Genomic DNA, 55413 nt, shown 5'->3' with positions numbered 1-55413 from the left:
ATTTGTTCATTGCGACCGAAGTCTAGGCCCAAAGGAAGAGAGAAAAGAAAACAATATCTTAAGATACCAAACGAGGCCTTGATGCCACCTATTGTGAGATCATCTTGGTTTGTGTCATGGTTAAAACTTAAACGTTTATGAATGTCTTCGATTTAATGTTAAGTTAGATAATCCGGATTTCTATTCTTATGTACATTTTATAATAAATAGAAATTCAGAATTTTTTATTCAAACAATCGTTGCATTCTAACATTAAACTAAACAGGCCGAAGATTGTGAGTATAGTTTTTTAGTGTAGTTTTTTTTTCAACGCAATTGGTTTGCAAACACAGCCACATCTTCTAGCGTAAATAGTCCTTTCAGTGTAGAAATTACCTTTTTCATTGCAGTTTGCTCATCCTTCTATTCCAATACCTTGTTCATAAAATTTCAACTTCTACTACGTATCACCAGTACAAGGATATATTAATCGTGCACTCACTATATATCCATATATAATTCATAAACCCGATATGAATTCCTTACCCAAACAAATAATCTCAAGTCCCTCTCTCAGAAACATGGAGGAGAAAATTTGTCAAATTTCAGACTGCATTTACCTCAATTCAATGAATTTTGCAGCAACCAAACGATTAATCATTAATTCAGATCAAGATTATACCAATTAACAAAAGATTCTAACATCAATTAAAAAATATTTAGTCGCTTAGATCTTTTTTGTAGGTTAGAATTTTTTTTTCCTTTTGGTCAATTTGTAAGTTAGAATTTGTTCTTAGATAGTTTTGTCCTTTAAAGGAATCTTAATTAAGACTGTTTTGCTTTTGCTCCAGGGAAATAAATTATTAATTCTTTTAATAAGTTGCAAAATGAAATTACTGCCTTTTCGATGTTCTAATAAAGGTAAATTAATAATATTTATAAAATATTACAAAATATATAATTAATTGGCAATATTTTTTTAAATATAATTAATGTTATGTTAAAATGTTAAAATCTCTTAGTGGTATGAAGTTTATACTTTTAATTACAATTAATAGCCTTTTTTCACTAATTTAGTAAAAAAAATTAAAAATCTTGCTTTATGTTGTAGTGGCATGGCTTTAACCTTTGATAGATCTGTCTATTTTCGTTCACAACGTATTAGGTTCTCTAATTTAAAGTAGGAGCATATTTATAGCAAGACTAATACCGTGACTGGTATATATGTGCCATGCATGAATACTTGATAAAAAGCAAGACCACTATTCAATCATGATTTCAATATATATAATTCCTATATTTAGAATCTTGGACAGTGGTCACCAATTTGCATGATAGTACGTGCTGTGGAGTGGGTTGCTTACATAATGGTATCAAAGTACTGTGACGTGTTTTGCTTACACGTTTTATAGAAGATATGAATGCATCTTGGAATGGTTTAGCTTGCATTCTACATAAACTTGTCCAGGAATTAATGCAAAGTTTATCCAGATCCGAGAAGAAAAAAAATGGATCTTATTCCTCGTATGTATAGCCTTATAGGGTCTTTAATTATATATACTCACTATTGCCTATTTACGCATGTTCATATATTATTCACGACGCCTTTGTTCGATGTGCATGGAAAGATCATTTTCAAACTAAGTTTGAAACACCATCACTATTATAAATCGGGTTTTCAACATCGGTCAAAAAAGGAATTCAAGAATGATGCTAACCGTTTTTATATATAACTTTGTTGAAACAACAAATTTTTAACAATAGTTCAAAATTGACCATTATAGAATTACATTTATTTTTATATTGATGTTTATGTCAGCACTACCAATGTAGTAACATGCATTTTCAACATTATTTCTCATCAGCATCGATGTAATAACATGTGTTTTAAACATGAACATGCATGTCCATGTTTAAATGGCAATTAAACTCTTTAAAACATTTTATTTATGTTCTTTAAATTTTGTGCCACTAATTTTACACAGAAAAATCCTCGGTATAAATGTTTTTAACTTTCAAGAATGAATCTGCTTTGTGTAAGATTGTCACCTCCTTTCAGGTTAATTTCTAGTATTAAAATTGAGTAATTTACATATTCTATAAAAAAAATGTTTTAAATTATAATTATCGCATCTTATATTTTAAAATATACACACGTTTCCCAGGTTGGTCCAATCCTAAGGTGGGTAAAGCCCCCACTTTAAGCCTCCCAAAATAATTTGACATATTACTAAATATTTTATGAAAAAATATTAATTATTTTATAAATAATTAATATTAACTTACTATAAGTAATTAAATATTTTTTAGTAATTAAAAATGACCCATCATCGACCATTTTTATTGTAGCGTTTTATAACTCATCTCATTTTGGATATGTTGTTTACTTAAAAGGATAAATAGTATTAAATAAATACAAATCTATAAAGGTTCTAAAAAATAAAATGACATTTTTATGTAAAAAACAAAATTAAGAGCTTTTAGAAAAGCTAATTTTAGGAGGAATTTTTTTTTCCTTGTCCTCACTCATTAATTCAAATTTCTCGATCCAAATAATTTATTAGGCAATAATTTTTAACTTGAAAGTAACTTTTAAGATAAAAATTTATTAAATCATCAAATAGCTCCATCTTAATTAACTTTAACTTTTAAGGTAGATTTTAATATTCAAAATAGTCAAACATTACCTATGGCTTTTCCTCTTTTCATAAATTTTGTATCGATCATCAAATATTAAAAAAGTAATTTCAACATAAAATTATAAAATTTTCAATAAATTATTTCTATGATTATAAATTGTGATTACATTGAAATATTTGCATTGCTTTGTGTTAATGCTAATGCCGGGCCGATTATGCCTCTCTCCCTAAAAATATGTATCATTGTCATACCATAGTTATTAAAAAAAATTCCATACTATAGTTTATTTTAATATAATCAAACACTTAAGAATAGTGGATAATTATATATAAATCAACTTTAAAAAAAACTATAAATCAACTTTCTAATGGTATTTTTTATAGTTTCAATGGTAGTAAAATTTCAAATATATAATTATATTATTTACTTCAAAAGTTCATATAACTTTTTTTCATCTTAAAAAGTTGCAAAATAAATAATAAATTTTTAACATTGATTGTCGAGATTAACATCAAGAGAAAAATATATAAATCTCTTAAAAGCTCGTCTATAATACAATAGATTCAAAAGAAACATATTTTTATCTCTTAAAGATGGCCTTATCAAATTGATTGAATACGTATATGTCCCGGTCATCATGGTGTCAGGATATTTGACGAACAAAGAGGATTTATTTGGTGGTGATTATATTTAATTCTCATGAGTGCATGTCATGACGAACCACTTTAATTAATGGAAAAATATCTTTAAACACTTAAACTTAAGAGGTATATAAACACTCAAGTGATAAAAAGTAAGAGATATGTACGAGACGTTGGCAGTGATCTAAAAAACAGTATTATTCTTTAGTAAAAGCTTATCATCTTTTGGATTCGATCCATCCATGAACGAAGAACATAAACATGTGGTATCACAAAAGTACAAAGTTGTAGCACTTACAATTAATACATATATGAGTCATTTATCAATACAAACTGCTGAAGATATTCATATTCAAGCCTAGTAAAGCTTTTATTCTCAAAGCAGGTACTGAGCTACGTACACCCATGCACGATAATATACGATAAAGAAGACAACATAACAACCGCAACAACTGTTCAAACGTTTCACATTTTCATACATAGTATTATTACTCCATGAGTGACTTACACCTTCAAATTTGTGTTCTCACTTGCCCCGTTAGAGTTTCGCACGGTGTGCTGTGGTATTATTGCTCTTTGCCTCCATCCCCAAGGGTAGAGACCACCAGATCGATTCCTCCCTGGCATAGGAATTTGAAAAGAAATAGAGGGCATTTCTGGATGTGGTTTTTGAGACTCACCACCAACAAAACCCTTGGATTCTTCCATTTTATGTTGAAGGTTTGAATGGCCTATGATGCTCTAATTTAGCAAGCTTATCAAAGATCTCCTTTTATAGATGCATGTGGGAGAATAATATCATTGTGCATTATTTGAGCTTAAGGAGGAAGCATCGAACATTTGTGCAAATAATCTATCGAATATATAAAGTCATATCTATGTTCTTCATCATCCTTTTTGATATTTTTTTCGTTCTAAATGTGGACTGTTAATTGGTACGACGGTTTAAGTACGAAATTATGTAAAAACACCTGTTAATATTTTTTGTTAAATAAAATTTAAATAAAAGAATTTAAAATAAAAAATGTATTTACTGGAATTAAGCATTATTTATGTAATATATTTTTCGTCAATCTTTTTATACAAGATTTGTTCATAGCATCCGGCAATTTTCTTTCAAACATTACACCTACTTCATTTTTTTTTTGTTTTTGCATACCACTCAACAATCTCTTTTTTTTTCTTTAAATATTTATGATTTTGATTTCCTGAATTCATAGCATCCAGCATTTTTATGTATTATGAGTGTATAAATTTTTGTACAACAATAAAAAATAAGAAATATAAAATATGATTATTAATGTAATAAAGACAAATAAAATAAATAACATTACAAAAAACATAGTAATGTGAATGATGTATGTACTTTATTCTTCAACAAGGTGTGAAAATATATTTTTGATTCCCAAAGGATTAATTATTTTTAGTTTGTTAAAATCCGTAAATTAGATTCCTGATAGATATTGCAACAACTCACTTGGACTTTTTCGTAGGAATTATTATTAATACATATTTATTTTTCATTTCTATCTTCTTTTTTTCTCTTCATTTTCTATAACATTACAAATTATATTTATCAATTCCTTTTTATTCTATTTTTTTTTCTTTTTATCTCACTCTTTGGCTGAAGATTTTATTTTTTTTTTCTCTTTTCCAATCACACGATGAGGGATATATACGATTATTATCGTTTTCCTTTCCATAGGCCATAGAATATTGTAACAGGCCGGTGAAAGTGAAATAACAGTTGGACACGAGGGGGATTCGTGGACTAGCATCTATAGCTATCAGTCAAGATTGACTTAAATTGCCCTGCTCAAGAATAATTGTTTGGTTGAGGCAACGTTTTGTTTGTACCTTTTTCAGAATATATATATATTTTTGTTACATTCTTTTATACTCTCTTTAAAGTGTCAAATTAATTGATAACAAGATAGAGGGAAAATCTTGTATTTTGAAAAACGCAGTAAAAAAATGAATTAATAATTTGAGTGAAAAAAATTAACAGTCAAATTGTTAAAGGGAGGGAGTAGTATTGTATAATGTTGTAACACAACATATTATTCAAAAGTTTCACATTCATCGCTGTATAAAAAATATACAATCGTTCTGTCGTAAAAAAAAATTATACAATCAATTTTTTTTTCAGTTCAATAATTATCAACGATCATTTTTATTCCTTTTAGTGTGAAGGAGCAACATCATATCTTTGGAGCATAGTTATTAAAATTGAACCAAATCAACGGGCTCAATCAGTTAGACAACAAATCACAATCAGCCTATCATCCAATCAGGTGGTGTCACTACTCATTCTTGGATCATGATTCCCCTACAAATTATAGTTTACCTAGCCAGATCAACCTAAGAGAGTAATATTATCCCAAGATACAAATAAAACCCAATACAAAAGATTTCTAAAAATCGGACAAAGTCTCCTCTACGAACAAGATAATCCATATCTTGATTCACATGTAAAACCATATGAATCTATACTCTATAATCTATAGTAAATACGTATAAAAATGTTTTTCAAAAAAGAAATGTGCATTTTCTAGAGTTATAAACAACTAATTCATTGTCAATTTTAAATTAAAAATAAAAAATTAATTAATGACTATCAACTCAAATTACTAATTGTTAGACTTTTTATTGTAGATCAATTTATACGTTTAAATTAATTTTAGATTTCATTGATAGGGTCCTTAATTTGTACACGTAATTGATCAATTTATGCATGTCTAATAAATTTATGAATCCATAAACATGTTTGGAGTTTATGTGGCAAAAGCAAACTTACTTCTCAAGCTTTATATGTTATTTTAATTTTAATAATATAAAATATATAATGTTAAATAAAAAAATTTGTATAAAATATATAATTATATATTAATTATAAATATATCCAAAATGTTTTATGTGAGAGGACTTAAAAATGATTACAAGAACCATAAATCCATAATCAATGTCATATACAGACATCACGGTAATTATAATTGTTCGAATTTGCAGTCAAAATTATTTTTAACGGGTTTCCAGTAAAAAAAAATATAGTTAAAAAAGTCATTTTGTTAAAATATTTTAATTTTTATTATAACAAATAACTCTTACTTTAAATTATTTGAAATATTATTGTACAATAATTATTTAAATCAAAGTTATCAAACTCACGATTCTAAATAAATTCGTAGAGGTCCCATGACTCGTAAAATCGACTAGTAAGAGTTTACTCAATATAAAAATATATTAATATTTCTATATATAAAATCATAACTAAATATTTCAACTCTAAAATAAATCAAAATAACAAATTTTAACAATAATTCAATAAACTAATATAGTCCACACTCAATCAAACATAAATTCATACAATACAAAACATAAATTCTTAAAATGAAAGCATTTAAAAAATTATACAAATAGTTAAAATGTCCATCAATCCTCTAATTAAATCGTCTCCAATATCACCTTCACCCCCACCACCATCATATTCATCTCCATCATCTTCAAACTCTTCCTCCTTTGAGAAGTGATCTTCAACATTACCATTTAAAATTAAATTGTCAATATCAAATGCATTTAAAGTTAGATCAGTTAAACTTCCTCCAACTAAGTCACTATTGTTTTCATTACCACTTTCACATAGAGGTTGCTCAACTTGGACATTGTCTTCATAAAAAATATCATCTCTCTTTTTTGTTATCCACTTATCATCATATTTTGTATCTTCAAATGAAAGATTCAGCAACAATTTTTTTTGTTTGTCTACTTTTCTACTTCAAGTTGTACATCACATAAATTAAGTCATTCATTTTCTTTTTATACAAGCAGTAACTCCTCTTTGTATGAACTTGTAAATAATATAGAAAACTGAAGTTCATAACTTAACTCTGAGTTTGGCCAGATTCTACCGAGTTTATTCTGATTCTACCAAGTTTACTACTAATTCTACTCGATTTGTGATTCTACTCACGATTTAACTTTTGAAGACACTGTAGAATCATAAACTCGTACGATTTTATGAGTTAAATCGTGATTTAGATAACCATGATTTAAATTACTACTTCACCTTTTTTTCTGAATAAATTAGTTCTTTATGTAACACATAATTATTTTTTTATTTCTCTCATTTATTGTATTTTAAGCATCATAGTCTACAAGATTGATAATCAATTATATATCTATATTGGAGAACAACCATTGGTAATTATAAATATTGTATTTGAATCATAAATAATTCCTAATTTAATAAAAATATTTACATTGTTACTACATAAATTTTATATAAATAGACATGAATGATATTTAATCATGCATGACCCAGATAACACATTCTCTCTCTCTCTCTCTCTCTCTCTCTCTCTCTCTCTATATATATATATATATATATATATATATATATATAAATAAATCAAGTGTCATAACCATATGTCACAACTTAGGCCCTTGACACAAAAATATCTCAACACTTCAACTCATGATCATATAGCCTATAATAATTATCATAATTAACTTCTCACAACATGATTATATAATTAACATGCATGTCCCTATGGTGTAAGATCACCTAAACTCAAAATAAAGAGATTGTTTTTATCTCTATTCCTAGTCATATCCTTATAGCTGCAATATAATTCAGTAAAAAGAAAAAAGAAAAAAAAATACTTCCCATTATATGAATGAAGACCTACTTAAAAAAAAAAATCCTGCTCCTAGAAAGTTTGTTATTCAATTACTTGTGAATCTAAGAGGAAAAGAAAAAAATAAGATAAGATACAAAGACTCAGTGAGAATATGATAAAATAAAGTAAACCGAAAAAAAAAAACAAAAATAACACACATTTTTGCATTCAGATAACAATTAAATAGAAGTGAAATGTAGCATAATTCATTTTGTAAAACTAATATTTATTCTCTTGAAAATTTATGAAATATAAATAAAATTAAAATTTAGAATAGAACTTTTCTATGAAATTAGTCAACACATAGTCATAGTGATTTGTAAATAACTACATCACACTATATGCACATGCATAGGAGAACTTTTTCCTTACTCCTACCTACCTCATCAAAAATCTCAACCAATACATTGAATGTCATACATACCATACATAGGAGAACTTTTTCCTTACTCCTATCTCATCACACTATGTACACATAGATTATCTTATCTTTTGTTGTGGTAAATGATATCTATAGAGATATAACACTTGGCTCGTAGGTTGCATTCTCTCCCGCGAAACAATGAACAATTCTCTTAAAGGGGTTCCCGGTTTTGGAAGACAATGTTTCACAATGGCTCAGCAGTTTGCTTGCACGTTCAAGCTGATTGTTGCCAACTTTCTCAGCATAAGCCAAGAGGGACTCGGCAAGTTCCACATCCTCTTTCTCCTCATCAGAGAGTCCAGAGAATGAAAAACCAAAAGGGTGATTCTCCTAGAAAGGCAAAAATTCCGAGTCCGATGATGATGATTGGATGAACCTTGTTCCTGCAATCCTCATGAGATCCTCTGTTGAGAGCTTTCTCCCAACAATAACTTCATCTGTGGCTACAGCCTGATCATCAATTGGTTGCATGGTGCTGTTGTTTCCTTCAATCTATAACCTCTTGAAGCCTTTGCCATAGCTCTTCAAGATCTCAAGTGAGGCTAAAGGGGTAGTTGAGTTTGAGTTTGTCATGTCCTTTGTTGGGTCACATAGTGGAACCATGGTTGGATATTGTTCATCAAATTGGAGTGGTGGAGATACCATGTCAAATTGAAGGTTATTATCCAATAGTCCATAATCATCATATATTTGGTGATACTTTTGGTGATTAGTGGATAGAAGGTACGTACCCTTGTTCTTCTGATGGATCATCTGGGAAGAACTCAAAATTAGAGTAAAATGAGTCAATTTCTCCACACTCTTCATGATCTTCTACTCCAGAAAATTGAAACTTTCTCACATCATTCAGTCCCTAATTAGCCCAGAAAAAATCATTGGATGAACTAGAGTTGTCATCTGTGCTGAAACTGGTATGGTACAAGTCTTCCATCACAAATTGTAACTATGTTTTCTTCAGTATTATCAGTTTCAAACAAGGTTCCTTGAGCAATTAATTCTCTATGTAACAAGGGTAACGAGATTATTAGTCTTTTTTTGTCAAATTTAGTATCAACCCGTATAGATAAATTATTTAAGGATATGGGATCTCTGATTATTTTTTTGTAAAATTGACCTGTTCTTATGCTAAATCCGTCCAGTACAGTTAACATTAATGTTGTCATAAAGATGTACCGATGTTATCAAGATGGCCTGCATATATACAAAAAGCTGGTTAAATTAATTAAAATTCGATAAGAGCGTTTTTCTATTTTTTATTATTTTATCTTTTTTTCATGATCCAGACAAATTCTTTGTGCTCTTATTTTTCAAAATGAAAAGAGCTAACAATACTGTTTCTATCACAGTGGTTACTCGTTACAAGAATTTCTGTTTAGAAGACATGAATATCCGGCAAAATTTAAGAATATACAGCGCAAGTAATGACCGAAAAATAAAATGGTGCCGGTAACAAACTAAAGAAAATATTTAAATAGATTTAGTTTAGGTATTTAAAAAATGTTCAAATATTATGATATTTTTATTTATTTTAAAAAAAAAGTCAAGCACTTTGCTTTGTTTTTTTTTCATCTTGATTTATTTCATATCTAATAACTAATCAAAATTCACAGATAATTATTACTTATGAAAATCGTTATTTCTTTATTTTACTTTGTAATTCGAATAAAGTTTTAAAACAAACAACTATTGTACGATTAATACAAAAGAAGGAAAATCACATAAAAGGTAAAATAATGTGCAGGACCAAGCATGCATGAGTCATCACCTAGCCTCAGCTTACCAAATGTTTGTACTGTCTTTTTTTTTTTCAGTCATGGCAACTCTTTGTCTGTGAGATGTTAAATTAATAAATAAATATTATTATTTCAAGGACCATGAGGGAGCTAAAAGTCGTATGACTGTCTCTTACTACTGTATTTTATGAAGAGATTATAAACTAATGAATTGTCTATCAAGGAAGGCCAACTTATTTGAGAAGAATATGCGAGTGGTTATAATATTTTTTTTATATCGGTCGATTCAGATAAAAATATCAATGAATTATTTGTTTGATATTCATGTAGGCTTGAATATAATATTGATATTTAAAATAAAGACATAGAGATTATATCAAAGATTATATTAAAGAGCATATTTTCTGTTAGAAAATATAAAAAATAATTATCTTAAATAATTTTTCGTGTAAAATTGGGGACTTTTGATTTTAGTGCTGTAACTATTTTTGTTTTAATTTTAATTATTTAATTCTTTTTTTTAATCTCTATTATCAAGTAGTAATATCAAATATCAAATAATGATGTAAAAACAACGACATTAATAATTCATTGACTTGTTATGTCAATAAGAAATTTAAAAGAACAATCGTGTATATTTTTTTAAAAAATATATTTTTAAATGCTTATCTATTCAACATACCTTATTTCTAAAATTATTTTTGTAATCTTTTAGATTAGGCTTAATTATAAAATATGTCCTCTTATTTTTCCTGTTTTACTAAATCGATTTTTCTATTTTTTAATTTATTATCTGAGTCTTCCTATATTTCAAATTTTATTTTTTCTTAATTTATTATAATTTTATATATTATCTTTTAAAATATAATATATAAAATTAAATTCTATTTTCACGTAAATTAGAATATATATATTTATATAAATTTTATTTTTATTTTATATATTATATTTATCTCCTTGGGATTTAGTGACAATATTTTTATCTATATTTTATATATTATATTTGTATAATCTTATTTTATATCCTAAAAATATAATATAAGTATACATATTCTTGTTATTTAAAAATATAATATAAGATTATAAAATATAATAAATTAAAAAATAATAAAATTTGAAATATAAGAAGACTCAATAAATTTTGAAATATAAGAAAATTTAGAAAGTAAATTAAAAAAATAAAAAGATCGATTTGATGAAATAAACAAAATAGTAACACTGATTTTGTAATTAATCCTTGAGATTAATTTATTAATTATCATTAAATGAAATGTTGAAATTACTTATTATAAAAAATTAATTAATAATTTTGCAATTCAAAAAGTTAGAAAAAAAAAAGAAAAATAATAAATAATATTTATATTAGATTAACACTCAAACATAAAATTTACATGACACCTAAACATAAATGTATCTTTCTTTTACTATAGCCTGTTTCTTTTATTGTTACAAAATTATTTTTTATATTTTATAAAAAAAAATACGCATTTTAATATAATTTATTGCTCTATCTCTTTCCTAAAAATCAATTCTATTCAACCGTACATGAACATCAAACAGATACTTAATTCATTTGTTCATAATCACTTCGTAGTAGTAAGGGACAATACGACTTTTAACTCCGACATGGTCCTTGAAATAATCATATTTATGTATGTATTTATTTTATATATTAATTTAACATCACACAGACAAAGAGTTGTCATGATTAAATAAAAAACAGAACCTTCTCAGTCAGTACAAAACACTGTAAGCTAATGCTTGGTTGAGTACTGCCTGGCCCTGAACTATATCTTACATTTGTTTTTTGTCGTTTTTGTTTTGTATTTTTGTTACACTATTAATTAATTGCTTGTCTTAAAAACTCAGTTTGAATTTAATAAGCGGAATACTTGAAATTTTTTGTGCCGAAAATAAATAACAGATAATAGTATGTTGAAAATTAAAATTCGTATTTTCTTTAGTTTGTTACTTACGCCATCTTTTTTTTTAAACTTAGCTGCCTATTGTCTTCTGGACTGTGGACGGAATTTCGGCAAAATCAAGAGTACCCAGCAGAATTGTATGGATCATGAAAAAAGAAAAATATAAATTCACAAGTTATTGAATTTTAATTAATTTCACTGGCTTTCTGCATGCAGGCCACCTTGATCGCAACGACACATCATGGTGACAACATTGATGTTAACCGTACAGGACGGATTTAGCATGAGAACTGGTCAATTTTACATAAAAAATAATCAGAAACCATATCCTTAATTAATAGCAAGTACAATACGGGTATCAACTTAGTACAACAAGGACTAATAATCTTGTTGCCCTTGTTGAATTAATCACTTGAGCAATCTGGTTTGAATAAAACTGATAAAACAGAAGGAAAGTTAGTAACAATTTGTGATGGAAGATTTGTACCATGTCAGTTTCACTACAGATGACAATTCTAGTTCATCCAACGACATTTTGTGGTGTACTGAGGAACTGAATGAATTGAGAAAGGTCCAATTTTCGGGAGCAGAAGATCATGGAGAGTATGGGGGAATTGACCCACTTTACTCTAATTTTGGGTTCTTCCCAGATGATCCATCAGAACAAGAAGGGTACCTTCTATCCACTGATCAACAAAAGTATCACCAGCAAGTGCAACCATCATACCATGATTATGGACAATTGGATGATAACCTTCAGTTTGACATGGTATCTCTACCACTCCAATTTGATGCTCAATATCCAACCATGGTTCCACTATGTCACACAACAAAGGACAAGCCAAACTCAAACTCAAACACCCCTTTAGCCTCACTTGACATCTTGAACAACTATGGCAAGGGCTTCAAGAGGTTACGCAATGAAGACAAAACCCTGAAGCAAGTTGATGATGTGGCTATGGCCACAACAAATGAGGGTATTATGAGAAAGCTCTCGACAGAAGATGTCATGAGGATAGCTGGGACAAGGTTCATCCAATCATCATCATCAGAGTCGGAATCTTTGCCTTTCTTGGAAACTCACCCTTTTGGTATTTACTTCTCTGGACTCTCTAATGAGGAGAAAGAGGATGTGGAACTTGCTGAGTCCCTCTTGGCTTGTGCCGAGAAAGTTGGCCACCAACAGTTTGAACGTGCAAGCAAATTGCTGAGTCGTTGCGAATCATTATCTTGCAAAACGGGGAGTCCAGTTAGGCGTATTGTTCATTACTTTGCAGAGGCACTTCGCCAGAGGATAGATAGAGCAACAGGAAGAGTTTCATACAAGGATTTGCAAAAGGGTCCTTCATTTGATCCTTTAGAGGCAACCAAGGTACTAAACCCCACTGTTGTTGCATTTTATGAAGAGCTTCCCTTTTGTCAAATTTCTGTGTTCACAGAAGTTCAAGTTATAATAGAAGATGTTGCTGAAGCAAAGAAGATTCATGTTATTGATCTTGAGATCAGAAAGGGGGTGCAGTGGACTATCCTAATGCAAGCCCTTGAGTCAAGACATGAATGTCCAATTGAGCTTCTTAAGATAACCGCTGTAGAAAGTGGAACCACTAGACACATAGCTGAGGACACTGGTGAGAGACTAAAGGATTATGCTCAAGGTTTGAACATACCCTTCTCTTACAACATTGTTATGGTATCGGATATGTTACATCTAGGAGAAGATGTTTTTGAGATTGATCCTGAGGAAACAATTGTTGTTTATTCTCATTTTGCACTTAGAACCAAGATTCAAGAATCTGGCCAGCTTGAAATCATGATGAGAGTGATTAGAATCTTGAATCCTAGTGTGATGGTGGTAGCTGAAATTGAGGCAAACCACAATTCTACATCTTTTGTAAACCGTTTCATTGAGGCTCTTTTCTTCTTTAGCACATTCTTTGATTGCCTTGAGACTTGTATGAAAGGGGATGAGGGGAATCGAATGATTGTAGAATCCCTATACTTCAGTCATGGAATAAGGAATATTGTGGCTGCAGAAGGAGCAGAAAGAGATAGTAGGAGTGTGAAGATTGATGTGTGGAGGGCCTTCTTCTCCCGCTTTGGAATGGTGGAGAAAGAATTGAGCAAATTGTGTTTATTTCAAGCGGATTTGGTGGCTAAAAGATTTCCTTCTTATAGCACGTTTGATAAGAATGGGCATTGCCTTCTTATTGGGTGGAAAGGAACACCAATCAACTCTGTTTCTGTCTGGAAATTTCTTTGACGGTTAGCTAGTGCAACAAGGTTTTAAAAATTGATCCATGACCGTGATTTTTGGCTACACCATAAAGGATTTTGGTGGTTCTCTGTGACCAAAATTGTAGTTGCATCAATCGCATTTATTTACAGCTTTCTTCAATATTAAGAATTGCGAATTTTTTTCTTTTATATTATTCCTAATGAATGTGTGGTATCATCCCATGTGAAATTCTCATAACTAGTTAGCACCCTGGTTTGGTTAATGGTGTTCATCTGTGTTTACTATCAAGTATAAAGGCAGTTTGTGGGTATTTTGCTATGTTATATTAATAATAAAGCTTACAATTCCTGCTTTACTTTGTTGATTTGGTTAACTGTAAACCTTCACTTGATTTACTTGTTTCTTTCATGACTTTCCATTTTGTGAAAAGAAAGTATGTATTAGGATAAGTAGGGAAGAATTCATCTTTCAAAAATAATAAAGCTAAATCTGGGTTTGGTCTGGGGAAATATCCATATATAGGTGCCTGATTATAGAATCACAAGTGGGGTGGTGTTTGTGGTGAATACTTGTTTTTCAAACGTCAATATTGTGATTGTCATCGCAAGAATTTGCGAGTTGTCAGGTTAGATAGTAATTTTGAGAAAAGATTAATGTTAGGAATATCCTATGCATGTGAAACTTACTTTTAAACACATTCTTATTAGTTAAAATTGATTGAAAATCATAAAGATCTTATTAGTTAAAATTTATTGAAAATCATAAAGATATTAATTTGTTGAAAATTATCTTTGCTGAATGCTCCAAAATCCTAGTTCAACTAAAGGAGACTTGAGCATATGATGAAGGTTTTGGTCTTGTTATTGTCTATCCCTGAAAAATATTGCTGTGTTCTTGAGCATAAGGTTCTGTTTTGGAAACAAGCCTTGAAAATTTCTGATTTTTATGTTGTTGGATACATATCTGAACCTTGTTTGAACATATAAAGTTCAAACTTCAAAGCACGCCCACCTTGTTCAGCTTGGTATATTTGGTATTTCCTCTTCCTAGAAATAGAAAAACTAGTATAGACTAGAAGGGAAAAATTAATATCATGCTTAAGATTTTGCTTAGTAGCGCAGTACTCCTTAATTATTTTCCGTTCTAGTCTATACTAGTTTTTCTTGTTCTAGGAAATATCAAATATTCCAAGCAGGAAAAGGAGGGCATGCTTTAAACTTTATATATTCAATAAAGGTTTATCACCCAAAATGTCATATATATAAAAACATAAAAAAATTTCTAGTCTTGTATTCCAAAACTCAACTTCATGATGAAGAACACTTGGCAACACAACTGAAGCTTAATTATTTTTACCTCATCGTCAAGCACCAATTAGTTTTGAAGCCTTCCACAAGATAATTGGAATTGGGCAACCTCCAGTATACATTGTTTTAGTGACCCAAAATGCTGCAATATCCGCGGTACATTTCACATTTGCAAGTTGTCAAATTCTCCTTGTTTGGCTTGTTAAAGTATCAGATGAAGGCACTGGTGGTCCTGAGCACAGTCAAGGTGGCCGATCGCCCAAGACCTCATATTTAAAGGGATACCAAATTTTTTATTTAGTCAATATGAATATTAAATTTTTATAAAATATTATAATTTAGCAAATCTTATTAATTAATAATCTGTTTATAATCAAGACTTCGACATTCAAGATAAAAAGTGTTTAAGAAATTATTAGAATGACTGGAGTTAATTATACTTGAGGGCCAGAGGGGAGTCTTCAATATTAATAGACCTATCTAGTAGGAGAGTTCACTTCATTAGTTATATTTCATGTGCGAAGGTCCGGAGTCATGTGTCTTAAACGTTTGTTAATTGTTATCTAAGTACTAATGTCTCCTTTGTCTTGTTATAATTCGGGTCGAGTATGTTGCTAGGTCAAGTTTACTGGTCTTTATGTTCCCTAAAGCGGATTTGTGTTTTTTCCAAGTGTGGTTGTGGTAGGTTGTGATAACCTCCATAATAGTTGTCCCTAATAAGCAATGTTGACTTAAAGATAAAGGTGAAGATAACCATCACATTAGTTTTCCGGAAATTAGTATTGTCTAGGATATACAATACTTAAGAATAAAGACAAAAATGGCCTCCTTAATAGTTGACCTCAAGTCAATATTGTTTGAGATAAAAATGATCTCCTTAATAGTTGTCCTTAAGAATATAGGTGAAAATGACTTCTATAACAAAAATAAATTACCCCAAAGTGATTATTTTAGGGATCAGGCATCTTTCCTAGAAGACCTGCTCAAATCGTGTAAAACCATTATGAACGATGACCCATAATGGTTGAACATGAATTATTTTATTAAAATCACAACCATAACTTTTTGCTATTTTAATAAAATAAGTCATGTTCTTAAGAATGAGTGTTACATCATCTCACTGCTCCCACATATCCTAGATGACATGATCGAGTTATTGGCTTCATTCTTTATTTAGATTTGCCTCTAAAAGTTCAGGATGATGTAAATATGAGCAATGAGCAGGTGTAAGAAGCAGAGTAACGCAATGCGCACTACACTGCGCAATAATTAACAAGGGGCCAAAGGGGTCAACTGTGGCCACAATGTCGACATACTAGACTCATAAAAATCAGCAAAGTTATGAAACCTTCAGAGATAATTGCTCTGGTTGGATCTTAATTTGTCGATGTTTATAAATATTTGATTCCCTTTTCCCGCCTGATATTTAAATTGTGTTCTCTTTTTGTGAGATTATTGTTCTGTTGGTCTTATGCTTTTATTTTTTTTGGGGTGGAGACAGAAATCTCAGTCAGACAAATCAAAACAAAAGTGAGAAAAAAATAGTTATGTGCATGCTTATAGCACCTTTTTTTTGTTTTAAAATGATTTAGTTGCCATTCTTGCTCAATTCTTCATGTAGATTATAATATAATTTCAATAACAGTTAGCTGAATTACCTTAGTGTGCTCTAAAAAAATTCTGCAACACAACATTTCAATTCTACAATATCAAAACCATGTTATCCTTTTTTTTTTCCCTTCCTTTAAAGTTTTTGGAATTCTACATGCTTACAATATTCAAATATTATTCAGAATTTGAGTGAAAAATGTTGCACAATGTTGCCATATCTTCTACCTCTAAGCTCTCTATCCCTATCTTCACTATTAGTGATGGAGCTGATATAAGAATACATGTGGGTGTCATAACGCACAACATGGAAAGAACCACAAACTTATTTATTCTTCATTGCAAAACGATTTATCTTTGACGTTAAGAACAGTGGTTATATCTTTTTCCTTTTCAATATATGCTCAATAAGCAAGAGTAGCTTTCTTAGGCGACCTTCTTGTCTTGAATGTAGTGCCGCACTGCTTCATGATGCACTTGACCATTATTTAATTAAGAGATAAACTGCAAATAATGGGGCTCTTACAACAACTTGCACCAAAGTGGACCAATCAAGCAACGATACGTGTAATAATTAATAGCCTCTAAAGCCTAAACAGAAACACAGTCTTGCAGTGCACTTATAAATTGGTATTGAACGGGTGTTGTGAAACTGAAATTCAAGGGTAAGGTGCTAGCTAGAGAAAGAAAAAAGTCCTTGTGAGTCTTTGATTCTAGCATCCTTCCTTTGTGCAAGTTTAAAGAATGGAGAACCAACAAGAAATGATGAAAGTAGAAAAGGTATGTGAAATCTATGAAAAAATCTCCAAACTAGAAGACCTCAACCCTTCAAACCATGTCAACAACCTCTTCACCCAACTTGTCACAATTTGCACCACCCCATGCCAAATAGATGTTACCAAACTAAGCCAACAAGTTAGAGAAACCATAGCCAAGCTAATTAGGCTTTGTGGGAAAGCTGAAGGGCTTCTTGAGAACCACTACTCAACCCTAATAGGATCATATGAGAACCCTTTAAGCCACATGAAACTCTTCCCTTACTACTCCAACTACTTCAAACTTAGCCACTTGGAGTTCACCATGTTAACCACTCACATCACACAAGTCCCTACCCAACTAGCCTTTGTGGGGTCAGGTCCTCTTCCTCTCACCTCAATCATGTTGGCCACACATTACCTCAAACACACATGCTTCCACAACTACGACATGGATCCATTGGCAAATGCCAAGGCCCATGAACTTGTCTCCTCGGACACCGACTTGTCGAAGAGGATGTTCTTCCACACTTGTGACATTCTAAACGTGTCGAATGGCCTCAAGGACTACAACGTGGTGTTCTTGGCAGCACTTGTGGGAATGGACCATAAGGAGAAAGGAAGAGTCATTAGCCACTTGGCCAAATTCATGGCTCCTGGGGCTATTTTGTTGCTGAGGAGTGCACATGGTGCTAGGGCTTTTCTCTACCCTGTGGTTGATCCTTCTTCTGATCTCAAAGGCTTTGAAGTTCTATCGGTTTTTCACCCCACTGATGAGGTTATTAACTCGGTTATTGTTGCACGCAAAGGGCTTTATTCATCACCAGTGTTGGCTAGCAAATGCTCTGGAGTTGAAGGGTTTAATCACTTCAACCATGGGAATGTTATTGAGGAGTTGACCGTTGACGATCAGGCTTGACTCTTGAGGGGACTTGCTCACTCCTTAATTTGTGGCATCGCTCAAATTAAAGCAGTGTTATGAATCAATTATTGGATCTAATAGTGCAATATAACTGTATTAGTCGTGATTATCAAACCCAAAATGTCTTACCACCAAAAGATTATTGTTGTTGGATAATAAAACGGTTTTGTTAACATCTTAAGTATCATCTTCTTAAGTTTCTCTAAAACAAAAAGTATCATCTTCTTAAGTAGTATCATTTTCTTATTACCTATATTCTTTTATGTTGCCCTCTTAAAAAACTACATATTCGTCTTGTCAAAAATTGGTATTTTGGTTGGTAAAATTTTGAATGGAGAAAAAAGGTCTTAAACAATTTAATTAAGTTAATTTGTAAATAGTTTGAGTATGAAATAATTCTAAGGGAGATTTGTTCGATAAAAAAATTAAAATTTTAATTTTAATTAGTTAAAATTGTATTTTTGGTTTCCCTAGTTGTCTTGAATTTTAATCTTAATCTTCCTTTAATTTTATTCATGAATTTAGTCCTCAAATTATGTCAAATCTCGTAAATATGGTCTCAAATTCAAATTTAAATGCTGACTGTTATAGTGAAATATTGATTGGCACGTGTCACATTTTGATTGGACGATGAACAGAAAAATGTTAGAGTTGGCTCTTGGATGCATCTTTTCACGTCCAATCAGAACATGACACATGACAGTCAATGTTTAAATCTGGGTTTGGAAATCACATTTACAGGATTTGGATTTGATATAACTAGAGAACTAAATTCATGAATAAATTTAAAGGGAGACTAAAATCAAAATTAAAGACAGAAGATAAAAATGCAATTTTACCTTTTAATTACAAAAATATTAGGGATAAAAATAGGTTAGAGGGTCCATTAGGAGCTTAAGGCCTAATCCATACCATTTAAGACTGGCTTTACCTATCCTATTCAGCGAATAGTTCATGTCCATGTTTTTTAAAAACCTTTTTATATAGTTGAGTAAGCACGATTATGGACTTTTAGAAAAAAAAATTCCTATACTTGACAGACTAATATTTTTATAAAAAATATTATTTTTATTAAAAAATATTATTAATATAGTATTATAGTAATTAAAGCATTGTGTTTTTTATTTTTAAACCAGTTTTTTTATTATAAATTGAACTAGTTTTAATATATATACAAAATGAAATTTGATTTTGTGGTTTTGATTTTCTAGTCTGATAAGCTTGTTAGTATGTAAGTCTATTAACTTTTTGAAGCATAGATTCTTTAGTCAACATAGAGTCTTAATAAGAAATAAATTTTTAAATAAACTAAAAGATTATATCAGACTTAAAAAGTTGGCTTATAATTCAAGATTTTAAAGCAAATCAAACTAAACTTCAATTTAGACAAAACCTAACTTACTTGGCCTATTTCTAACCTTAAAAAATGTCATTTTGTTCCTTTGTTTCTTATTTTAAAAAAGTTAATATAGAAGTAATGAAAACAATATTTTTTTTCTATTTTCAGTATTTCTCATACATTTGTTTGGAAATACCAAACAATATAAAATAAGTTAGCATTCTTTATGATTAAAAATAAAATCAGTCTTCTCAAACTAAATGGCCCTCAAGATTTTAATTTTTAGGTAAAGAAAAACTAGATTTATTTAATTTTAAAAGTAGCTCAAGTAACTTAATTAAACAATTTGAGGAGCCAAAGTTACTTGTAACTGAAATTTAATGAAATCCAATGATGATTGTAACTTACATGACAACACACCTAGAGTTTATGGAAAAGATTCATGTTTAATAAAACTAGCTTATAAATTATAAGTTAAGAGTTGAAAAATTGAAAATTAACTAATTTAATTGAAAGTGACGGGTAAGACTAGTTGATAGTTTAATGAATAAATATCAAATAACAATGACATATTTAATTGTATGTAAGGGTTAGTTAACAAAAGGATAAATTTTCGCTTTTATGAATTTAATCAATCAAATAAAAACATGTAAGTTGATATGATTCAAAAGATTATTTTTAACCTTAAGAAATAATTTAGTGATGACAACTAACAAGTTGACTATGGTATTTTTGTGTGTGTGTGTAAGAAAGTAAACTTAGATAGGAGTATTTTTTTTCTAGATAATAAACAAAAAAGATAAGAGAATTTTTAAATTAAATAGAAGGAAGAAATGAAATTTTAAATAAAATATTAAGGATAAAATTAAGAAAAACAAAAAATTAGTAACTTATTACTTTAAATAATTTATCAAAATAAGTTACTTAAATTAACTTATAAAAAATTCTACTAAAATAAATTTTTATATCAAATAAACTTAAGAAATTTATAAGATCCTCAAACATCTTATCAAATATATTAAATTCGACTCTCATCTAATATATCTTTAAAAAAGAACAATAAACTTTAAATGTAAGTAAATTATAGACTAAAAATTAGTCTTATAATCCATGCAAAGAAATTAACTTATAAAAATACTTAAACATGATGGTACTTAATTACAGTGATTAAAAAAATGAATAAAAAGTATAATAGAAAGTATTAATTATTAATATTAAAAATAAAAAGCCAAAAGGAGGGAAGATGCAAGGAAGGTTGAATAAAAGAGAGACACGTGAGATAACACTCTAGCATGGCGTGTCAGTCCGAGAGAAAGAGGCAACCAGCTTTCACCTTTTGTTATTTCCATTTTCCATTCCCATCGTAAAAATACAAAAATCATAATCAGTCATAGCTTCGGCGACTTCACGATATTCCTTTCTTCTTCTGATTGAGCCACCGACAGAGCCTGCGATTACCGTGGCGGTTTCAGAATGGCGGACAAGTACAACCTCAAGAACCCCGCCGTGAAGCGGATCCTCCAGGAGCTCAAGGAGATGAACTCCAACCCTTCCGACGATTTCATGAGCCTCCCTCTCGAGGTTGGTTCCCTCTTAGATCCTATTATCTCTCATTTTTGTTTTCGCTTCGATTTCGTGATGCGTGCTGTGAAGATGGATTTGTGCGAGATCGTGTTTTTGTGTGTGTGTGCGATTCAATGGGGTTTGTTGTGGTGCGGGGCGGAAAATTGTAAAATTCTTGGTGTTGGGGGTTTGGAATTTGTTCATTTGAGCTTCTTTTGGGAAATTCCTTTGTGTTGTGTTTGGATGGGCCAATTTATAGTTTCTGAGAATTTCAAATAAGATGGAATTTGTGAAAATTGTGCTTTTTTTTTAGGGATCCAAAAGTTATCTTAAGGGTTTTCAATTTATATACTATCCTGAGCAGCTTCAGTGTCATGATTGTTGTTTTCAGGAAAATATATTTGAATGGCAATTTGCGATTAGAGGACCTCGTGATACTGAATTTGAGGGTGGTATTTATCATGGACGGATTCAGTTGCCTTCAGAGTATCCATTCAAACCCCCTTCATTTATGTTGTTGACAGTAAGATGTTGCTCCCTTCCCTCTCACCTGATTACATTCTTATGTTAATCTGCATATCCCACATGCTTATGAGATTCTGTTTCATTGACTGTCTTTTATGTTTGAACTTTGAAGAAAGCTTAGTTCCTACATGCTTATAAATTTCACTTTCATGCTGTCAGCCTAATGGTCGTTTCGAGACTCAAACCAAGATTTGCTTGAGCATATCAAATCATCACCCTGAGCATTGGCAGCCATCATGGAGCGGTAAGTAGCATTCCTTTCTGGTATTGACACTCTGTGTTTGTTAAACTATTTTTCAAGTTATTTATTGAGAGCATGACTAAATTTTCTCATTGTACAGGTTATAAATGTCATAATGTATTTCGCATTTTGGATATATATATATATATATATACAGGATTATAATTGTCTAGTTGTTGCTCTGCAGTTATAAAACTGTCTGATATATTCGACTGTGTACTTTATAACTTTCCATTATTATCATTGTCTAGGTAGGATCATACTATGCTTTGGGACAAAACATGACTTACTCTAGATAGAAGTGGCATTGTATTGATTCCCATGTCTTTAGATCATAAGATTGGATGCTAAAAAGATTGGGAATACTTAACCAGAAAATACTGATCAAACGAAGTAGTTGCATTTTAATGTATTCATAATTTGTATTATTAGAATGGGAATGCATCTCTGTTATTTTCATCATTCTTCTCTAACACATTACCTTCATTTTTGTAGATCTTATTAAGCATTATCTTTAACTATACAGGCTGAGCCTTGTAGATGTCTTTGATGGTGAAAAGTTCTATTTTAATTGATGTAAATATCTTTTGGCAGTGAGGACTGCTTTAGTTGCACTGATTGCATTCATGCCTACCAACCCAAATGGTGCATTGGGATCGTTAGACTACAAGAAAGAAGAGAGGCGTACACTGGCAGTTAAATCTCGTGAAGCTCCTCCTAAATTCGGGACTCCTGAACGTCAAAAGCTGATCGATGAGGTAAAATGTTGCTTGTTGTTTTCTCCTCAGATTGTGTTTTCTGTAATATATTGTGCTACAATCTGATTGTACTTCTTTATTCCAGATACACGAGTACATGGTAAGCAAGGCACCTCCTGTTCCTCAACCTAGCGCCAGTGAGGCTTCTGAAGAGAACCCCAGAAATGAAGAGGCTGAGACACACGCCAATTCACTGAATCCTGAGTCTTTAACTGCAGGAGAGGTTATTCTAGATCAAGAAGTTGATGGAATTGTGGAAGAACAAGAAGAAGTCCTTGCAAATGCTAACCCTGCAGGAGTTGAAGCTTCAAGGGAGGTTCAACCTAGTGTTTCAAGGTATGAGGTGCTCCAAAAGTCAGACACAAGGGTTCAGAATCCTAAGCCAGAGACGAGGGTTCAGAAACCTGATGATCGGTTGTTCACATTGGCAGCTATTGGACTCACTATTGCAATTGTTGTCCTTTTGCTCAAAAAGTTCATTAAATCTACCCAACATGGGGCACTTTTCTCCGATGGATCTTAAGACTTTTCGTTGCTGATGTTGGCTTCCGAGATTAAACTTCTTAGCCATTATGCAGTAAATAGAAATATAGAGTTCTTCTAAACTCAAAGAAGTATTTTTCTTTTTTTAATTTGATTGTACTTTTATTATACTCCATTTGTAAATATGGTAATATATATGTGCTCTTGCGATAAATTGAGGAGGAGCATGGCTTTGTTTGTTATTAATGTTGTGTTAGCTACTTCCCTTTCCAAATGCCATATGTCAACTAGTTAGTCTAAAAATCTGGCCATGCTCCTTCCTGCAGGCTTGTCGTGGTCTTGAAAACATCTTTCATTTCATGGAACTAAGGCTATGAATTTCTCGGGTGCTCATTAAATATTCTTTACTCTTAAATTAGAGGAAATGAATTTTAGATATAAATAAAAATCCATTCAGAAATTTAGAAGAGAAAGTAGGGGATTAATATTTTTGCTTCTCTATTTTAGCACACTAAATAGAAGAGCATAATATGTAGAGTTTGTGTAACGTGTTGAATAAATTATCTTAAAATTGATTTTTCTTTATTATCTGTGTTTCCATTTTTTTGCTGAATATATCTGATTATCCTTTTACCTACTTTCTAAAATTTATATAATTGAATATTTGAATTTAATAGTCTTATTTGTCTAAACCAAAGAAGGATTTTTTTTTTTTGGCTGTCCCTCCTGATTCTTTTAGCCGAATAGAGATTGGGTAACGATTTAAATTAATCATTGAACTCAATGGTTGTATGGTAATTTTGTGCTTGCTTGGTTTAATGTTAGAAAAATCAATTTTTACATAATAAATTAATTAACCACGAGATGAAATTGATAGTTTAAGTTTAAACTTTATAAACAACGTGATTTTGAGAATTCAAATTGCCTCAACCCATTTTGATTCCGGCGTTGAATGTTTATCTTATATAGAAGCTGTATACTAACTTCAACAGAATATTCACAAATAAGATGAATTTTGACTGACTCGTAACAAGCTTTTCTTGTCTGTCTAATTTTTATAAAGGTATCCATAAATCTGCATACATTAGTTACATTTTCTTTTTGGTAAAAAGAAAAGTTAGTTACAATTTTTTAACATCATTCACAAATTTGCGTATAATCATTGTCTTCTTGAATAATGATTCGTTGATTCAAGGGGTGTAGCATAGATACCCAAAAAAAATACTAAAAAAGACAGATAAATCATTGATAAGATTGGTGATAAAATTTAAAAAAAATGAAAAATTATTAAGTAGTTTTAAATAATTTCTATGTAAAGTACATGGAGAAAGATTGAAATTTTAACTTTGACCAATTAAATAGAGCCAAATAGGTCGATATTCATTTTTCAAATTTTACAAAGACAAATACATGTTGCGCGATTGGTAAAAAAGAAAAAAAAAAAACCTTTCTATTGTGTTTGATGCATGTCAAGATACAGTGCAAATAAAACAGTACAGCAGGACAAACTCTTGAGTTACATTCATTCCAAACGAGAGAGTGGTAGAATAGCAATAGTACCTAGCGGTAGTATTTCCGAAATTTTACTCACAAAAATGCATTTCCACTACCATGGGAATCAACTTATATATATACTCACCCTCCTCCCTCGAAAATTTAAACTGGCACGAACATGGGAATATATATATCTCTTTCTCAGAGATAAAACATGACTAGAAATCATTATTGTATAACCTCCACTAATAAACATGAGAATAATTCAATAATAAACAATCATAACTTAAAACAAATGTCTGTCAGTCATACCATGGTGAATTCGTTCTTGGACCTTATACACACTGTCTGTCACACTATGGGAGCTGGTCATGCCCGAAGTTATTACCTTAACAACAATAAGGAGGATGCCAAAGCTAGGGCTAGTATATGGAGCCTCCAAAATACTTGTAATCAAATAGATAAGAACTGTACATAAATCATTTTTTTTTATTAAAAAAACGATACATCCTTTCCATAAAACAAATATTGTTTATAGTTGATGCTTATTTAGCAACTAAAACTTTCTATAATCTATATATGGGACCTTAATGCCCTAGCTTGAGCATAACAAGACACTAGGGCAAAGAAACCCTTCCTAATAGGGAATCAACGAAGCAATGGAAAGACAAATACTGGCAGTAATGCTAACCATGCCTTCGGAATGAGGCATGGGCAATGCAGTCTTTTGCTCCTCAAACCCACTCTCGCACGCAGAAACATCCGCCAAAACAGCGCTGAGCATAACCGTAACGGTGCCGAGATCGCGGGACGGAATAGCCTCCATGGCTCTGTGGAGGTTCTCCAGGGCGCTGGTGTACTGCTCCTTGCAGTCCTCGAGCGCGGCGGCCATCTCCGGCGAGGCCTTCATGTGCTTGGCGACGACGGAGATGGTGAAGTTGGCCTGGAAGGAGCAGGCCTTGATGGCGGCCTCGAGGACGTTCATGAGGTCTAAGTCGTTGCCGACGAACGGCGTGATGGTGGACACGCACACCTCCGGGTAGTCCGTGTGGGAGCAGATATCTTTCACAGAGCGGTGGTGGCTGGCCTTCGGATCGTGATCCGGCATGGTGATGGTGTGGCCGCGGAGGGTTCCCTTGAGGATGTCCGCGAAGGCGCTCGAGAACGACATGTAGGGATGATCGCCCGAGGAAGAAGACTCTGACTCTTCTTTCTCGGACGATGATGATGTCGGGTTTTCACTGTTCGTAAACTCTGAACGTGAGAACCCGACTGGAGGCTGTGATGTGGGGCTTTCACTGTTTGGAGTTTCTGAACGTGAAAACCCGACTGGAGGCTTTGCCTCAGCCTCTAGGGCAAAAGCGCATGTACGCGTGCATGGACCTAGTGCAAAGCAAAGAAGCAAGTTTATGGAAAACAGGGTGAGGAAAGAGATTTGGTTTTTCATTTTTTATAAAGTTTTGTGAGAAGACAAGAGATTTTGAGGATTTGGGAATGTGCATGGCATGGAAGGAGAATTTATTAACATGTGAGGGAAAGTGATGGGTACTGAATTGTCGATGAAAATAGAATAGAAATTGTTTGTGCTGTTAATGTTTCAGCATTGTTTGGCGGGGGTTTGGGGATGGCGATAATTTGCCTGCAATGGAAATTAACGTATGTCTATTTTCCTTTCTTCCACCTCAAAATAGACTATATTAACTAGTTTCCTACCAGGTAGGGTCTTCTATTGGAGAAGAAAATTACTAGTTGATAGAAGTTGTTTAGACCAGACAAAGGGAAAACATAGTTTCTAACTTGATTTAGAGGTCAGCAATGAGGGAAATGGAATAATAATAATAATAATATATTTTATTATTTAGTTTATTTTAAAAAAAAATAATATACACTTCCATCTTAATTTAGAAGGAATATAATGAAAGAGTCGGTAATTTTTGTTCCATTATCATAATTGGGTATCTACGAATTTTAATTAGAAGTGTCTCTAAATATTTGTTAAAATATAAAATTTTAAAGAATAAGTAAGAAAAATAAACTAAAAGTAAATAATTTTCAGACATATATTTATAATAAAAAATAAAATACAATAAAAATATTTTAAGTAATTTCAAATTGAGAATACGGCGAATTCGTATGAGTATCTTACAATTAATATCTACCCCACCCCATTAATAAGTGGCCACTCATTAAGTAGTAAAGTTTGCTCCCTCTGGCAGAAAAACATTTGTAAGACATCTTCAAAAGCATAGAGATTTTATACATGCTTTTAGAATATCAAAGCACTACAAAAAAAGTAATATTTTACTATGTAATTTCGACACACTTCTCAAATTTGAAATTATTTTTAAAACATAAAAAATATATTTTAAGACGATTTTGAAGATAAGCTATATAAAAATTAAAATCTTAAGCGGTTTAAAAATTGTTGTAAAAAGTATTAACTTTTCACAACAGGAATTTCAAAGACGATCTTTAAATCGTTGTAAGATATGCTGAAAAATCAAAATTAAAAACACTTTTTTTAATAGTGAAGTGTAATAGCATTCAAAAGCTACGTATGATCAAAATAGTATTAATTAGAAGTTAGAATCTGAGTAGTGGAAGGTGTAGCAACACCTACATATGATCAAAAACTATATCAGAAGTTACAATACAAATAGAAGCTACAAAAATTATCTCAACAATGTTTTAGAAGTAGAGAATATGTTATATTAGAAGATGAATGTTTAAAATTATGTTAATTAATGATCTCCAAAAGGATATTATCAACACAAACTTCTTTTCTTGATGCAAATAAAGAAAAATAAGTCAAGGAAGACTAATTGATTCAAAATACACTATAACATTCTAAAAGCATAATAAAAGAATTAAATTTGTATAAGCTCGGTTCTTCTAGAAGAAGAATTTATTGTAGATATCAATTAAGAATAATAATATATGAACATCCTTAATAAATATCCATTAGACAGTTCTCTTTCTCTCTCTTTGTCACCTCCTATCTCCTATAAATTATTCTTTCTCTCTTGTATTTCTTCATCGATCTCTCTTGGTGAGTTGATAGGCATATGAGTGTTGATCAAACATTTTCCATCAATTAATGTCAAATATTTTATTTAATGAAAAATTCAAAAACTCCTGAGTCTACCATCCATGAATTATGTTCAAGAAGAAAATATTATTTAAGGTAGATATTCAATATCACACCTAACATCAAATATTAATTCTATGAAATCAGTGTTTTTAAAGGAAGAAAAACATCTTTAATTTGAGAAGGTTTCTTCCTATGCAATCATTCCATATTTGTTTATATTCATTTGTATTATCTTAATGAGTGTTTATGAACCATTTGTTGTTTTATGTATCCATTCATTGAGTATACAAAATCATAGAGTCTAAATCAAGTCCTTAAATATAGGTTGGGCTTCTCCATAGGCTAATTAGTGAGGATTAAAGTTGCTGAACTATGGTAGCAAGTTATTTGGTGAGTTAGTATTGGATTGTTGGTTGGATCGACAACTATTGAGTTGTGTTGTGCATCGAGCGTTTAATTAGAAGCTTTAATGAAAGAATATTTGTGTTGAAAAGTTACTCAAACTTGGAAAAGAATACTTATGTAATTTGATTATAGTGGGAAAATACTAGTAAGATAAGAACTAAACATAGCCTAAGTTATTGGTGGTTGAACTAATATAAATAAAATCTCTTTATGCATTATTCCTTCTATACATTTACATTTATGCACATGTATTGTTGTTATATAAATTGTTATTTGATATCCTAGTTCTTTACAAACATTTTTAAAGCAAAACATTGATTTTAACATCCAAACAAGTTTATATGAATAAAAAATCATATAAGGAAAGCTTTATTTAAAATTGATAATAAAATATTACTTCTAAACATCTATATATGCACAATTATATTCTTTCCTAACATATTCATGTGATTGCATAACAATTTATTTCCTTCTAATAAGGATCTTTGGTAGCCAATAAGGAAACTTTAAGTTAATGCACCAAAAGAATCTTAATTTTGTAGATTAGGCCAAAATTATCATGGGTCATAATTAGCATTTTCTTTCAATGATTTTTTGATCCACTTCGAGCGAAAATGATATGAAAAATAGAAGAAAAGGAAAAAAAGTGCAAAATAAAAATACAATGAAAGAAAAAAAATCAAGACAATATCATTTTATGAGAATCACGTCAACACTAAATAGAATCCACTAATGATAAAGACAAATAAAAAAAAATTTATAGAGAATATTTTTAAAAAAAAACTTGAAAAGATTAAAATTAAAAAATCTTTTATTTTATAGGAAACAATAGGTTATTTAAGCCTTATATTAATTTCATCATAATTTTTTTTATTAAACATGATTCCTACCCCCAATTCAAATACAGTATTAGTTAATGTAATAATAATATAAAAAGAAAAAACACTACTAGTTGATGATCCATGCTAACGGGCAAACTTTACACACACAAGATCCATACGTTGTGAACACAGGGGAGTGTAACCTGTCTGTCACCTGACTCTGACTCGTTTATTTACATGTTAGGATAAAAAATAGAATTATTATTATAGAAGTTACTATACTAATAATATAATTTGATTTCGTCTCCTAAAAAAATGTTATTCTAAAATCAAACAGAATACAGACTATGGAAGCCACCAAAGTCATCAACACAACCGGATAGAGCAAGTTTAATTAATTTATTCCTACATCAAATTAGAAAACTAATGATGGTGGTGGCATGGATTCTTCACCACAGTGATAGGACAGGAGGCATTATTCACCACATAGTTGCTCACGCTTTCCATTATGACCCTGTAAAAAGAAAAGACAAAAAAAAAAATTAAGAGAGAAATCCATTGATTCTTCAATAACTCACATGTTATTTTGGAGGGCTTTGAAATTCTAGGTACCTTTGGAGTGTGCCAAGACCTCTATTCCCAAGGGTAAGGTACTCTAAAGGTACATACATGATCAATTGTTTCGCATAACCTCTCACGAGCATCTCCCCAATAGATCTTCATTAGCACTACAATCTGCCGCCCCAAAATCTTAAAAGTTACTCTTATGAAATGAACATATATAACAACAAATTACTAATGTTAATTGAGTTTTTCATAGATGTGACTTAGAAAAGGGCTTAATTTCTATGCATAAAAACTATGATTAATATGATTTTTAAGATTATTATTTTAAAATTTAATAAAAAAGAATTGCTATGCATTACAAATTATGATTAAATGATTATGTGAAAATCATTTATACTATGAGTGAGTATGTACACTATTTTCTCTTAGATAAATCATACATTTTTTTATTTTTTTTTGCGTGGCAGCAGTTGACACGATGTCAATTACTTCGGGTGCTGGTTTCAGTTCATATCTCTTCATGAGCACTGGGTCAGAGAACTCAGCCAGAGGTATCAAAGCTGCATTTAGATCAACACAACATACATAAACCACTAAAATCTCAAATATATCCACCTAACAAATTAGATACGACAAAACAATCATCGATCGGTAAGAGGGGCTTGTTAAATTTAACTAATTTGCATCCACATTAATCATTTTTACATATCAAAACTCAAATTTCTATTTTATTTTAAATGAAAAATCACGGGTGTTTCCTAATTTTATGGTTGGTAAAATAAAGTTTTATATAGATAAAAATTCAACACAAATTTTTTGCTAAATAAAATATTTTTTTATGTAAATGAAATAAGACCTTATCCTACTACTGTGAATTAATTTTTGTCCTAACATGTTAAGTCCTATATATATTTTTTGGTGGAAGTCATAAAATTAAACATTGAGTCATAGAAATCACTAAGAATACGTTTGGATAGAAAATTTTAACTGAGAAAAGTAATTTATCAGAGAAATTGAACTTCTGTAATTTAGAATTCATTGTTTGGATGCTTTTTATGATGAATTTAAAATTTTGGAATTTTAAAACAAAATTTTAAACAACTAAAATTCTGGAATTTCAATTTCCTTCTAAAAGGTGAGAGAAATTGAGAAATTGAAATTCTTTTCTTATAGTCTTCTTCAAAAAACATTGTCTAAGCTCTTAAAATATTGGTGTGAGCATAGAGGAACATGTATAACTAGCACACCAACTATATCTTCTCTTTTTTTTCATTTATTTTTTTTATTCTCATAATTTTAATTTTTTTTATCCAAACACAAAATTTTAAAAATAAAATAATTTTAATTGAAGTATTTGAAATTCTTATAATTTAAAATTTTTCAAAATTTTAAATTTGTCTGTCCAAACAAACTGTAAGTGAATTTTGGGACTCTTAACAAAACATTCTCCATATGCTATGCGAATAAATTGTACATCTACTACCGAACTTAAGAAACTCAATCATGTACTAAATATGGGGAAACTTGTTGGTAGGTCCCACTTATATTTGGGGCACATTGTAAGATGTGGAATCATAAAAATATGCATGCGAAGGGATTATTAGGATGACTAACGCACGTGAGCCAGTGGTTTCCCAGAGCTGCATGTGCTCGTAACCGTGGGCATGGCGAACGATGATAAGAACGAGGTTATCCCCTTCTCTGACGACGTTATCCACCGTCAATTTCAGTGCTTTGATGCTGCATGCTGAGAAATCAACGGCCACGCCCAATCTTCAGAGGTCTCTAAGCTTCTACTTGCGTTCTGCGCCGGTGGTAATTGTGAGTTTATTGTTTTTGTTTTCTGAATGTTTGATGGGACAGTGCACGAAGGTGGAGGACCAATACCGCAATTTGTGAGCTTGATAATGAAAGAGCGACCATTGCGTTCTGCATTATTGGTGGCTCAGACTATTCCACACATTTGCTCACTTTGAAACTGAGGTTCGCTAATCGCCACCCACCGTTGGATGGAAACAAAGAAACCAATCCTTCCTTTTTAAGCTTAGATGTGTTTCTTGTTTCTATAATACAAGATTTTTTTTTAATTGATTCACATTTAACAAAATTAGTTAATATGATTAATAACATTAAATTTATTAATAATTTATATTATTTTTTTAAAATTATTCACAAGTTTATTGAGATTTATAATTTTTCTCTTTTCATTTAAATATTTTTATAATTAATTAATTAATGTGTTAGTATTTTTATTCCATTCTTATAAGAGAAATAATATATTTATTTTTTATAACATTTATTGTAAAATAGTAAACGATATTTGGGTTGAAAATAATTAATTTTTTTAGCCATTTTTATGAAATGAATGTCGAGATTTATATTGTTTTTATTGATAAAAGTGAGTTTTAACTTATAATTAAAGTAAATTATACTCATTCCTCCTTAAATTAGTGTTTATTATAGTTATATTCTTTCTTTAAAATTATATTTTTTTCTCTCCTGGTTGATGAACAATCACTCCTTTCAATGCAAGTTTGCTATCGGTCCAAATTCACATATGAAAACACAGATAACTCGTTACTTACCTTTCTCGTCAACTTCGTCACCTTTTCACCAATCACAATAACTTTATTGTCCTTGCCTCCTCTATCGTCCTCTATGGTCTCTTCTAAATATTGTGATGACTTCACCCATAACAAGTGATCTCCCTACATGTCACATGCAGTTATCAAGCTCAACAACCTGCTTCACCTCTAGGACAACGCATTGCAACTCAACCGTTGTTTCGTCAAATACAATAATATCACATTCTTTGAGATCGAAGATGTGACAGCGACATCATTAGATCTTCACTTCTTTCTCCTTTTTCTGATTATTATTTATAATATTAGTGAATTAGGAGATCAAATCTTATGTATGATGAAAAAAAAAAGTAGATTGAATGCAACAAGTATTATGCTCCGTGTAAGTATAATTTGCTCTTATAATTAATTATACTTTATGAGTAAATGTTTGGGGACAAATCTTGTATGTACGAAAATATTTTTCCTATTACTTGTATGTACAAATCTTGTATCTTGTATGAACTAAATCAACTTGTAAGTTAATTAAAAGAGTACTTAGTGACGGAGTTAGTACAAGTACAACACTAACAACAGTATCAAACGCACAGTTTCTTCTTTCATCGCCTGAAGGTTCCCAGATTCTTTCACTGTCTTCACTCTTCAACCATTGTCCTCAAAAGAACAATCGAAACTCCGCGGAAGCTTCTGGAAACCCTACCGAGGCAATTTTCTCGCTCACTCTGAATCTGCTGCGAACTTCTTCCAATGGCGTTTTGGTGGCCATTGCTCGTTCTGGCACTCGCTTTCGCCATCTGCAAGTTCCTTCTCATTCTCATTCCTCCCAAGGTTCCTTCCATCGACGTCGACGCTTCGGATGGTACTCTGCCTCACTCAATCTCTATCGCTCGTAAATTTGTTGCCACGCTGAAAATGTGATGTAGATTTTTTACTGTCACAGTGTTGGACGATGGCAGCCAGGCGCAGGAGAACAGCTTCATATACGTGAGTGAGTGCTATGCACCTGCAATTTTGAATTTTATAAATCGCTGTGTAGTGATTAGTGACTTATTTTTTTATCGGTTTTATGCTTTTGTGTTTTGCTTGATCGGTGTGATTTGTTTTTATATGTGGAATTTAAAATTCAAATACGGATTAATTGCAAATGCATGTGGTTCGGAGTTGTTGTAGTTTAGGGGTTAACTTGTTCACGACATGGCACTTTGAATGCAATGATTTGGAGTTGGAGGTTTGTGATTTTTTTTTTCCTGTTCTGGAGAGTATGGCTGATTCGGTCTCATTGATGATTGATTCGTAATCAGGTGCCTCCAAGGGGAACGGCGCAGCAATCGAGCGGGAAAGTTCAGTGCTATGAGCCTGCTACCATGAAATATTTGGGATATGTTCCTGCATTGACGCCGGATGAGGTCTGTGAGCCTGTGCTTCTAAGGAAACTGATCGTTTGATGCATGCTTTTAGTATCTAGTTTGAGCAACATTTGTTTTAAGATGCAATTTTTTTTTCTCTTGGTAATTAGTGTTTGGGCAACATCCCTCCCCCATACCTTCGCATAGCGAAGAGCCTCTGGGCAATGGGGTACGAAGTTTTTTTAATTAGTGTTTGGAAATTTTGATATTTAAGGATACGATACTTGAAAATTTTTGTGGCTGAAGAAAAATACCATAGTGTTTATAAGGTAGCATTGGTTGTCAGAAAATATGCTAGTTGTGCTGAAGTTGACATGTCATTAGCTTCTAGCTAAACTTTTATGTTAAAGCTTCATTTTTGCATTTTACATACTTGTCTATGTTGAAATGCAAATTCAATGGAATTTTATTCAAGCTGTATGTTTTTTGATGTTAAATATGGAAATTCCTTTTTTCCAATGTTGACTACCTTTTGGTTTTCATCCATTTATTATTTTTCGTCGTATGAATGTGTATTATGCCCGTGCCTAGCTTAATTAAAGTCCTCCTGGCACTCTTAATGATCCATGTGGGGGTCCAAGTGACAGTTACGGGTGGAAGTAAGCCGAGTCGAGCAAAACCTAGCACAAACTCGGTGCAATGAATTCCTTTTCTTGGTTCATTCCTTGCTCATTGGCTGCTTCAGTTTGATCCTTTACTTTATACTTAATAAATTTTTTCTTTAATTTTTATGGACTTCAGTCGAAAAAAAAATTGAAATTGCTACATCCTCACACACAAACACACACGCACACAAGTTAGTCAGAATTGCACCAAACAACCCTATGACCCACCAATTTAATGCTACCTTTTGATCCCTTGCACACCGAAGATCATTTATTTTGACGGGATTGCGTAGGATCACTGGGGAAACTTGTAAAAATACTGGAATTGGTGATTTTCCATGAGTTAGGAACCTGGCGTGCTGACAGGTTAGCACTTAGCAACCTGTGTCATAAGTCGATGATTTTATACCAAATCTGAGTTCATTGTCCTCTCTCTGATTCTCTCTCAACCGAACTCTTTCAATCTCCGTCCTCTCTCAGTCTGTCAGTCTCTGCTCTTCGTCATCTCCTACACCTGCAGTCTAAGCCTTTGTTCTTCGTCGTTATTTGTGAAACAGTGAAACTTGAGTGAAAAGCCACTCGGTTAGGATCTCATCTCTAGAAGCACTTACAAAGCCACAAAGAAGGATTATTTGATTTACAAGAACAAGTTATTGCTAAGTGTTTAAAATATTGGTTGTCATGCCAGTTTGACTAGATTAACAAGTATGGCAAGAATTAACTAAAACTATGATGCATGCATGAATAGGCCAGGGAGCAAGTGGAAAAAGTACGGAAGGCACAAAAAATGTGGGCGAAGACAAGCTTCAAGAAAAGGCGCCAGTTTTTACGTATACTTTTGAAGTATATAATTAAACATCAAGCACTTATATGCGAGTAAGAGCAGTTCTTCTCCGTGGTCATTGAAGGAAGATTTAAGTGTTGGTATTTTTTGTTAACTTACATAATGTTGCTCTGATGATATTCTGGGAAGAATGTTAACGACTTCTGTTTTTAGTTATCCTATTGTTCTTTTCATTAGCCTAAAATATATATGAATTATACTTATTGCATGAGAATATTTATAACTTTCTTGAGTATATTCTAATTTGTGTGCCTTTACCAGAATATCTTCACGCGATACTGGAAAGACAATGGTGGATGCCTCTTTAGGAGAAATAATGACAACATGTGAGAAGATAAATTGGCTACTGTCGGAGGGTGAGCAGTGCCTAAAGCCTGAGTACCGGTATACACCTTAAACTTTTTTTTTATAAATTTAGACCTAAAAACTAGTAGATGTAGATCTATACATATCTTTTTTCTTATAAGTGGGTACACCATAACCCCCCTCCGCCCAACCCCAGTAATTGACACTTCCTCTCTGCTTAAAGGGACTGGTAAATCATCTGTCTCGGCTTATTTTATTTTTTAATATATTTTAGGTTCTTTCTCTGAAATTGTAAAGTTTTAAATTTTTTGCATATATTCCACCAATTGTTTTACAAAAAAAAGAGGTGTTACCTTTCAAATATACTTAAATGACTTTTTATGGTAATTTTTTTTTCTAAATGCTCATTCATGACTACTTTTATGTTTTGTGATAATTAAAAAAATTTACAGATCCTCTGGAAGAGCTATGCTTCATAAGAGAGCCAAAGTAGAATTTCACCCCCTTGGTGTTATCGGTGCCATTGTGTCGTGGAACTATCCTTTCCACAATATTTTTAACCCTATGTTGGCAGCAGTTTTTTCTGGAAATGGCGTTGTGATTAAGGTATAAAATGACTTAATATCTGCTATCTACCTATCTAAAATGGTTCATTCCTTGAATGCATTACATCTTTTTAAGAATAAACATTGTTGACTGATATGCTTTCACGGTGATTATATAACTTTCATTGACAAACTTATATTGAAACTGAGACTCTGCATAGGTCCACTTACAAGTTACTATAACATATATTATTTCAATTTGACAGAAATTCGTGTGATTCTGGTTGTAGATTTCGGAACATGCTAGTTGGTCTGGATGCTTTTACTTCAGAATCATCCAATCAGCCCTTGCTGCCATAGGAGCTCCGGAGGACCTTGTTGAGGTGATAACAGGGTATAGCCTTATTTTGTGCCCTTCTTCCCCTGGTTTCCGTCACATCTGCATCTATAGCCTTAATTGGACTTTTCTTACCAGGTTTGCTGAAACAGGAGAAGCACTGGTATCTTCTGCTGACAAAGTCATTTTTGTTGGATCCCCTGGGGTTGGCAAGATGGTATGATTCCTTTGGCCTATCAAATTGCTCCTTCTTGTCCTTCATTTCTAAATTGTATTCTCTAACAATAATAATTTTGTTTCCAATTCTGCAAAATATGGTTCTGAATGTGTTATGCATGGTTGATGTTTAATAAAGAAATTCTAGAGAGTACTCAGTCAATCTTTAACTGAGATGTATTTGAATCTTAAGCCTGATCTGTAGCCAGAAAAAAAAAAAAGGAAAGAACAAGAAAGTAACCTCAAAGGTTGTTGTAGTAGAGTGATGCACTGGCAGATCTACATTGTGGCCAGGGTGTGCAAGTGCACCCCCCTCATTTTAAAAAAATCACAAATAAAAGTTTTTTTTCACATAAAATTACAAGTAAAATCTTATATTTTTTAATTTGAACCCATTGATTTAATCTATTTAATCTATATTTATATATTTGAACCCATTGATTTTAGTTTTATAATTTGCCCCCACTAACTCTGGATCCTGAGTCTGCCACTAGATGTCTTGGAAGCCGAATGAATGCTGGGGATAGTATCCACCTTTTAATACAGTAAGATGTCTGTGTTCTAATGATGTGCTGCATTCTTTTATACAGATAATGAGCAATGCTGCCGAGACACTTATCCCAGTTACACTAGAGCTTGGTGGAAAAGATGCATTTATTGTTTGTGAAGATGTAGATGTGGATCTTGTATGAATCCCTTCCAACATTTGGCTAACAAATGTTAACCTTGCAACTTAATGAAATACTCATTCTTGAAGCCCATAGTTTTAACTGGCTGATTTGCTGAATATAGGTTGCTCAAATTGCTGTCAGGGCTGCTCTTCAGTCAAGTGGGCAGAACTGTGCTGGGGCTGAGAGGTTTTATGTCCACAGGAAAATTTATGCATCCTTTGTCAGTAAAGTTACCAAAATTATAAAATCCATTACAGCTGTAAATGCCCCTTTAAAACATTTCATTGGTAAAAATTCTTAATCCTGCATCTTTCTTTTTAAGCCAACATGAGCTTTTTAATAACACGTGCTTGCACTTAATTGTTACAGCATTGCTATTTCAGTAATCTATCAGCTTGTCTTTACATCTGTTCTAGTCTTGTATTCTGAGACCTTGATCAGAATAAGTATTTGTGACAAAAAAAATTAGCGATAAACCCCAATTGTGGAGATGAGAATGACCCACAAAACCAGAAGCAAATGATAGAACCCTGCAGAACTTAGAGGGTCTGCACCTCCCTTCCCCGAAGCCCCAAAACTTACACAATGACTGCTTGCGTCCCTCCTATCCCCCGTTCCCTTTTATCTTTGTCTCAAATTGACTCCCCCACCTGCATACTTGCCATGTTGCCAAGGTTGTTACAACTCAAATCCTTGTTCTGCCCCTTACTGATATTTCCCACACGGTGAGTACCCAACAGATGTTCATATGATATGATTCATGATATAACCTTGTCCTTTTATTTGTCGATTTTTTCCTTTCCTCTTTTCATTTTCCTCCCTTTTAGCCCTAAGGAAGCATGAGCTATATAAATATTTTCAGAGTTAAATTATACACAGATAAATGTGCATTTGTATATCTTTAAAACTCTTTAAATTTTAACCAAAAAAAAAAAAAAAAACTCATTCTAGTCTATCAAAGCCCTTGGCCATCAAGTCTAAGAAAAAGTTAAATACCAGTCTATCAAAGCCCTTGGTCACCTTCATTGAAAAAGACAGCTTCTAAAACCGGTTCATCAAGAGATAAATGGGCTATTTCAAGGATTCCATTCTCATCAAGTGAAAACCTATCTCTTGCAATATCCCACATTCTTGTTTGAGGAATTTCTTGAAGTGAGGCGAAGATTGCTATGAACATATACAAGATCCTCCGTTCTTTTATGTGTCATCTTATTTCTTTTCAAACTATGTATGAAATTTTAGGTGCTCCAAATCCTTTCACAACAAGAAGATGAAGATGGTTGCCCAAGTAGCTCACCATGAACAAGCCACCAAGATTTTGTATCCAATTCACCTTTGTCCCTTAAAGGAGTCAACATCATGAAAGCCTTCTCTTCCACCAAAAAAATTTGCAAACTCCAAATTGGCTTGTCTCCTTACATCCACATCATCAAAGTATCTTCTAAAGCATTTCTTCCTTTCATCAGTAAGTTCCACACCTTGATGTGAGGGAACTCTTGATGGATCTTCACTTAACCATTCATGACTGTAATATCTACAACATTAAAAAAAAAATATAAACATAAATTAATATAATCCACAAAGAAATGCATGTAAAAAAATATAATCATAAATTAATTTAGGATATAAAGTATTACCTTGGGTTTAAAGAATGTGCTAGGCAATGAAGAGGTGTGCTACTCTTAGTCCAATGGTCCATTAATATTTTGTGCACTACGTCATAAAAGGATGATTGTTCATTTTCTGTCTTTCTTTCTTGTCGATATATGACTTGTCTCACCTTTTCAATCATTGAATCCCACATTTCATATACCAAGTGTAGAACAACCATATCAATATCTATCTTTCTAAGAACATAAATAGGAGCAGTGAAAGAAAGTATGTAATCAACCTTGTCCCACCAAATATCATCCAACAAAGTTTCTTCCATTTTTTTTTTGCCTTTCCAACATCATTGTCGAGTAGACTATTCAGGACTAATAACCATCTTTTGGAGTTCTTCTTTCAAACTTCTAAACCTCTTGAGCATCACAACAGTTGAAGCAAATCTTGTAGGAGCAACAGAAAGCAACTTCAATGAGTTGAAGTTGTTGTACAATGATAATCTCATAGAGTGTCCCATGATAAAAAATTTAATCAAATTAGCATCGCCTGCAATTTATGTGATCCAAGAACATTGTTCATAAGTAACATTGTTTTTCTTAGCATCCTTGGCTGCACAAATATTTTTCAATGCAAGTTCAAGGTGTGCGCAGCACAAGGAGTCCAATAGATGACAGGAAACTCATTCTCTATGATCATACATGCTGCCTTACATACAACTGCATTATTAGTCACAATTTGTACCACATTTGATGACCCAACCTCCATAATTGAATCTTTGATGTGTTGAGCAATAAAATCCTTGTCCTTTATATCACCAAAGCAATTTACCGCCTTTAAGAACATTGGTCCACTCTCAGTGACAGCCATGAAGTTGATAAGAGGGCTTCTTTGGGGATCACTCCACCCATCATTAACAGTGGTCACACCTTTCTGATTCCATGAATTTCTTATCGGTTGCAAAAGGTTCACCACATGTCTTCTCTTTGTTGTAAGAAAGGTAGTTCTCAACTTATTGTAACCTAGAGGCTTATATCCACTGAGATTAGGAGTATTGGCAGCATAAGACAATGCCTCCCTATAATAAGGATTCCTTGCTAAATGAAATGGTAGCCCTGAAGAGAAAAACATCCTTGCAATTCTGGCATCAAGATCATCTTTGCCTTGCAAATTGAAACCTTTTTCTAAAGGACCTAGGACTTTTGGAGGAGCACCATCTTGTTTCTGTTTTCCTTCCCCAGGTAGAGAGACACATTTTTTCTTTGAACTTTGTATCTTCAAAGTTGCTTCATTGTCCAGTTTTTTTAATTCGATAATTTTTGGAGGAGTCACCTTTGAACAAGGTCGAACTGCTTCTCTCAAGATTTTCAGCAGGTGAGCCCTTACTCGGGTGTAAGACCCAATGAATGAGATTTCACACAAATTGCATTTGATCATGGCATTTCCCCCGCCAGGAGTCTTTCTTAACTTCGTGACATATCTCCATAGGGGTTTGATTTGATCCTCTTGTTCCATTGCTTCATTAGCACTACTCATCTCTACAATAAAAAAATGGATATAATAAGAATTAAGCAAAATAAAACATTGAACAAAACCTATATATGTATGAACGAGCACATGACCAGTTAGGGAAAAAAAGGGAAAACTTTGATTAAATAGAGACAAAATAGAAAGTCCATAGTCACTTTCTCTGTTTTATGATCAGCCAAACAAAGAATTTTATTTATAACAAACCCACAATGCAGCCAGAGAAACAGCCAAACAGGGAGTGTCAAACCCAGAAACCCAGAATTTTATATTATGAAACAAGAAAAATAAAACATAGAAAAGAGAAACAGGGGAGCAACAGAAAAATAAAACGTAGAAAAGAGAAACAACAGTGCAACAGAAAAATAAAACGTAGAAAAGAGAGAAATAGGGGAGCTACCTCGTGTTCTTCGCACTGCAATGGAGGTCCAGCAAGGTCTGAGCGCAGCGATGGCGTGCTCTGCGTGCAGCGACAGAGGTCCGGTGTGGTCTGAGCGCGGCGGTCTGCGTGTAGCAATGACATGCTATGCACGTGGCGCAGAGGTCCGACAATGCTGTTTGGTTTGCTTGCAGAGCAGGAAACGTGAAAGATAAGAAGGTTCATTTCGTGCGTGAGAACTGAGGCAGTTCATTCTCTTTTGTAAATGTTTTTCTTTAATTTTTTTTAAAAAATAATAAAAAATCAGTGACATGTCTGCGTCCGGATGGTGGGCCGTGTCCAATTGCGCGTGTCCAACGAACTCAGATGCACCTGACACCGCGTTGCACGCGAGTCGTGTCTGAATCTGTATCCGGCGCGATTCCGATGAGGGGCACGCCCTTGCGCGGTCGCATCCGTGCTTCGTAGTTGATATTTAAGTAACTTGCTGGTCAACTAGCAAATTGATAGAACTTACTCAATTTATTCATTTAGATGTGAACAAATTACTATTGGCATCCTCCAATTTCATTCTGAAATAATAGTTTTTTTTTATAAAAAAAAGCACAGGGAATCTGGATTCATGACTCATATAGATAGGGGAAGGAGTGAAAGGGTCATGAACTTGGATAAATCCCACACATTGCATTAACATTGAAGATTGGGAACTGCTATACTATCAACACTTTTTCACTGATTATTGGAGAACATGCATCTGCCTCAGAAATATTTAGTATTAAGCATTCCATTTTAAGCTTTCCAGTTAATGGTTTCTTTCAGGGCCCACCTCTTGCTGGAAAGTATGATATGGGAGCTTTATGTATGCATGCACATTCTGAAATGCTTGAAGCCCTTATAAATGATGCTTTAGACAAAGGAGCTGAAATTATTGCACGTGGAAGTTTTGGACCTATAGGTGAAGATGCAGTTGATCAATATTTTCCCCCTACAGTGATTGTGAATGTGAATCACTCAATGAGATTGATGCAAGAAGAGGTAGAAAAACTTGCTGTTTTCTCTGCCATAGGCATTGCCATTTTTTTTTTCCTTTTCCATCTGTCAAGCGTTGCACTGATCAGCCATATTGTCCATATCTATGTAACATTGTAACTAAAATACATATCGTTTCATGTCTTGACTAAAAGCATTGGATATCTTTAAATACGGATAATTGTGTCTCCTCATCTCATGTTATATATGTCCTGCAACTATGCATTTATATTCAAGAATATATTTCTATATATCTTTTGTGCTTCATAAACTGCTTACTTGATTCATTTGTATATTTTAATGACTTCTAGGCATTTGGACCAATCATGCCAATAATGAAATTTAGCTCTGATGAAGAGGTTGTCAGGCTTGCAAATGACTCAAAATATGGGCTTGGGTGTAACGTTTTCTCAGGCAGTCAGAGCCGTGCTAGAGAGATAGCTTCCCAGATACATTGTGGGCTTGCTGCAGTTAATGATTTTGCATCAACATACATGTGTCAGGTAAATTTATTTTACTATTTATCTTCATCTCTCTATCAACATACATGTGATATGAACTGTGCTATGTTGATCACATTCAGCTGCTAGAGAGAGATTTTTGAAATATTAGTAGGTGCACCTGAGTAAGGAGTTTCTGATTAGAAAGTTCGTCAAAGAAAAAATTGAAATGGGGGTCTTTGCCAATTTGGCTATGGAACCAACTATTCGCTTATTCATGAAAAAACACAATTTCCTTAATCCTTTCTGTTTATAATTTACTATAACATCTACTTTGCCACAAAATAACGTATTTAGGAAAGATCTTCTGATTCAAGTGACAATATATGAATGTTATATGAGAAGAGTTCAATTATTTTGTTTTTTTCGGCTATTATAATTATGTAGTTCTTTAGCCAAATATGGCCGGGATATGTTTACTACTCAACCTAGGTCACAATTTTAGTTTCCACTGAATTAAAGTTGCATTGTGAATTTTCCACTATTCCAGTCCCTTCCATTTGGGGGCGTGAAAAACAGTGGATTTGGACGATTCGGTGGTGTTGAGGGTTTGCGAGCCTGCTGCCTTGTAAAATCTGTTGTTGAAGATAGATGGTGGCCATTCATCAAAACCGTGATACCGAAGCCTATTCAGGTTAGTCTGGAAAACCTTTCATAATTGTAAATCATTTTACTTCACTTCAAGTTGAAAGATACTGAGATGTGTTTTTCCTCTGCCCTAGTATCCTGTAGCTGAAAATGGATTTGAGTTCCAGGAGTCGCTTGTTGAAGCACTATACGGGCTCAGCGTGTGGGACCGTTTGCAAGCATTGGTTAACGTGCTGAAAATGCTTACTGAGCAGAACTCTACAAGTGGCAGCAGAAAAAAGAAAAATGACTAATCATGTCAGGACTGGTAACATTCCATATGGTTCATATTCATATCATCATCATGTTCAAATAATTGAGGGCCTTTCGGTTTGTCGTTTATCTCCCAAGAAGACTCCAACTCTAATTTGCAGTAGCCATTATTAACTCCTGCCATTTTTGCTTTGCTTATCGATGACAATCCTGGGCTACTTGTCTGATGAACGTTCATATGGATTTTATATCTTTATGGTAATGAACTTACAGCTAGAAATTAGCAACTTACAACTCTTTTTTTCTTAATTAAAAAAATGAATATAATATTTACTGATAAATTACCTTTATCCTCCCGTGGTATAGCTAAAAAACATTCCCATGTTATGATTTTGACATCTTACTCTCTTATGATCTGATTATCTGATTCATAAACACTTTGGGATTGTTTGATTACTGTATTTTTGTTTTTTTGTTTTTATAACTATTTTACAACGTACTTGTTAAGAACTGTTTTTTAATGTAAAGAAAAAAGGAAAACTTTATAAGAACTATTTTTAATGTAAAGAAAAGAAATGTTTGAGAACATGAATTTGAAAAACCTTGTTTTATCTGGGGCATGAGTCTGTGGGACTTGGTGGCGAGGAGGAATGATGAGCATGGCTTGGGGCACTGTCCTACAAGTCTACAACGCCTAGGTGGGGGTGCTTTGCCAATGACTGGATTGACTGCTGGTTCTTGTGGTGCTCCACTCTCGACATTGTTGGATAAAAACAGTGACCCTGGTGAGGAATAGGGTTGTTGTTGAGTTCAATTGCACTGAGGAAAGTGAAGGGGGTGCAATTATAGTCTGGAAGAATGTTTGGGGATGATAAGTGTATGAGATTTATAATTTTTTTTCATTAATGAAATAACTCATTTACAACAATAAGTAAACCACATCTGAACTTCTTATCTGCGAAGTTATCTATAATTACTCTATATAAACAGAGGTTTTTCGTTGACAAAAAAAAGCAGAGAAGAGAAATACATTGAGCAAAGTTGAGTTTCTCGAGTCAGTTCTTACTAGGATTGAGTCATAGTGCTTCAACTTCAAGTTATGATATGTCTACGATTAAGAGTGCTACATAGCTTTCAACTTATATCTTTGTGAAATAGAAGGGTATGTTCCCTTTGTAGTTCTAGGAAAGGTTTTTCCTAAGTTGAGAGTGAGTTTACTCAAGTTTGTTGGTCTGACATTATATTTATTTTCTTTCATGATTTAATAGTTTTTAATAAATTTTAATTAATAACGAAGTGGGCTTGAAAAAGTGTATTCCTAACACTTCTTTTAATACATATTTAGATAGTCAATGTTTAGTTCATCACAAAAAAATTTAGATTTCAACTATTAATTGAACTAATCCATATTCACAAACGGTTATATTTTTGGCATGACAAATATATAAAAGAAGCTTTATTTTATTTACAATTTACCTCTTTTTTTTTGTTTTTTTTTTAAGATAACCTCTTCTTTATTTTAGAGCCGAGCCTTGGCACACATTGATATGGTTGTTACCGTGTAAGCTGCAAATATCAGGTTGACGATTTTGGAGTGATCTTATAAGTAATCTCTCGGAAGGATTCATTTGAATATCTAATGATTAGGTGAAGCAAGCAGAATATATAATAGAGTCAAGTGAAGTGAACTGAATTAATATGAAAAGGAATAAAATATCATTATCTTGCTTGGATATTTTTATGATAGAACAGAATGTGATTTTCATTCTACCATTTGGTAAGTCACTGCAATGAATGGGTTATAATTTTATATTATTCCTGTTAAAAAATGAGTATTCCTATTTTCATTTAAAATTTAAAATTTAAAATAATAAAAAAAAACTACTGTAACAGCAATTTAATTTCTATATAAATTAAATTATATTAACCTTAAATATTGGTGCACTTGGATATAACATTAAATCCTTCTTAACAAATAATTTGCTTTTAAATTAATAATGAAATATTGTCGGTCACGTTGTGATGTCTGTATTATCCTTATCCATTACATAACCAGAAGCTGGGGTCATTGTGATAGCAATATAAAAATAAAAATAAAAAAGTATTGTTGACTACAGTCAAAAATTTAATCAAAGTTGGGTATGAAAATAAACTTACGATTCTGCCTTGAGAATGAAAATTTGAATACTGTACTTTTCTTAATGTATTAGATCGTTCAGAATACTGTGCTTTTCTGATATTTTCGCACAATATATACCTTATGAGTTTGAGTTTTACCGGTGATAAAGGAAAAGTAAAACCTGAGGATAATGTATTTCTAGGTTTAAAAGCAAAGTATATACATATCTACTATTTTCACATGTGTAAATCCAACAACCAGAAATGAATAAGGATAATTCATCACCATTTCAGAAGACGACAAACAACAGATATTCATATTTGGATCAACTCTTTGAAAACTACTCAAAACTTGTGCCAGAACATTCTTTATATTTTTGCATTACTTCAAAGGTGTGTATATCAGATAAGACTTTTTTTAAAAAAAAAAAAAAATACAAACTTTCACAATTCCAAGCTATATGCCTCACACCTTTCAGTTCTGATGAATTGCCCTTCAATATAGATCGTGTTTAAGCATGAAATATCAGCCTGAACGCTCAAGAACAAAAACAAGGGGTTGTTAAATGACGAAAATTGTCTATAACAATAATTATAATAATGAGTGTTTTTTCTTTAAAAAAAATGTTTTTAATTTGAAGAATGTTAAGGACACTCAATCATCATAGACTTATGGCCTTTTTTGTGTCTCTATTTTTTGGTATGTGGCATGGAAAACGTTTCTGCCCCATATTTTTTTATGTAAGTAGTTTACTGTACATCTTGTACAACCATGTGTAACTACTGACTCTTTTTTTTTTTGTACATGGAAAAAAAAAAAACAAAGGAAAGAAGAGCTAATGCCTAATGTACTGCGCCCCTTTTCTGTCAGCAAGAACCAGCTGAGTTATGAAGGGGGGACAGCCATTAAACACTTGGAGATTACATTGCAAGGAGGAACCTGTTTTAGCAAGTTCATCCGCACACATGTTTCCTTCACGAAAGGTATGATTGAAGTGAAGGTCCCAATGGAGGAGCTTAAAGTCTTGAATCTTCTGTATGATTGAAGCATAAGGATGAAGTGAATTCCTTCCCTCTGAAATCAATTGTAAAGCCAATTTGGAGTCTGACTCACATTGAATATTCCTAAAGCCTTTATCCCAAGATAAATTCAAACCATGAAGAATAGCTAGTAGTTCAGCCTGCAGTGACGTAGCCGTACCACAAGAGCCATAGAAACCAGCATGCCAATCGCCAAAGGAGTCACGAATAATACCCCCAAACCCAGCATTTCCAGGGTTACCAATGGAGCTGCCATCAATGTTGAGTTTAAACCTAAATTTTGAAGAATAACTACTGACTTTGAATCAATATAGACACGTATTTGTATTTAAAAAAACAAAAATTCTCTCTCCTAATCTTGAATTGACATATCTATCAAATTTAATAATTTTTAATGAATTTTAGTTAATCACATAATAGTGTTAAAAAAGAAATTCTTCTCTTAATTGTATCTCACATTTCTTAAATTTGGGGAAACAATTGGTTGACACCTAAGGAGTGTAGACATCTAGAGTAAAAAGAATGAAAAATGAAAATATAAGTAATATAATATTATTAGTAAAATAATTTGATAACAGAAAACTTGTATAACATTAATCAAGGCTATGTTTGGATGGTGAGGGTCAGCCTAGTGTGCAAAAAAAAAGTGTTTGTTAATTACTAGTGTGTAAAATTCCTTTTTTTATTTATTAAATTCCATTCTTTCTTGAACTTCTATCTAATGAAATTTTATTAATTCAAGTAATAGAACATAAAATATGAATTCATTAGGGTTAGCCAAGTATAAGAAGTTTGGATAATTTGTGTAAATCTTACATTCAAACATTGTACAATAAAAAAATAATAATAATAAAATACAGATATATATACTCCAATTCGTCCCATTCCCACTAATCATCAAAACAAAGCCTAAGAATATATATTAGCTACACCTATCGTCTCCAACCCCCACTTGGTAGGAGCCATGAAGGTTAGGGTCTCCCTTTCCCTCTTGTTTTTTCTAATTATCACTTTTCTTAATTCTTCTTATTTTCAAAAAGAAATTAATAGCTTTACATGTACAATATGGTGGTTCTGGAAGGCACAAGTGTTTTTAGTTCGTATCCAATGGCAACATGCAGGATCTGTTTGTTGGAACAACAGCCAAGGGCCAAAATTACTTATTACCACGCTGAAACATGCCATACATTATAAAAGCAGCAGCTGGCGCAGAATGGAGAATTTTCTACCAAGATCTTCACTGGGAATTTCGATCAATAATTAAACTCCTTGTCAGAAATGATAAGCTCTTTTTCTTACCATAACAGAAATTTGAGAGATACATTGCTTTACTTAAAAAAACAAACTAGGAATCTGACAAATAATGACATTGCCATAACTCCATGTTTTACGGCATTTTGAAAGTTGCTTTCGATGACAATCTCTGTAGCAGGTGGTGTTGGAGGACGCAGAAATGATTAGTTAAGTGACTAAGTAAGAAGAAAAGCCAAAAAGGGGCGAATATTCACAGGGTAGAGCGCTGTTATTGAACTGCATTACACCGACAGTACCCTCACATAATCACGTGCTGTCTTCATTGGCTTTTTTACCGGCAATTTATTTCCATTTCTTTCATACGGGATATTTTTTAAGATGAAGTAAGTGGTAATATGACTTATAATTTTTTATATTTACCATTTCAAAGTTTTAAGTTGTTAATTACTTCTTTTTTTAAGTCATAAGATATTTTTTTAATGCATTACGACTTTGAAGTTGTAATACTTTTTTTCATGCTATTTTTATTTCTTTTGTTTGTATTTTATTTTTTTATTTTTTTTTAAATTGTAAATAATTCTATTTATTTAATTATTAAATAAATATTTTTAATTTTATTTATCATTAGTTTAATTTAATTTATTTTTATGGTTTTATTTAATATGTTATATATTTTCTTAATGTTTTTTATTTAAAATATATCATATTTTTTAATATTTTTTTATTTAATATATTTTATATATTTAAAATTTAAATAATCTTTTAATAAATACTTATTATGTAAAAGTGGAGGATATAATTATAATAATTGTTCATATAAATAACTAAATGACTAATATAATTTTTATTTTTTAAGTTTTTTTTTAATTTGTATAATTCATTTTTTATTAATGTATTATGTTGTTTTTAATTTAACAACTATTTTTATTACTAAATTATTAGATGTTGTTAATAGTAATTTCCTTCACACAAAATAAATAATCTTATTTTATAAACAATTTATTAGTAACAATTTTTTTTAATATTTCAAATTTTACGTATTTAAAATAAAATGAATATTCAAAAAAATATTAAATTTCATTAAGTTACTTTTTTATTTCATTTAAAAAAATAAAATTCAATAACATTATCAAAAAATTATATAAATTTTAAATATACAAAATATATTAAATAAAACAATATTAAAAAATATAATATATTTTAAATAAAAAACATTAAAAAATATGTAACATATTAAATAAAATCATAAAAAATATACAACATATTAAATAAAACTAATAATAAGTAAAATTAAAAATATTTATTTAATAATTAAATAAATAAAATTATTTATAATTTTTTAAAAATTAAAAATAAAACAAAATAAAATGGAAACAAAAGAAAAAATATACCGTGAAAAAAAAAATATTACGACTTCAAAGTCCTTCCGACTTTAAAGTCTTAAAAATAAAAACAAAATTCACTAAGGACTTTAAAATCGTAAATAAAAAAAATTAAATTAAAGTGATAAAATTATTTACGACTTCATTTAAAAAATTTATAAGTCGATCGTAACAAATATAATATATAATTTTTAATTCAAAAATCATAACATTTATTGCGACTTATATTTTTAAAAAATAATTTAAAAAACTCTCCATATGAAAAAAAAACGAAAATAAATTGTCCCTGAATCGTAAAAAAGCCGTCTTCATTTTTATTTCAGTATTTGCCACCCCAATCATGCAAAAAATAACAGAACTAGCACTTTAACATATTTTAAGCACGCAATCACTATGGTTATATCAATGAATTGAATTGCACCCCGTCCCTTGGTGAATCTACTTCTCTGGGGAAACTTTCTCCTAGGAAATTATTTTTTGAAAAATTTTATAGTGTTATTTATCCATAAATTAATCAATGATAAGAACTAACAAATGTGACTTCAGTTGTTAAATAATGAACTTATATTCTAAAAGGATGTGGGTTTTATTCTTGCTGTTGATATAAAAATTTTATTGGTGAATAGTCTATACATATTTACGTAAGTATTTTTTAAACCTGGAAACTTAACATGATCCCATGAGTTTCCGAAACCTAACTAATCACCTAAACTTTAGCTTATCCAAAAAAAAATATGATAAGAGTGTTGAATTTTATATTAAACACTCAAATAATCATGTTTACTATGTTGGTTGACATTGTAAAATTTGTTACAGATAAAAATAAATCTGCGTCAGTTGATGCATGTGTTCCATGCATTCGGTGCTTAAAAGCCGGGCTTATATGTGCCATAAAAAGGATTATGAATATGATGAATTTGAAAGCATTGTTGTCATAGCACATAAATTCGAGGAAATATGATAATTTTTAAAACTTACGGGACATAACACGATTATAATGTAAGGTATAAAATTAATGTAAAACGACACAAATTTTAAACTAGAGACGATACAATTAATATTTCAAAATGAGCATAAGTTATTATAGAAAAATATAAATCTAAATCATTATGATATTTTTATATAATCTGTACGGAAGTTAAAAAAATATCGAACAAATGCAAAATATGGCTAAGAATAGTCAAAGTACCCTAGAAGTGTTTGGTAGATATACGGGTCCGTCGTAAATGCCACATGACACGATTAATATTTGAAAAATGTGTGTACTTTCACGTTGAATCCTAGTCTTCTTTTGTTATTGAACGAAGAAAATGGACAAACAGTCCATAACATGAAACCAAGGAGTAGGGATTCTGCCCCATAGTGGGAGTTAGCTAGGAGGCACGGTCGGTTTGTGCTACTATTGCTATTTGTTTTTTCAACAATCGAAAACTATCTATTAAAATTTGCATATATTGAAGAAAATGGGTGATATATGTGTTCAAGAGAAGGGATGAATTGAGAGCATTTCAAAGCTTTTTTCAAGGAAAAAAAATCAATTCCATTCGAAAACTTTTCAAAATGCTTTGTCTCTCTTTTACAAGGGATCATTAATAAAAAATTTACTTTGACGTTATATTTGGATGCTATAGTAGTGTGCTCTTATAACCTCTCAGGATTAATTAATTTAATGCAATTCCTTTTTTTTTACAAGCAATTTAATGCAATTCTAATGAAACGATGTTTGGTGATCCACTAGCTAACCGTGTTTGTCAAACAGATTATATGTCTTGTAACAATGATCTATGGTACACAAAGAGACTTTCAAACCACGGTGCTGAAAACAAAGAAAGTGGGAAGTGTTTGTTAACCCTAGAGATTTCCAGGTATATATTCTTCAAGGGTTCTACGTTGACCTAAATTGGCTTCTAATTATATTATTAATAAATTGATTGAAATTGTGCATATATGCATATTAGCACACGTCGGTGCATGCGTAACATTTTTTTTAAAATTGCAATCAGTAATCAGGAACCGATTCAGAAATGTGTTAAAGGGGTCAATTTTTTTTAAATAATTATTTAAATATTTAACTTTTAGAAAATAATTATTTAATAAAAAAATTGTACAATTAATTAATTCTAATACAACTGCAATTATAGTTTAAAACCTATTCAGAAGTTATTATTTAAAAGCTTAAATATATTTTTTTATATATTTTATATAATTTATTTTGATTTTATTACCTAATTAATTAAATTTCACGTTTTTATTTTATTTTACTACCTGTAATTTTTTATTTCACATTTTATTAGTATGTTATTTCTTTTTTCTGTTTATAAGATTCAAGTTAAAAACGGTGTTAATTTTTTTTTATAAGATCCAATATATAATATTTTTTGTATTAATTATTTTTAGATAAAAAATATCCTTCATTAAAAGAAAAAATAAAATATATTGTCAAATCATTAGAAGAAAAAGAAATATTAATTACAATAATAATTTTTAAAAAAGTTATAAATTTAAGATAAATTTATTATTATAAACTCAATTAATTATTTTCTTTAATCTTAACAAATTAGAAAACTGAGTCTTATATATAGTAACCCAAGGAGTATGTCTGTTTACACTTATTTTCTAACGGAAAGGAGTCTTATATAAATTTAAGAATTTATAGTTGAGGAGTAGATTTCCCTTCTCAATGTCAATCTTGATCTATATTTTGAAATCCTGTTGAAGTCTTTAGTCGATCCAATGATTTAGTTTTCACGCAACAACGGGGTTTGACTTCAAACAAACTCAAATTGATGTTTTGATCACGTTTAGTCAATGGTTAATGATCAATGAAGATTAGTTAAGACCCATAAGATATTTAAACAAAATATACAAATTAATTATAAGGTATAATTAAATCAAATTTTTAAAGTTAGAAACTAAAATTAAGTGATAATATTGTATTATATGCATTGTAAAAATGAACTATATCAAGGCTAAAATATTTTCGTTTGATGCAAAAGGTATCAATATAAATTGAGAAGACTAGTATTTGTTGTTTAACTTCTTTCAAAAAATATGTTAAAATATTATGTAGTAGTGGGCATAGCTAGCTGGCATATTCTAACTTAAAAACTACATTTAATTCAATTTTAAGACCCAAACACGATTCAATTTGCTTTGTGTAGTAGTGTTTTTAGGTGGACATGGATGAGGGATATATAAGGCGTTTTTCCTAGTTGTACATTGGAAGCTTGGTTCTTTGCTGCAATAGGCATTACAGGTCTTGAGTACTGTTAGTGCATATTGATCTATTTCAACTTGATTTTTTTTATGGGCAAACTTGATGCTTACCATACCAGACACATCTTGTGTTAGTGTTGGTGTTTGTAATTAAAAAAAAAAAAATCTCTTTGGCCTTAAAAAAAAAAATCTTTGTGCCTAGACAATCTCTTTGACTCTTTCAATGTAAGAAATGCAATTTAAAGAATAAGATATCAACTGTTAAAAATTATGATAAACTTAAATAATAATAATGCATGTATAATAAAGTTTAAAATTAATTACAAACTCAACTAATAATCTTTTAATTAATAATTATTGTTGTATTTTATCCTTTGAAACACACAATCTCTTCACATTCTAATAAATATTATATATTAGGCCTCGGTGCATTTAACTTCAGAAGGCATCACTCATCTTCTAATTCTTCCAATGTGGGACGACGTTCCCACTTTAATCAAGTGTGCCAACAATAAATCAATTTTGAAATATATAAAAAAAAAAAAAAAAAAGTGAACATGATCACAAATGTCACTTTCAACGGACGCATCAATTCATATGTAGGAAAATATGAAGTCACGACAATAGAACAAAATAAGGAAGGAAAAAAGAAAAAAAATTCTTCGCCATATTTAAGGATGCAATGTGAATATTGGTGGGTAGAGATCCAAATCAAGAAAGATCCCATAATGATTTCCATTCCCACTGCCTCACTTGCTTCATTTAGCCAAAGAGAAGAAATGGTTGACCGTACAAAGAGCAAGGTTCTTATCAGAGAATATAATGAAGATAAAGATGCTAAAATGGTGAGAAAACTAGAGAGGAACTGTGAGGGTGGAACCAAAAAGGTGGTCTCCATTTTTACCAACATGACGGGTGACCCTTTATCTAGGATTAGGTTTTTCCCCCTTCATGTTATGCTGGTGGGTGACTATAACATCCCTTTCTTTTCACTTTACAATGTTGTTTTTCAAATATTCCACAATTGAACTTGTGTTTGTTTCATTCATTAACAATCTTCAGATTTTGCATATACTCTTTGTCCTACTTCTCCAACATGAAACCGCCATATCTGTTTCCTTTACACATATTTATGTATATCACATGATTAAATAGTATAAATTACCACCTGATTAATTAATTATATATGTATGTGTTCATATAATGACCTTCAGGTAGCTGAGCTTCTTGACACAAGGGAGCTTGTTGGAGTGGTTCGGGGAATCATTAAGAATATGGGCACTCTTTCTGGGTCATTCTTGAAAATGGGTTGTATCTTAGGCCTCAGAGTCTCTCCTACTTACAGGTAATACTCACTTTCTTTCTTTTAATTGGACCTAAATTTGGAAATTGACTTGAAGCATAAGATTGCAAACATGGTTTTAAATTGTGGTTCGCAACCGCAATTGCAGATGCAATATTATGATTTTTAAGGTTTCTATAAACTTAATTAGACTAAAATAACTAAATGTTAGTCAACAATTTTTTTTCATTGCTATTTGTAATACAACTACAAGTGTAATTTTAAAACCCTAATTCAAAGAACATTTTGGTATTTTTAGGAGAAAAGGGGTTGCACTAAGACTTGTGACCGCAGCTGAAGAATGGATGGTGAGAAATGGAGCTGAGTATGCATTCTTAGCGACTGAAAAGAACAATGGTGCATCTAAAAACCTATTCACCATCAAATGCAACTATGTGAATCTCAGCTCACTTGTCATATTTGTCCAACCAACTAGTTCCCTTACAAAGCAAATTTCCACGGATATAAAAATAGAGAAAGTGGACATAGATCTAGCAATTTCGTTGTACAGAAGAACCATGAGGACCAAAGATTTGTATCCATTGGACATGGATGTTATTCTGAAGGAGAAACTCAGCTTAGGAACATGGGTATGCTACTACAAAGAAGAGGGATGGCTCAACTTGCGGAGCAAGGTAAATAATGAAGATCTTATTAATAACAATGAAACCTCAAGATCATGGGTCATATTTAGCATATGGAACACTTGTGAAGCTTATAAGCTTCAAGTTAGAAAGTCTCAACTACTAAGGTTTCTTCTTACAACCTTAAATCATGCAAGAGAGAAAGTTTTCCCTTGTCTCAAAATGTGGGTTAGTAGTAGTGACTCACTTTGTAGACCTTTTGGGTTTCTCTTCATCTATGGAATCTATGGAGAGGGAGTGAACCTTGGAGAGCTCATGGAATCCATGTGGAGATTCACATCAAGAGTAGGAGAAGCAATGAGGGACTGCAGGGTTGTTATAACTGAGTTAGGGTTCGGTGATCCACTTGCTAACCATGTTCCTCAAACAGATTCTATGTCATGTATCGATGATCTATGGTACACAAAGAGACTTTCAAGCCATGGTGATGAAAATGTTGATGAACTAATGATGAACGGACAAGTGAGAAATGTGTTTGTTGACCCGAGAGATTTTTAGGTATATAATTAATGTTCAAAGGTTTGCGGTTTGCCTATGAAAAAAAAAACTTCAAGATGCATGGGTTCTATGTTGACCTAAATTGGCTTGTATATTATCTATATCAGATGGTTAATTAAATCTGTTGATTTTAATCAGCAAACAGTTACCTACATTTAGTTAGTTATGCACGATGTTAATATCAGTAGGTTTTCTATGATATATATATATATATACACACTCTTTCACCACATTGTATTGAAACACTCCCTGATATTGGGTTGTTGAAAGAAAACACCAAAACATGTTAAATGTTGCTAGGTCTCTCAGGTTTCAATCCCAAGTTCCTATTCTTTTTTTGTAATTTGATGTCCTACAAGCAGTTAACATCATTAATCTCCTGACAAAAAAAAC

At 31.6% G+C, this 55413-nt stretch overlaps 7 protein-coding genes across 8 annotated transcripts; 5 read left to right on the top strand and 2 right to left on the bottom strand.

Annotated features, from left to right (window-relative positions):
* Nucleotides 1-12264: 12264 nt before the first annotated feature.
* Nucleotides 12265-14371, top strand: LOC114367287 (DELLA protein RGL2-like). Its single transcript, XM_028324447.1, has one exon. The coding sequence runs from the start codon at nt 12494-12496 to the stop codon at nt 14279-14281; it is 1788 nt and encodes a 595-aa protein (XP_028180248.1). The 5' UTR covers nt 12265-12493; the 3' UTR covers nt 14282-14371.
* Nucleotides 14372-17813: 3442 nt separating this feature from the next.
* On the top strand, nt 17814-19030 carry LOC114367111 (nicotianamine synthase-like). Its single transcript, XM_028324220.1, has one exon. The coding sequence runs from the start codon at nt 17917-17919 to the stop codon at nt 18844-18846; it is 930 nt and encodes a 309-aa protein (XP_028180021.1). The 5' UTR covers nt 17814-17916; the 3' UTR covers nt 18847-19030.
* A 2442-nt stretch (nt 19031-21472) lies between these two features.
* LOC114425462 (ubiquitin-conjugating enzyme E2 32-like) lies at nt 21473-24151 on the top strand. Its single transcript, XM_028392389.1, has 5 exons — nt 21473-21769; nt 22143-22274; nt 22436-22520; nt 23112-23275; nt 23361-24151. Exons 1-5 carry the CDS (start codon nt 21662-21664, stop codon nt 23796-23798), a joined length of 927 nt encoding a protein of 308 aa, XP_028248190.1. The 5' UTR covers nt 21473-21661; the 3' UTR covers nt 23799-24151.
* A 1572-nt stretch (nt 24152-25723) lies between these two features.
* On the bottom strand, nt 25724-26739 carry LOC114366838 (pectinesterase inhibitor 6-like). The gene has a single exon (XM_028323848.1). It carries the CDS (start codon nt 26697-26699, stop codon nt 25890-25892), a length of 810 nt encoding a protein of 269 aa, XP_028179649.1. The 5' UTR covers nt 26700-26739; the 3' UTR covers nt 25724-25889.
* Nucleotides 26740-29992: 3253 nt separating this feature from the next.
* Nucleotides 29993-31911, bottom strand: LOC114367741 (the record flags this gene model as incomplete). The annotated part of the gene is made up of 4 exons (XM_028324934.1): nt 29993-30083; nt 30268-30304; nt 30577-30696; nt 31755-31911. Coding segments are annotated over 4 exons (405 nt in total), but the record flags the coding sequence as incomplete, so codon positions are not given.
* A 1303-nt stretch (nt 31912-33214) lies between these two features.
* On the top strand, nt 33215-43875 carry LOC114366859 (aldehyde dehydrogenase 22A1-like). Of its 2 annotated transcripts, XM_028323873.1 has the most exons (14): nt 33215-33577; nt 33659-33702; nt 34020-34124; nt 35478-35605; nt 35835-35957; nt 36332-36485; nt 36715-36818; nt 36900-36978; nt 37568-37663; nt 37770-37907; nt 41976-42191; nt 42497-42688; nt 43176-43319; nt 43408-43875. In XM_028323873.1, exons 1-14 carry the CDS (start codon nt 33466-33468, stop codon nt 43564-43566), a joined length of 1794 nt encoding a protein of 597 aa, XP_028179674.1. In that variant the 5' UTR covers nt 33215-33465; the 3' UTR covers nt 43567-43875. The 2 variants fall into 2 exon arrangements, with proteins under 2 accessions (XP_028179674.1, XP_028179675.1); XM_028323874.1 differs by lacking the exons at nt 37568-37663; nt 37770-37907 and having other exon boundaries at nt 33218-33577.
* A 9440-nt stretch (nt 43876-53315) lies between these two features.
* LOC114367613 (probable N-acetyltransferase HLS1-like) lies at nt 53316-55020 on the top strand. Its single transcript, XM_028324800.1, has 3 exons — nt 53316-53498; nt 53751-53881; nt 54138-55020. The coding sequence occupies exons 1-3, from the start codon at nt 53316-53318 to the stop codon at nt 55018-55020; spliced, it is 1197 nt and encodes a 398-aa protein (XP_028180601.1).
* Nucleotides 55021-55413: the final 393 nt, after the last annotated feature.

This window comes from Glycine soja, chromosome 9 (assembly GCF_004193775.1).
Source record: "Glycine soja cultivar W05 chromosome 9, ASM419377v2, whole genome shotgun sequence".
Taxonomy (NCBI): domain Eukaryota; kingdom Viridiplantae; phylum Streptophyta; class Magnoliopsida; order Fabales; family Fabaceae; genus Glycine; species Glycine soja.
The sequence above is the reverse complement of the archived record's forward strand: the minus strand, read 5'-3'. Positions and strand labels throughout refer to the sequence as shown.

Bases quoted from the DNA above. Each gene is read 5' to 3' on its own strand.
- LOC114366838 (XM_028323848.1), bottom strand. From the start codon at position 26,699: ATGAAAAACCAAATCTCTTTCCTCACCCTGTTTTCCATAAACTTGCTT.
- LOC114425462 (XM_028392389.1), top strand. From the start codon at position 21,662: ATGGCGGACAAGTACAACCTCAAGAACCCCGCCGTGAAGCGGATCCTC. The intron at 21,770-22,142 runs GTTGGTTCCCTC...TGTTGTTTTCAG, and splicing joins TCATGAGCCTCCCTCTCGAG to GAAAATATATTTGAATGGCA. The intron at 22,521-23,111 runs GTAAGTAGCATT...ATCTTTTGGCAG, and splicing joins TTGGCAGCCATCATGGAGCG to TGAGGACTGCTTTAGTTGCA.
- LOC114366859 (XM_028323873.1), top strand. From the start codon at position 33,466: ATGGCGTTTTGGTGGCCATTGCTCGTTCTGGCACTCGCTTTCGCCATC. The intron at 42,192-42,496 runs GTAGAAAAACTT...AATGACTTCTAG, and splicing joins TGAGATTGATGCAAGAAGAG to GCATTTGGACCAATCATGCC. The intron at 42,689-43,175 runs GTAAATTTATTT...CCACTATTCCAG, and splicing joins CATCAACATACATGTGTCAG to TCCCTTCCATTTGGGGGCGT.
- LOC114367111 (XM_028324220.1), top strand. From the start codon at position 17,917: ATGGAGAACCAACAAGAAATGATGAAAGTAGAAAAGGTATGTGAAATC.
- LOC114367613 (XM_028324800.1), top strand. From the start codon at position 53,316: ATGGTTGACCGTACAAAGAGCAAGGTTCTTATCAGAGAATATAATGAA. The intron at 53,499-53,750 runs GTGGGTGACTAT...AATGACCTTCAG, and splicing joins TCCCCCTTCATGTTATGCTG to GTAGCTGAGCTTCTTGACAC. The intron at 53,882-54,137 runs GTAATACTCACT...TGGTATTTTTAG, and splicing joins AGAGTCTCTCCTACTTACAG to GAGAAAAGGGGTTGCACTAA.
- LOC114367287 (XM_028324447.1), top strand. From the start codon at position 12,494: ATGGAAGATTTGTACCATGTCAGTTTCACTACAGATGACAATTCTAGT.